This window comes from Balaenoptera physalus, assembly GCF_965194825.1.
Source record: "Balaenoptera physalus genome assembly, chromosome: 15".
NCBI classification, from domain to species: Eukaryota; Metazoa; Chordata; class Mammalia; order Artiodactyla; family Balaenopteridae; genus Balaenoptera; species Balaenoptera physalus.
The window spans coordinates 38,249,646-38,318,386 of record NC_138894.1 but is presented as its reverse complement, the minus strand read 5'-3'; the positions used below and the strand labels follow the sequence as shown (position 1 = coordinate 38,318,386).

The 68,741-nt window shown below is 45.2% G+C and overlaps 1 pseudogene across 1 annotated transcript; it reads left to right on the top strand.

Annotated features, from left to right (window-relative positions):
* The first annotated feature begins 19,018 nt into the window (after positions 1 to 19,018).
* Positions 19,019 to 23,624, top strand: LOC309643362 (histone deacetylase complex subunit SAP25-like; annotated as a pseudogene). The gene has a single exon. The product of its transcript is annotated as a histone deacetylase complex subunit SAP25-like (transcript).
* Positions 23,625 to 68,741: the final 45,117 nt, after the last annotated feature.

Genomic DNA, 68,741 nt, shown 5'->3' with positions numbered 1-68,741 from the left:
GAGAGCGGGAATTCTAGAATTGTTTTAGAGCAGAGGTGGAACAGTTCTAGGTAATGACAATGTTGGGTGTCTGAGGAGGGCACAGAGCCATGAGGCCAGGCTGTTCCCAGGATACGGGGTCATGGGCTGATGGCATGGACAGAACTGCAAAGTCCTGTCACATCTCCTGTCAGCCAGTGGCCCTGCAACCCTGCGCCTGACAGCCCCCAGAGCTCCTGGGGCAGGGCTAACCCTCGGGCACAGAGCAGGCCCTGGTCACACGCATGGCAGCACCGGCCATGCCCCTCCGGGACACTTCCAGGCTAAGGCTTGACCCTCAGGCGGGAGGAAGAGGGTCCACCCCAGCCAGAGGCCACAGAAGGCTGAACAGCCTCAGTCCGTGAACAGCAGAGCTCCCTTTGAGGAGACACTAGGGTCCAGAGGGTAAGCATAAGAGGGCATTTAACAGAGGACCTGACTGCCTCCAGGTACTCCAGGAAGGCTTTCCAGATTTGAGATCTGAGGAAAAAAAGAGGTGTCCTAGGTGAAGTGGGGGGGATCAAAAGGGGGTTCACAGAGAGGCTCCACTTGCCCAGCAGGAGCCCAACCTTTCCTTCCTTGTCACACTGCCTTCCCTCAGGTTTTGGAAGGTCCCTGTGGCCTTTCACCACAGGGCCTTTGCACATGCTGCTCATCTCCCTGGAAAGCTCCCCTGCCTCCTCCCCCATTTTTTAGGGAATTGCTAAGTTTGGAAAGTACCCGGAATTACTTGAGGAAGACTCTGTAGCAGATACATTTGAATTTGCCACACACTTCACTCAGAGACAGAGGCCAAGTCTGTGGTTTTCTCTCTGTGGTGCCATGTTGTCATTGGTAAAATGAGTGATAAAGGGGAAAGGAGTGGAGCATGAAGGAGACGTGAGCCTGGAGGCCCCTCACTGTGCGAGGCACAAAGTAGGTGCCCAAATTTATTTGCTGAATAACCGACCAGTCGGGCCCAGCCAAGGGGGCCTATTTAACGTCCACAATTTCCCTACAGTCAATGAATTTGCCTTTGACTGGGCTGAGCCAGACAACCTTGAGGTCAGAGCGTATGTTGGAGACTACGCATCTGAGGGCACGAGGCGTTATACCTGTCCTTGCTCAAAAATTACAGGAAGTTGCTAAATGGGCCAAAAGAAGAACCAGCACACTTGTTGCTCTGTCTCTCTGCCCCACCTCCAGCTGTTGCCTCATGGAAGGTCAAAACAAGTAAGATAAAATGTGTCTGACTCACAGCTCCAAAGAGACAGGAGTTAGAAATGTGACCCACCCTCGGCTCTGCCCCACCCAGCCCCATCTCTCCCCACGATGTGGCCCCGGGGAGGCCCGACCCAGGACAGCGACCCCTGAGGCCAGCGCCCAGCCTGTGCCAGGGTCCCCCTGGTTTCCATTTTTATACTCTTTTCTGATCTCCCGTGAGATCCAAACCTGGTTTCATTTCTCGATAGTGGGCCTGGTTGTTTTCATCTTCTCTGACAAAAAGTTGGGTGTTAAGTCAGGGAGGGCTGGAAACCCACAATCCTCCAAGCCCTGCTCTCAGCCCACTGGCTTCTCAGAGGAGCTGCGGTGGCATTTTTCCTTGGAAGCCAGGCCCAGCTCCCCAGCGCCTCGCTCCCTCCCGTCTGATCTCGGTGAGGCAGCGGTGTGGATGGCAGCCTTCTCCCATACCCCAGCCCCAGGAGGCCCGGCCCGGCCAGAAGTCTCTCCAGGGCCCTTGAGGCTGAGTGGAAGCCCTCAGGCAGGCCTTTGGGCCAGAGGAGGCTGATTCTCTCCTAGAGAGGGCAGAACAGAACCAAGACACATCCTTAGACATAAAACACATCTTTTCTGGAACCTGACACAGGGCCTTTGCCCAGAGGTGATTTTATTTATTCCTTTTTTTTTGGCTGTGTTGGGTCTTTGTTGCTGTGCGCGGGCTTTCTCTAGCTGTGGTGAGCGGGGGCTACTCTTCGTTGTGGTGCACAGACTTCTCACCGCAGTGGCTTCTCTTGTTGAGAAGCACGGGCTCTAGGTGCGTGGACTTCAGTAGTTGTGGCGCGCGGGCTTAGTTGCTCCGCAGCATGTGGGATCTTCCCGGACCAGGGCTCGAACCCATGTCCCCTGCATTGGCAGGCGGATTCTTAACCACTGCACCACCAGGGAAGCCCCCAGAGGTGATTTTAGATCATTATTTGTTGCATTCTTTCCAGGGTTATTTGAGTGAATGAATGAATGACATTGACACTGTCAGGAACCTTCAAAACCTATACATTTCTGGGTTAAGAAAACCCTCTACCAGCCTCTTTCCTTTTTCCCAGAGACACCATCTCACCCCACCAGTGCACGACCGTGGCAGACCCCCTTCTCCTCCAGGTTCAGAGCCTCCCAGAGAGTAAGAGGGCATGATGCCTCCTTTCCTCATGGGCGCCCGTTGCCCCTTCCCCACACCTCACTCCCACTCTGTATGCTCTGTCTCTGTCATTGTGCCCCAGGTAAAGCACACATAGATAGAGAGCCCTCCCCCAGACCAACCTATGTGAAATTGTCTGAGGATAGAAAGTGCTAGAATACAAAACACACATACACACACACACACTGAAGAAGCACAAACTGGGCAAAGATATAGGAATCCAATTTCACTGATTTTTTTTTTTTAATTACGGGATTTCCCAGTGTCTCAAAAGAAAATGACAATCCCCCAGACAAGCATATATAAGTAAACAACATAAGACACTGGCAACAAGCCCATTGTGGGTGGGAAATCACCAACAAGGGGAACTCTGCTCCCCTCTAAGAGTTCTGTAATTGTTCCAGAGGTGCCATTCCTGCTCCTTCAACCATAGCGTAAGTTGCATAAGATGCTGTCAAAAGAGCACAGGGCCAAAAAGCAGGAAACTTGAGTTCCAAACCCACGACGGCCCCTAAGTAGCTGTATAACCTTGGCCGAGCTCCTTAGTATCTCTGAGCTGTCCTCTTTCCATCTGTAAAATGAAGGCTGGCCTTTAGAACTTTTCTTGTACTCACAGTGCCTGGCCCAGTACTGCCTAGGAAGAGCTTAGTAAGTACAAATGGAAAGAAATGGCCCAACATGATTTTTGAATCAATATAATCCCAAACCCGATTTAAGATTTGGATAAATAAGGTACCATTTCCTAACAAGTTCATCAGGAAAGTTGGATAGAATGCATCTTTGGAGGATCATAAGGTCTTAGAGAGTTTCTCTTTTTCAACAACCAATTTTTCAGCCCATGGAGTAAAGGGGTGTTCAGGAGTCTGGGGGACATGAGAACCCGGGAGTCTCCTCGGGGAGGGTTTTCCCAGACTGGTTCTCAGAATGGTCACACACACATCCCAGGACGTTTGCCTTCAGGTTCCCTCTGCCCCAGAGGGGACACAACGCAGTGGGCTAGAAAGCTCAGCATCAGGGTCAGGCCAGTTCTGCCCCTCACCCACCATTTGGCTATGGGAAAGCTACCTGGTCTCTGTTTCCTCTCTTATAAAATGAAAAATAGGACCAACCCAACAAGCATTAATGCAAATTAAATGAGATAATGTACTGAGAGCACTGGCAACCAGTGAGACAATGTACTGAGAGCTAGCAACCCAGAGCTAGCTCATATTTACCGTGAAGATTACACAGAGCTACAGACCCCTAACAGATCAGACCAGCAGCACGCCTCGGTAACATTCTGTCGGCCACGCTGCTAAAGGGCTCCTGGCCAGGTCACGTGATTGTGACTGGGAAAGGCCAGGCACATCAAAATGAAAGAAAACCTCGTCGCCTCCCAGGACCGGCAGACTCTAGGCTGGAGGGCACCCAGGGCTGCTCTAGAGGTTATGAAACCCACCCCTCATTGCACAGCTAAGGAAACCATCTCAGAGACGATGGGTAACGTGCCAGAGGCCACACGGCAAGTTTGCGACAGTATTTGGACAAGAGGACATATCTTCCAATGTCTTCTAGGCGTGGCCAGGTTACTTTCTCAGATATTAACTTGTGTTTAGATGGTTGTATTCTGCTTCTCCCTTCCCATTCCAAGAAGGTCTTGGATCTGTCCTCTTTGAGCTTCAGGACCAGACGGAATCTGACCCTGGGCACAGAAGCCTGACTGTGGCCTGGAGGCAGAGTCGGAGCCTCACAGGGCACCAGGGCCCATGCGAGTGGACAGCCCATAGAAGGCCCCTTTCCCGGGCAGCACCATGAGCCTCCTGGATTCCGGGGTGACCCTTACTGGGAAGGGGCCTATAGTGACCAAGATGGAATCTCCTCCCCGTCAGACCAGATGGGAGCTCAGGGTTGGAACTGAGTTGATCTCAGGAGGGTGGTAGACTGAGATTCATACTGTCTACACGAGGCACTTCTCAGTCCCCTTCGCAACATGGTTCCCTCTGACCATATCACCCATTTGTACAGCGCTTGACAAAGCCTTCACAACCGTTCATTTGGTCCCTGAGATTTCGCCCATTAACCAGGTGAAAAAACTAGAGCTCAGTAAATGGACGGGATTTGCTCAAATTCACATTAGTAAGAGAAGTAGGATGAAACCACAATTCTTCTGACTCCAAGACGGTGCTCTTGACAACACGTCACCGGCCACCCTGCACTGCTCTTTGTACACAGCTGGCTTCCTGGCCGCCAGCTAAGCCCACTCTCAGAGAACACACCTCACTGTCACCTGGCTTCCACGACCTGGGGCAGGCCTCTGTAGGAGAAACAAACCCTGCAGGGAGCATCTGGGCAGGCCAACCCTTCCCGGGGGCCCCTACCTTGGTGACTTTGCAGGATGCAGGGATGGCTTTCTAGAAACTCACCTGACACTGGTAGTATGTCAGATTGGATGGAAGCTAAAGGCCTAGACATGGACAAAAACCCCTATAGATGATTGGGAAACCAAAAACAAAAGTACAGCTGGCCACCAAATATGAAAAAATCTGTAAACCCAGTAGCAATTAAGAAATGCCTATTAGGGGCTTCCCTGGTGGCGCAGTGGTTGGGAATCTTTCTGCCAATGCAGGGGACACGGGTTCGAGCATTGGGTCCGCTTCTCAGCCTCCTCGGGCCTGAGGCCCCTTACTGTGAACTCTCAGGCTTGGAGGCCTTTTAGATGTCCTGAGTGGACGATGTTGCTGCCTAGAATAGCGGGAGCAGAAAAGGGGAGACAAGAGGAACAGAGGGCTGGCCAAGCTCGCGGTGGGTCCCTCCCCCAAACCCTTCCCCCCACAGCCCTGTGGGGGACGTGGCACTTAAGGATGCTGGGCAATCTCAGTACTTGTGTTCTCGGTCTGTTTCAGTAGAGCCTCTTGTTCTGCTGGAAACCCAAGGTCTCCGGTAGCCTCTCTAAGAACACAGGACGGGGCCAAGTATAAAGTAAAAAGAAGATTCAGTTTCGAAAAAGTATACTTGAAAATTTAAAAACTGGCCTGAGGTTCTTTTCTGTAGGGTGTACAGAACTTTGTAAAGAGCGGGTGAGTAGGTGGGCCTGGAGCTCTTGTGCAGGGATGGGGAGGAGGCAGGAGGCCCTGAGCAGGGCAGCCCTTTGAGTAGAGATGCTACCCTCCTGCTCAGGGCCAGGCCAGGCCAGGCTGGGCACACAGTGTGTTGAGACTAAAAACTGGTGGAGGAATTTAGAGAGTCGGGGAGGAGCGGGGTAACAGTAGTTACAGAGTTCTGCACGTGAGGGCTCAGCCAGTGGGCTACCTGAGCACCAGGTTTCGGGTAGAAGGTGGGAGTGGAGGGGAAACTCATGTGTCCTGGTCAACAGTTCTGCCCGTCTAGCCATCTCGCCCTCCCTTCTTCTGGATACAGCACCTCACTTTTCTGAGGGAGACCTCCATCTCCCTCAATTCCCAGTGGGACTGTCAGCACAGGATCCAAACCTGCCAATGAGACTCTGTCTGGAGATCACACAAGGAGGCTGCCACTACCTCTGTCCAAAGGCAGCCTTCCTGTTCCTGAAAGTCTAGGTCCAATTTTCCTGGCCTTCCTGAGGCCTCAAGGTCAACCCTTTCTTCAAGGTGGTGAGCTAGGATTCTTCTAATAAATGACCTCTTTTGGCTTGTATCAGCTGGACCTACACTGATAAGGCATGCCAAACATGATGCAATGGTACTAAAACTTCCCATTATTTACTGATTATCTACCATGTGCCAAGAACAGTGAGGGGGCCTGTCACATGTATTATCTAATTCTCATTCCATAGAAGCAGAAACCAGGACTCAGAGGATTAATACCATGTCTACAGTTCCATAATTAAAGGAGATGGAAAGGGGATTCAGGTCCAGTTTGATCTAGCTTCCAAGTCTAGGCACACTCTCTTGTTCTCTCGTTCTCCTTTCTTCCTTCCTTCCCTCTCTGTCTCTTTCTTTTAGACTTGGACCTTGGGGCAGAGAGCTGAGTTAACCAAACTCCTCAGTTCCTGGCACTTGATCATCATTGGTCCACATAAAGCCCCTCTCTTGTTTTATTATCCAAGTTCTTCCCACCTCACCATACCACCTTCTCACTGCCCAGGATCATGGGCACAAGTGATAGGATCTGGCCTCTCACTGACAGGCACTCCAGGTATTTGGGAGAATCTAGCCTCTGGGTTTTATTTCCTTGAGAATCAAAATCCAATTGGACCTGGGAAACTTTTCCTGTTGACTCTCCAGCACTCCCATCAATTGGCCAAACTATCAGCCTTATTATGGGCTCAGACCTGGGCTGGACTGAGATGTGGAATTAGTAAGAAAGGGAATGACAGTCTCTACTCTCAAGAAGTTTAAAATTCATACATCCATCCAGTCAACAAATACATATGGAGCACAAACTTCATGTGCGAGGTCCAAGGACAGAAAGATGAATGCAACAGTTACTGCCCTCTGAGAGATAAGAGCCTCCTCCACGAGGAGGAGAAGAAAATTAAGCAACAAGACTTGTGTCACAAGGCTGTGGTAGGAGAGATGCAGGAAAGCTAGGTGAACACGGAACCCAGGCCTGGGCATGGCGTGGCTCGTAACATAACCCCAGAAGTGATGAAGAAAGAAGAAATATAAATCTATAAGTACATTTGTTTCTCCTCATCTGCCTCAGCATCACACAATAATGGTGGGTGGAATTTTCATCAGACTTGGAGGGGAAGTGTGGGATGGCCAGACTTAAAATGTGGACTATGGGGCATGCAGTAAATTAGATGTGGGGAGCCCAGAGGACACCTCAGACAAGGAAGCAGTCATCCTAGACTAGATCTGTCTAGGAACCAAGGGAGGCCTGCCTGCCTGTCAAATGTGACACAGATGTCCCCGTATGCAGATGCCTTCACTGGAGAAAAACAGTGTGTCTAATATGAACCCCAATCAAAAGACACAGTGCTAGAAGGCTCTGCCCTGCAGGCAGGACCTCACAGCTGGGCTGCTTCCCACACAGGATAGGTAGTAGTGGGGGCAGTTTAGCTAACAGTGCCCATTACAGGTCCCGGCACAGAGTAGGGCCCCAAAGCAAAGGTTTCTGCTCATTGAGGAATATTCCAATATTACAGCAGACCCCCAAATGGTGTGGGCTTCCTTGTGAGGTAGTAAGCTGCCTGCTGTGAGAATTCTTCAGGCAGAGGCTACAGACCCTAAACAAAAGTGTTTTTCAAACTCTTGGTGATCTATTACACATGTACACAAACATTACGCAAAAAAACAAGTTTCACAAATGATACAGGTACATGATACTTACTCTTTCTTCCATGTAGTATGCCCTAATATTTTTATTTGATTTCATTTTTAGTAAATGCTTTTAACCACTAAAAACTGGTTTCACGAGCCACAAATGGGTCGAGACCCGCAGTTTAAAAAACACTCCCATGCTAGCCAGCATGTTCGATTCCCTGACCTCCACAGCGCTACCATTTCTCTTGACACCAGTGGGCACCTGTAGATAACTTACCCCATCAAAAGGGTGATTCTCAGAGCTGAGCAAGGACTAGAAGGGGAAGGTTCTGCTGACAGGTACACGGGCTCCCTGGTACAGCTGCCTAGAGACCAAAGCCAATTCATCTGACCCAACAAATATTTATTGAGTACCTACTATGTGCTGGGCACTGTCCTAGTCTCTGGATACAGCCATGAACAAGAGATTAAAAAGCGCTGGAACTTCCCTGGCCGTCCAGTGGTTAAAACTCTGCACTCCCAATGCAGGGGGCACGGGTTCAATCCTTGGTTGGGGAACTAAGATCCCACATGCCGGGCGGTGCAGCCAGAAAAAACAAAACAAACAAACAAAACAAACAGGGGCTTCCCTGGTGGCGCAGTGGTTGAGAATCTGCCTGCCAATGCAGGGGACACGGGTTCGAGCCCTGGTCTGGGAAGGTCCCACATGCCACGGAGCAGCTGGGCCCGTGAGCCACAACTACTGAGCCTGCGCGTCTGGAACCTGTGCCCCGCAACGGGAGGGGCCGCGATAGTGAAAGGCCCGCGCACCGTGATGAAGAGCGGTCCCCGCTTGCCACAACTAGAGAAAGCCCTCGCACGAACCGAAGACCCAACACAGCCAAAAATAAATAAATAAATAAATAAAGTAGCTATAAAAAAAAAACATGTCTTATACGCATTTCACATCTAACTTTAAAAACAAAACAAAACAAACAAAAACCCCCTGCCACGATGGCAAGAACATAGAGAAACTGGAACCCTTGTACTTTGCTGATGGGAATATAAGATCGTGCATCCTTTGTGGAAAACGGTATGACGGTTCCTCAAAAAATTAAACATAGAACTACGTGGCATATACCTACAATGGAATATCACTCAACCTTAAAAAGGAAGGAAATTCTGACACATGCTACCACATGGATGAACCTTGAAGACATTATGCTAAGTGAAATAAGCCAGACACAAAAAGACAAATATTGTATGATTCCACTTATGAGAACAGACCCAGAATAGGTCTACCTAGAATAGACAAATTCATAGAGACAGAGTAGGATGGTGGTTGCCAGAATCTGAGGGGAGAGAAGATGGGGAGTTATTGTTTAATGGGTAGAGAGATTCAGTTTGGGATAATAAAAAAGTTCTGGAAAAAAATGGTTCTGAAGAACCTAGGGGCAGGACAGACATAAAGATGCAGATGTAGAGAATGGACTTGAGGACACGGGGAGGGGGAAGGGTAAGCTGGCACGAAGTGAGAGAGTGGCATGGACATATATACACTACCAAATGTAAAATCGATAGCTAGTGGGAAGCAGCCGCATAGCACAGGGAGATCAGCTCGGTGCTTTGTGCCCATCTAGAGGGGTGGGATAGGGAGGGTGGGAGGGAGACGCAAGAGGGAGGATATATGGGGATATATGTATATGTATAACTGATTCACTTTGTTATACAGCAGAAACTAACACAACATTGTAAAGCAATCATACTCCAATAAAGATGTTAAAAACAAACAAACAAAAGAAAAAGTTCTGGAAACGGATGGTGGTGATGGTTGCAGAACAATGTGAATATACTTAATGCCACTGAATTGTACACTCAAAAATGGTTAAAATGGTAAATTATGTGTTATGTATCTTTTAGCATAATTTTTTTAAAAACCTGCCACACGGAACTTAGGTTCTAGAGGCACAATCTGGGGAAGAGATCATTAACAAAGAGTAGCGCTAACTCTCCCCACCTCAGAGCAGGGGTCATAAACTACATCCGGGTTCTGCAGAATCTGGGTGGGGTGGTAGAAGGGGGTCAAGAGACAGGAGGGCACGCACAGGTTCCCACACATTCTCTTCACACAGAATATCTGTTTTCAATTTCAAGCAAGTTCAGATAAAACTCTGGGAGAAAGGTCACCACATAGATTCATCAGCTGTAACAAACACACGGATCCAGCAGGGAATGCTGACGCTGGGGGAGGCTGTGTATGTGTGGAGGCGGGGGGTACATGGGAACCCTTCCTCTTAATTTTGTTGTGAACCTGAAACTGTTCTTCAAAAAAAAAAAAGTCTTTAGGGAACAAAAAAGGCCACCACTACTTAAAAAAACATGTTTTTTCCCTAAACCACTGCCTTCCTTTTTTAAAATGACCACTGGTTGAGAGATGTTTCCATGAAGAGTGAGCAGGCAGGGACCACTTTGCAAGACGGGGTCCCCTGAGCACTTCCCAGGCGGGCGTTGGCTTCGTGAGGGGGATGTCATGAGTAGGCAGGGATTCGGGGAGCAGGAGACAGGCCTGGAAGGGTAGGGCTCTCAGAGCCCTTCTGGCCCTTCCCCTGGGCTGGAGTAGTCAGTTATCAGACCTCTGGCTCCAACTCCTCCCAAGGGCTGGGCTCTTGGCTGAGTCACCTCTGGTCGGGTATGGAAATGGCACCCAATTTTGGCCTTGGAAACCTTCGGTCCAAGTCCTGGCCCTGCCCTTTATAAGACACTTAATGTCGCAGCCTGTTTACTTAGCTGTAAAATGGGGATGACTGATACCACCTGTGTCCCGGCATATGATGTGCCACGACTCTGCAGGAGGACACCCAGCACAGTGCCGGGCACAGAGGAGGCACACAGGGAGCTTTAGCGTTTGGGGCCCTAAAGCTCAGGAATAGGGTCTGCGGGCCCCAGCTGTGCCGGGGGGCCCTGTGGCGTCCCTATACCCTTGGACCTGCCAAGCCAGCCTGGCCAGTCCTAGCACTTGACGGGGTGCAGAAGGGGCACCTCGTGCATAGCCACCCCCAGAGCAAACAGCCAGGAGAGCGCTGGACTGACGAGACAGCAGCCCTGGGATGCCTGAAATGCTGTGGAGCCAAGCCATGGTTTCAGGAGCTGGTCTCAGAGGAAGGAGGCCCTGGACTGCCACCCCGCCCCACAAGCCTTCCGCAAGTGGCCGTGCCCCACGCTCCCCCAAATCCCATCCCACATGTGACAGTCCTCCACCTTCCACACTGGGCTTTGACTTGTTGAAGGCAGGGAGCCCACCCGCTCACCTCTACTCCCCCAGCACCGTGTGATGAATCAGCGGAGGCGGCGGTGGTGGTGACAGTGGGCGGATGACCATCACTGAAGCTATCTGGTACACAGCCCTTACCAAGGCTGTGGAATAGCTCTAAATGCCTCGCTTTAACTCAATTAAACTTCACAAAAGTCCTGGCAGGAGTGTACTATTGCCATGATCCACATTTTTAATGAAGGGACCAAGGTGCAGAGAGTAACTAGTCAAAGGTCACATGCAAAGTGACCAAAGCAGGACTTGAACCCGGAGCCTCAGTTTGCCCTTGTACAGCTACTTACTCCAAAGTGCCTGGGCAAAGGCGCTCTCTGTGGACTCCTCGTCCACGGCAGAGGGAACATCTTGGGAAGGAACTTTAGAATCCTCATGCCACCTCGCTAGGCATCCCCTCTGAGATGTCGCTGGCAAGGAGGCCATCCCAAGGCCGTAGAAACCCTCCATTGACAGGGAAGACACAGTGCATCTTCCTCAGACAGAACCTAGGCCTACTTCCCTCTAACTTGGGCCGCCCTCTGGACATACAGAATTGTCCCCTCTTTCACTCTCAGGAGACTCTTCAGATATTTGGACTCACCTCTCTTCCCAAAGCTGACGGTCCTTGCCTCATCACCCACTCCCCTGTCCCCAGACCCTCTCCATCCTGATGACCCGCCCTGGATGTTTCCTTCTTTGTTAGTCTCCAGAAGCCTGCACCCCACACTGGACATCCACGTGTCCTAAGGAGCAGGGAGTGGAAATGGGCTGCACCCCCTCCTTTGCTCCGGGTTGGCACCTCCGGCGTGTGGCTGGGCTCCCCTGAGCCCCCCACTCCTGGTCCACAAGGAGCCTGTGGAAAACCAGCCCCTTCAGGCCCCTCCACAAGCCCATCTCAGGCACCCCCATTACGCACTTGGATGATTACATTTGTTGAACCCAAATATATTAAATTTTCCCTTATAAAATTCCCTCCTCTTTTTTCCACCCTGATAAGACTGTTTGAAATCCTGACTTTGTCACCCCAAAGCCATTTACTTGTCCCTCCCAGAGCTATGTCATCTTTAGCTTAGAGAAGCCTACCTAGTGGGTCTTTATTGATTTAAATTTTAAAAATTGCTGAAAAGGACAGGTTTCAGTTTCCTTATCTATGTTGAAATCAAGGACTAATAAATGGATCTGTCTCTAGTTAGACTGCCTCTCCCTGGAAGTACTGATTCAGGGACATGAGTCAACCTAGATGGGAAATGTGACAGTGGTCTTTGCCCCCGGGAAGAGGGTTCCATTAACATCTCCTCTACCGTCGGGAGCCTCATTTCATTCCATACGATGTTACTTTTTCTCCTCAGTTTGGGGACTATTCTCAAGGGAGGCAGAGTTGGAAGCAAATGGGAATTGGGCACCTTTTTTTTTTCTCTCTGACATGAATACTCTATGCTTCCCCCTAGCAGAAGGCCTGTCTTTGCCTTGTTCCTCCTCTTGACTTCAATAAGGAAGCAGACAAGCAACCTTTGTGCTGGTTGGGATTCCTTTACAATCTCGTCGAATTCTGGACTTTGCTCCTTCTGGACGTTCTGACATGGGTGTATCACACACCAGGTATCCCGTACATGTGAGAAAACAGTAGGTTCATTGAAAATTTAAGCTCGTTGGTCTTCTTTTGCTGATGCCCCTTCTTCTCGCTGTTAAAATCATTCGTGATTTCATCATCAGAATCTAATTTCCACTAGTTAGAGTGCTTAAGCTCGAGTGGTTTTTCTCTACCCTTCACATTATATTCCTACCAAAAAAAAAAAAAAAAGAATTCCATTAGGCAGCTTCTCAGAACCACCACTTGACCAAGCCCCAATTCATTTCTGGCCAAAGCCCCTGAAATCTTTTTTTTTTTTTTAATTAATTGATTTTTATTTTTGGCTGCATCGGGTCTTCGTTGCTGCTCGCGGGCTTCCTCTAGCTGTGGCGAGTGGGGGATACTCTTCGTTGCGGTGCACTGGCTTTCTCATTGAGGTGGCTTCTCTTGTTGAGGAGCACGGGCTCTAGAGCACAGGCTCAGTAGTTGTGGCGCACGAGCTTACTTGCTCCGCGGCATGTGGGATCTTCCCGGACCAGGGCCCAAACCCGTGTCTCCTGCACTGGCAGGCAGATTCTTAACCACTGCGCCACCACGGAGATCCCTGAGATCTTTTCAAAGACTTCTGGTATTGTTATTTTAGTTTATTGTTATTCTCCCCACTGGGAGAAATTTCATCATTTTGTAGTCACAGGGCATTTGTAAATATTAATACTAGAATTGTAATGTATTACGCATGCATACTACGTAGCAATCTATTGTTAAGACAGAAACCTCCTGGTGGTGTGACACACCACCAACCCCACTGCCTTCTACTTAGAGCTTGCCTTCTCGGTTGATATGGAATAAATGATCTTTGTCTCAGAAACACCTGGCTTTTCTTTGAGGCCCCCTTACTTAACTGGAGCACCCCGTGCGGTCACTCAGGGCGACTCCCAGAAGCAGAGCTGGGGATCAGGCGGCCAGTGAGCCGCGAGGGGACAGGCGATGGGAGAACAGAGACCTGGCTCTGTCTCAGTGAGTGGGCTGTCCTCAAGTAGTGAAAGCAGTGAAAAGGGTGGAACTCGGCTTCCAAGCCTGCCCCCCACTGCTCCCTAAAAACTCACCACAGCCCAAATCCCAGTGGTTTTGTCCTGCCCTCTGGTCATTTAGGCCACCCCATCCTCAGGTAGGGTCCAGATCAGAGTTCTCTCTCTACATCTACCTTCAGAATATCCGGGAGCCACTATCAAGAAGCTTTCAGATTGGAAAGTATTCATTCACAAATTCACACAGGTGAACAAAGGAACCCAACAGTAACAGTAATGGAGGGGTTTCAGGCTATGAGGCAGACTAGGGCTGGGTGGGGAGGACTTGCCCGTGAACCTGAGATTACAGCATGCCTCAAACCCATGACTAGCCCTAATCAGGGGCAGTTCAACAGCACCTAATTTATCCAGAATCACTGAGGTTCTCATGAATACTTTTCCTGAAAAGTGAAACTTCAATGGCCAACCACTTTAAAGTGAAATCTTGCTAAAATGTGGTCCACCGCTCTCTAATGCTTTAAAAAAATGTCCTTTTCCCACATAAGTGGTCATTAGGAACATTCCCTAAGGAACTAGATAATAACATGATTGTGTCCCCTTCTTACTGTTTCTCTATCCTTCCCCATGGCTTTTACTTTCCTGTTATCTACATGTCTCTCTCTGGAAAAGACCTACCACCACCCTTCCAGGCAATTTTCTTCTGCAGTGGGTTGAGAAATCAGAAAGCCACTTTCCTTAGAAAAGTGTGCTAAGTAAATGTCAACAGACTTTGAGGCTCTCAGAGGGATAAAACACCTGGCTGAAATGCAGGGTTTTGAAGTAGCTATTTCTGTGGGTTCGGTTTTCAGTAACTTCCAGTTCCAAAGGGAGATGAGGCTCCAAGACTCACTGTCCCCTGGAATGTTCCTTATGTATATTTATCATCCATTCTCTAACCAGGAAGATGTTTCTGTCATTGTTACGCTGCATGCAAGAGCTCCCTGTTTTGCTTTTATTCTGTCTGTTATTCACAGCCCTCCCAGGTGAGCAGCACCAGTGAGTCCCGTGGGGCCTGGAAGCTTTGTCTCCATGAGAGGCCTCAACAAATGGGATGAGGTATACAGCCTTGTGACACTTCACACTGAGCCAGCATCTTTCTGTCAGGTGTATGGAGTGCTTTATAGACTTCAACCTCCTTCCACAGCACTGAGAAAGCATCTGTGGCCACGTTATGGCACAACCAACTGGGGCCCTGAAAGGAGACTCCACGGAGAAAGCAGAGCAGCACCAGGTGGACCACAGCGCTGCCAGGACCATCAGCTGCCGGCTCTCCGAGGCACCCAAGGGGCAGCATCTGCACAGGGCCCCCTGGCTGTGTTCAGAGTTGTGCTGAGCAGCAACGATCTCACTCTGCATTTTTCACCCTGTGGGTTGTGACCCATTACTGGGTCGTGAAATCAGTTCAATGGGTTATAACCAGCATTTTCCTTTAAAAAATAAATAGAACAGAAAATATCCAAATGCATCACACATAGTGAGTGTTATTTTTACAAAATTTTTGTTTCAGTTTTATATATCTGTATGTAGGTGTGTGCGGTAGTTGGGACATAAATTTTTCACTGGAAGTTTGAAATGCAGTGACCTAATGCACATCCATCCTGCAGCTACATCTTCTTAAGATCCATCCCTGCCACCTCCACCCTCAACCGGGAAGCCAAATGGAATCTGTTCAGAGCCCTAAAACTGGCCTCATCTGGAAGGGATAGGAGTTGGGGAAGTCTTCTTGGAGGAAGTAGGGCTTACCGTGGCACGAGCAGGAATAGAGAGAGGGGGCGGCAGGGCAGAAGGAAAGGCATGGGCAGTGTCCTATGGCAAAGAGTGAGAAAAACTAGGGCTGGGAGAGGCCTGTGGGGGACAGCCACAGACATCTGCTTTCTTGGGGAGACACACTGAGGGGTCAAGGCTAGAGGGGTGGGAAAAGAAAGCCCATCTGATTTCAAAGACCCATTTTCTTTCCTTTTTTTAAGATAACGCACATACTTTTTTTTTAAGATTTTTTTTGATGTGGACCATTTTTTTTTAAGTCTTTATTGAATTTATTACAATATTACTTCTGTTTTATGTTTTGGTTTTTTGTCTGCGAAGCATGTGGGATCTTAGCTCCCTGACCAGGGATCGAACCTGCACCCCCTGCACTGGACTGCCGGGAAGTCCCAAGATCACACACATATTTAATCAAGAAGCTAATACTGGAATATTACCCAAATACAAATGCAAGCACATGCTCGATTATCACGTTCCATATTTCAGAGAAGCACTAAGGATTTATGTCATGAGTTTATTTACAAACATAGTTAGTATGTTAAGGTCGTGAGTTTGATCCACTTTTCAAAGAAATTGCACCTCTTAAAATGCTGCTCTTGGGACTTCCCTGGTGGTCCAGTGGTTAAGATTCCGTGCTCCCAATGCAGGGGGCATGTGTTCGATCCCTGGTTGGGGAACTAAGATCCCGCATGCTGCCTGACACAGCCAAAAAAAAAAAAAAAAAAAAAAAAAAAGCTGCTCTTCATACCTGTTTCGTGGATTAACTAAAACATCCTAATTTCTTAAGTAACTGCTTATTATAAAGAAAGGTGTAGCAAATCAAGATCCAAAGTACAAGGTCATCATAATTAGTAATTGCCACTTGTTTTCCATTGAAAATGGCAAATTCTTCCCTGGGCCTGCCTCACAGTGGTTCCTCCGAACCACAGAGGTCGTGAGCCTCCAGACACTCTGTCCCAACGCATCGCTGCTGGAAGCTCTGCGGAAGGCACAGAGACCAAAGGCAGAAGTGGTGGCGGCACACCAAGTCCTTTCCCACGACCTTGGAAAGACCCGTTTTTAAAGTTACCTTTGGGGGGGCGCTCGGATAGTAGGGCAGGCAAGTGGGTTGTCAGGGGTCTCTCACCAATCCAGTGGATGCAACCTAATAATGCCTGCTTTCCTCTTGTCAATTTAAATTTAACTTTAATTAAAATGAAAAACACAGCTCCTCAGTTACACTAGCCACACATGGCTAGCAGCTATCGTATTGTAGAGCACAGAAGAACATTTCCTTCGGTGCAGAGAGATCTACTGGACAGGGATGTTCTAGAATGAGCAAATGAATAATTCATTCCAGGATCGCCTTCCCTCAGGAATGCAACGTCTTCCATTATTTCTATTATACCTGTAGTTCTAAATGCAAATGCCTCTGGGAGAGTAGTGGAATGGCTTAATCTCTTACCAAAGGGTAACTGGTGGATATCAAGGGCCTGACGAAAGCCAGAGTCTAAGAAACCATCAGTGGTAGAGTATGTGTGAAGCATGAGGGCGAACGGACGTCGGAAGATAAGACACTGCCCTCAACTGAATGCGCTGTCGGAGGATACTGATGGAGGATTAAGCTCTTCCGTCTGCGGATGTGGAAACCCTTGAGACCTGTGAGGAAAGGAAGTGACCCACAGTTATTATTCATCCTCAAGTGAGAAGACTGATTTTATTCCCCAACAGTCCTCAGCAAGGGGGCTATTAATACACAAGAAATAAGTGCTTCTCTGTCTCTAAGGAGGGAGGAAGTAGTGGACGCAGGCCTTCCCAGAGGTGGATGCTTGTGAACTTGGCCCTCTCCTGCCTTCTACACTCACTCTACGACTAGACCCATGGCTTTACCTACCTCCTTCCCAGTGATGACTCCCTGAAAAACACCAAAGGCTCAGGCCTAGAGATCCAAATACTAACTTGGTGTTTCCACCAGAAGCCTCCACTCAATAATCCCGAGGAGAATTACAACAATCTCTGGCCCACTCCCCACCCCCCCTTCCTGTATTCTCAATCCTCGCTCATCCTCCACCTACTCAAGCCGCCATTCAGGTTGGCACCCTGTGAGTCACCCTACACTCCTCCCCTCCCTCCTTGCTCCCCACCCAAGGTCATCATCTTGGCCACCTCTCCACTCTGCCCTGAATCTGCACAGCTCAATCCTCTCCAGCCCTCACTATCGCAGGGGCCACCCACTGACCTTCCTGCAGCCTGTCATGGCCACCTCCAGCCCAGGGGTTCTTAACCAACGTAAGCAACAGAATGACTTGGGAAGGTGTTTAAAATCTAGATTCTGACTCAGTACATCTGGCCAGGTTGAGAATGTATATTTTGCAAAAGTGCCCCAGGTGATTCTGATGTGTGCCCTTCATTAAGAACTACTGCCTCCTCCTCCTCATTGATAAAAACAAAAACAACAATTAACATTTTTTGTGCACTTACATGTACTTCCTTGTGTAATCTTCATGACAACCTTGTGAGGTAAGAGCTATCATCTACTCCCATTTTACAGTTGTTGAACTGAGGCACAAAAGTCCCATGGCTAGGAAGGCGGAGGACCAAACCATGACCCATCACTCCTAACCATTCTGCTCTCCACATACCGTATAGACTTGGCATGTGGCTCCCTCCTTAACACTCTTTAAAGGCAGTTCCAGAAAAAGATGGCAACTTGGGGACACACTCATGACTTCCCTCTCTACCCAACCTCCCACCAACAGCTTCTTAACTCTAAAGTACCTATCTTGATCAGGGTGGTAGTTCCATAGTGTACACATATATAAAAACTCACTGAGATGTACGCTTAGGATTTGTGACTTTACGGTATGTTCATGACTCCTCAGTAAAAAATACCCTGAAAAAGTCACTTAAATAAGAAAAAGCCTAGCAAATGTGAAATAGGGAAAAACTTACATGCACAGAAGAAACTAGGAAGAAGCCATCACAATGCTGCCAATTATGAAGAATTCTCTAGAAGAAACACATTTAAGAACAGATTAAGAAAAGATCCCCAGGGACTTCCCTGGTGGTCGAGCCGTTAAGACTCCATGCTCCCGATACAGGGGGCCCGTGTTCGATCCCTGGTCAGGAAACTAGATTCCGCATGCATGCTGCAACTAAGAGCCTGCAGGCTGCAACTAAAGATCCTGCATGCCACAATGAAGATCCTGCATGCCACAACTAAGACCCTGGGCAGCCAAATAAATAAATATTGAAAAAAAAAAAAGAAAAGAAAAGATCCTCAGAGCTAACCTACAGAAAATCATTAGAGGAGAGCAGGCTTGGGGAGGGCACTGAGGGCACTGGCTAGAGACAAGATTCCCCGCAAGATGGAGAATAAAACCCCAGTATAGGCTGGCTTGGCTACAGTGGGGAGCATATGGCTGGGTGCTGTAGCAGCCACAGCAGCAAGGACACAGGGGCTCTGAGGGTCCACAGGACTGTCTTCGGGCCAGAGATTGGGCGATGCCCCAAGTCAATGGCAGTGAGGGGCTTCTTCCTAAAGAGGCCCCATGTGATTTCTGTATCAAGAAGAAAGTCCAGGCTCACCAAACCCAGCTCCTGGTATATTTGGTGCTTATGAATACAAAGGGTCCCAATGGGGTCACCCATGTTTCCAGCTCCCACTGTGCAGTCCAAAGGAGCAGGGCTTACAATGATTTTGCAGTCCATCCTAAAAGAACAAAGAAAATTCTGAGGAAAAGAAGTGTGAAGTACACCTACCCTAGCACCTATTAGATATATTTAAAGAAAATGTGATCAGAACAGTGCTGGTGCAGGAGCAGACAATTCAGTGGAACACACCAGAGAATTCTAGAGCAGACTCAGGTATATACATGGAAATATACTGTAAGACACAGATGGTATTTCAGATCACAGGAGCAAGGCTAGATGTTTTAATTATTAGTGACTTAGGGGAAAAAAAGTTAAATCTTTAACTCACAATTCACCAAAATATGACAAATTCCATCCAGATTTAAATGTAAAGCCTGCGAGGTGGGCCGCAACCTGGGCTCGCAGGGGCGCGCAGGGCAGCACGGGCCGCTGACGGAAGCTGGGCCCGAGTGGGAGCCGGGAGGGGCCAGGCAGGCAGGGTGGGCGGCGCAGGGCCCTGCCCTGCCCTCCCCCTGGATGTGGCATGCTGCCCTGGACCCCCCGGCAGCAGGGCGCAGGTGAAGAGCAGGTGCCCGAGGCACAAGGCCCCTTGGCGGGCAGCGACCCTGGCCAGGCCTGGGACTCTGGAGAGGAAGCCCTAGGGGAGCCAAGAACACCCCACAGGACAGTCTTCAGCCCTGGTCCTGAAGGCCTTCCTGGATCGGAAAGAGCAGCTGCTGCCTTGGCCGCCCCCAGGCCTGGCTGCCAAGTGGTCCCCAGGAACCCCAGTTCCCCTCTCCCCACAGACGACCTGGGAGGTGGCCCCATCAAAGATGACCCTGCTGGCATCCTGGAACCCAAACTATGAGGCTCAAGCGGACCTCGGCTGGTGTGGGGACCCAGCTGTGGGTCAGGCACCTCCTTCTCAGGCCGGACCTCATGCCATCCCTCATTCTGGCCTCTGTACAAGGCAGCCTCAGGCAGAGGCCTCAGGTCCAGTCTAACAGGACATCAGAGTGGAGAGCAGGCACCCAGGGATGCAGGGTTCCCAGTGATATGCTGTGAAGGCGTCTTTCTTTCTGACCCTCTGCTGCCCTGTGGGTAGCATGTTCCCCTGTACCTGTCTCAGGGCCCTCAGCAGGTGATGGACTCTCTGAAACTGCTGCTCCCACCCCCAATAATGTCCCCCTGGGTCCTCCCCATCCCATCTCTGGCTGCTCCACTGCCTGGCTCAGTGGGCCTGAGCCGATCGCCCTCACTGGCCTCCTGCAGATGAGCCAGGGGGAGCCAAGACCCAGCTCCCCGGGGGCTCCCATGCCCCCTGCTGGCCCCCCAGACCCTGCCTCTGACCACCCAGGTGCCAGTGGTGGCCAGAGCTGTTCTCACTGCGCAGACCCATCTCTCCCACGGGCCCCAGACAACCAAGGTCCCTAGCCCCTCCGGGGGCACAGTGGGCCTCCTACTTCCCCAGGCAGGTTCTGTTGACAATAAAACAGTGGTTTCCAAAAAAAAGTTAAAAAAAAAAAAAATCTAAAAAAACAGATGAAACAAAGTATTAAGAGAGAATTTATTTAAATCTATAATCCTGTAGCAGAGAAAGCCTCGCCGAGCTTGACACAAAGACAGAAGCCAGGCCAGGCCTAGAGATTCAAATACCAAAGAGTTCTCTCTACCAGGAGACTCCAACAACAATCCCTAGAGGAATTATGACAATCTCTGCCCCTGACCCCCAACCCCTTTCTTCCTGTATTCCCGATTCCGGTTCACCCTCCACCTGCTCACTCTGCTGTACAGGTCAGCACCCTGTGAGTCACCCCAGACTCCTCTCCCTCCTTCTTCACTCCCCCACTCAAGATCACCACATCTTGGTCACCTCTACTCTGTCTTGAACTGCACAGCTCCATCCTCTCCAGCCTGGTCCTAACTGTGGGCCTCATCTTGCCACCTTGGTACCAGTGCAGGGGCCACCAATGGGCCTCCCTGCTCCCAGTCATGGCCATTCCAGCCCAGTGGTTCGGAAAGCCTAGACAGACCACCTCGATTGCATGGACATTTCAGTTTTACAAATGCTTAAATACTGAACAAAACTAAATGGCAAATGACAATCTAGGATAAAATATTTGTAATATAAAAAAGACAAAGAGTTAATAGACTGAATATTCATCAAATACCCTTATCAATCAGTAAGACAAAAAGAATAAACCACACTAAATAATAATAATAGAATACTGCACAAATAAAATGAAAAAAAAAGACTATTCCAATTGAAAACTAAGTACATAATCAAACAATTTGTCAAGGGAATTACCAATGACTAATTGGCCTATAAAAAAATAAAAGTCCAAGTGATAAAATAATAATAATAAAGAAAAATAAAGCAGTAACAACGAAACACTATTTTGCTTATCAAATTTGCAATTAAAAATAATAATAATAATACCTAGTGTCGGGAACGATGTAGTGAAAGAGACACTTTCATAGGACTGGAGAGCCTAAGTTGATATATCCTTTCTGAAAGGCAATTGGGCAATATGTACCAAAACCGCTGCAAGTGCGCATATTCTTTGATCTAACAATTCTACTTAAAGACTATAACCTAAGGATAAAAATAGGATGTGCACAGAGTCGGTATTATATATCGGCCACCACTGTCAGTAACCTAAAGGGGCAATAACAAGGGATTAGTTAAATCATGGTAGGTACACAGTGAAATACAAGAGATCTGTAGTTTACTGACAAGGAAAACTGTCCACAACTTATCGCTAAGTATAAAAAGCAAGACAAAGAACAGTATGTACCACATGAGCATATGAACCCATTTATGTAATGAAATGTGTGTGTTTATACCCATATATGTGCACAGAAAAAAGATCTTAAAGGATGTAATCAAAATAGTAACAATGTATATCTCTGACAAGTGTTAATTAATATGATTCATTTTCTTCTTTATTCTTCTTTGTGTTTCCTACTTCTTTTACAAGAAACATGCCAGTGTGATACAGACCTCTCTCCCTTCCATCACCTGGTCCAGAATTCCCATTTGGCTCTGAGGGTCCACATCCCTTATATGTAATATACAGTTGGGCCCTCCTTACCTGTGAATTCAACAAGCTAAGGACTGAAAATATTCGAGAAAAAAAAATTCCATAAAGTTCCAAAAAGCAAAACTTGAAATTGCCCCCTCGCCAGCAACTACTTACATAGCATTTACACTGTATTTACAACTATTTAAATAGCATTTACATTGTATTAGTTATTATAAGTACTCTAGAGATGATTTAAAGTATACTGGAATTCCCTGGCGGTCCAGTGGTTAGGACTCTGTGCTTTCACTGCCATGGCCCAGGTTCAGTCCCTGGTTGGAGAACTAAGATCCTGCAAGCCTCGTAGCATGGCCAAAAAAAAAACCCGGTATATGGGAGGATGTGCATAACTTATATGCAAATACTACACCATTCTATCTGGGAGACTTGAACATCCATGAATTCTGGTATCTCCAGGGGTGAGGGGGGCGAAGATCCTGGAACCAATCCCCAGATATGGGGGGACAGTTATATTTCTGTGCTACTATAACTTTTCAAGCTTAATCTTGTCTCCTCAATTCTCTTGACTGTGGGTATGGTCTGTGTCTTACATTTCTTTTGTGTTCCTCTCAGCGCCTAGTACATAGCAAGTTTCCAGCAAATGGCCCAAGAACGAGTATGTCACTTCTGTGCCGGTGCCTCTTGGGCTGCCCCAGCATGGGCCGACTGGCTCCACAGGTGTCGCATCCAAGCCTGGTTCCAGGCCAGGCTCGAGGCTGTGTGTTGTGAGCCACCTGTCAGTCTGGTCCTGTGAAGATGCCTATTGTTGCTGCTAATTACTGCTGAGTGATGGGGCTGTTTGTTTAAAGCACAGCTTACTACTCCCACACTCAGAGGCGAAGCCAATCCTACGGCATCCTATAATTAATAAATTTTTCCTCTGGCGAAGAGTTGGCTTTGATCCAACAGATCCCTTCCCACTTCCTCCGCCATCCTCACCCCAGTTACAACTTCCCATCTGCTGGAGGCCTCCTATGGAGAAGTATCCACTTATTCCAAACTATGGGCCTAGTCAGAACAGCCCTGTGTCCCTGGTGTCCCAAAACTGGCTCACCAGCTCCTTCTTGTCCTCCTGGATGAGAAAGTTTGCTCTCATGTCTAAGCAAATCTACTACCCAAGCAGCCCAGACTGTAGGCCCAGAGGCTGAGAGAGTCCTAAGAGACCACTGCAGGAGTGACAGGAGGATTTTTTCGTGTAAACTCAACAAGTAAATTTTCATGGTTGTCCATAATCTCTGCCCTCAGTACTCATTTCAGTTAAACCCTCTGAAGAAAAAAATACAAAAGCCACTGGAAATGTCAGAATCAAAGAGAAGGACCAGTTGACTGCTTTTTTTTTTTTTTTTTTCTCTTTGTACAGATATAAACAACCCCTGGTGCTTCCCAGGTTCTGGAAGAAGCAGAGAGGGGAGAGAAGTCCTGGAGCACTTGCCATGAGCACTTGTGAGAGGCCAAGCTTAGACTGCTACCATGGGAACCTTGAACTAGTACTTTACAGCCCTGTGCCTCAGCTCCTCATTTGTAAATGGGATGATCATAGTGGAACTTGCCTCACAGACTTGTCGTGAGGATTAAATGAGTTAATGGGTATAAATCACTTAAAACAGTGGCAAGCTGGGCTTCCCTGGTGGCGCAGTGGTTAAGAATCCGCCTGCCAATGCAGGGGACACGGGTTCGAGCCGTGGTCTGGGAAGATCCCACATGCCGCAGAGCAACTAGGCCCTGGAGCCACGATTACTGAGCCTGCGCGTCTGGAGCCTGTGCTTCGCAACAAGAGAGGCCGCGATAATGAGAGGCCCGCGCACCGCGATGAAGAATGGCCCCCGCTTGCCACAACCAGAGAAAGCCCTCGCACAGAAACGAAGACCCAACACAGCCATAGATAAATAAATAAATAAATTTAAAAAAAAAAAAAAAAAAAAAAAAAAAAAAAAACAGTGGCAAGCTACAGGTGAATAAATCGTAAGTGTTTGCCCCTGTTCACAAAAACAGAGAGTGTCATGGCGACAGCCACATGCTGGGCACTGCCTGCCCTCCTGTAGCCCAGGATTTCTCAGCTCAACACTACTGACATTTTGGGCTGGATAACTCTTTGCTGTGAGCAGCTGTCCTGGGCATTCATTGTAGGACGTTTAGCAGCATCCTTGGCCTCTCTCTATCCACTAGGTGCCAGCAGCACACCCCACCGAACCCCCTCACCAAGCTGTGATGACCAAAAACATCTCCAAACATTGCTAAATATCCCATGCTGGTGCGGATGGGGGCAAAATCACCCCTGTTTGAGAACCACTGACACAGCGATAAGTTGCGGACGGTTTTGTCTGTAAACTAATGGATCTCTTGTATTGCACTGTGTACCTACCATGATTTAACTAATCCCTTGTTATTGCCTCTTTAGGTTACTGACAGTGCTGGCCAATATATAATTCCGACTCTGCACATCCTTATTTTTATCCTTAGGTTATAGTCTTTAAGTAGAATTGTTAGATCAAGTTGATTCCATTTTCTCCACTGCCATGGAGAAGCCATGCCACATACTCTGACCTCCCACTTCTGTGCAGGTCCGGGGTAGATCCAGGCCTAGAAGCCCCACATTGATGTCCCTTGCAGTTAGATGTAGGAGCTTCAGGTGGGGAAGTAAAGAGTAGCCAACTGTTTCTCTAGGTGGCTGCCATTTTCTCTTCTTGCAGATAGAATAGGAAACTGGAATCTGGGCAGTCTCCTAGCTGTTAAGTACCCTTGCCCTTGAGAGACCAACACGGTACAGAGAGAAAAGGAGTCCAGGGGCTGAATTCTCTGGCAGCTTGTGGCTGTGGCCTTAGTAATAGGGCATAAGCATGGTTACCAAGACTCCTGGGAGCGCAGTCCAGCCCAGAGAGGAGAAGGCTAGATAGGATTCAGAGCTGAAGCCCCGGCCACCGCAAAGAAAACATCCTTACCTAGTGAGGTCTCTGGGCACAAGAGGTGTGGCCCTTCTCTTCTCAGGAAACAAGTGGGCTCTGTACTTGATTATGAAAAGAAGCACACTGCTCTCTTCATAAAATAAACTCCTAATCATTTAGCACTATTGAAGTCTAACATGCATTTATTCTGACCCAGCAGCTGCACTGCTACAAATGTATTCTATGGATATCTCAGCGCAGGTACACAGCATATACACAGGGACTGTGGTGTCCTAATTTAAAGTTTAGGCTTGGGACCTGATGCCTGATTCAAATTCCAGACCTAGTACTACCACATGTGTGACCATGGGAAAGTTATTGACCTCTTTGTGGCTTAATCCCTTTATTTGTGAGGCAGGGGCAATAACAGGGCCTATATCTCATTGGGCTGTTACAAGGGTTATGTGACTTACCATATACTAAGAACTATGTCTGTGATCAATAAATGCTAGCTATTATTATGTTCATTGTGCCCTTAATAAAAATCTGGAAATTCAGGCCAATCAACTGGTTAAACACATGTGGTACATCCATTCTATGGAATACTGGGCATCACTGAAAGAAATAAAGTTAAACTATATCTACTTAAATAATAGAATTTATTTAACAATAAAGGTCAAATTGTTAAATAAAGAATCAAAAGAGTTGCAGATAAGTACCTGTAGTTTGAGATTATCTGTATATAAAAAGAGCTACACAGAAATAGATACATGTCTTTATCTGCATAGGAAATTTCTAGAACACTCAAGAAGCTGTCAGCAGTAATTATGCCTAGGGAATGGGAATGGATGACTGGAGAACTTTTGCTTTCTCCTTCAGTACTGTTAGAATTTCCTACTATGAGCTTGTATTTTTAAAAAAATAATATTGTTTTTTAAAAAGAATAAATCTATATCTACTTCTATGGAAACATTTTCAAGATATATTGTGAAATCTTTTTCACAAGTGGCAAAATATGAATGGTACAAGCAACAGGAAGAAATCTCAGTTCACAAATTCAGGTGAGCAAGAAACCAAACTTTAGTTTCTATAACTCAACTCAGTGTTTATGGTGAGTTTCCATCCTGCCAACAGGCAACTTAATTCTAGGTGTGTCTGAACCCTGAGAAGTGCCAGACATGGGACACAGGAAGGGGCTGTGAAGGTGGCTGAGGCCAGGTCCAGCAGCCTCTGCTGCTCTGTGCCACTGTGGGCAGCGAGGAATCTAGGACCAGGCTGCCTGCATCCCTACAGCTTGGTCCCACCATGCGGCCACCGTTCTCTGGGATCTTACTCCTGCCTGCCCAGGTGAGCTGCTTGAAGGCAGGGTGGGACTCCAGAGACCACAGATCTTTCTCCCCTGTGTCTCCTGCCCCCAACCAGTCTGGGGGAGGGGAAGGCTGCAAAGAGTTGGGGGTCTTGCCACTTCAGATGAAATCCTTCTTCCATCTTGTTTCTAGTCAAAGTATTCAGACTGTGCAAGAGGATCCTTCTCCTTCGATGAGCAGTATTCTGCAAATCCTGAAGTTTCCCTAAGTGTGTAAGCTTTTGATACACAAAAGCCAGAGACACCTGAAGGTTGATTCCATTTTCTAATCTGGAGAGCTGGTTCAAGACGAAATAAGCTCCATGAATGTGAGAGTGGAAAAGGGGGAAATCCAGGGAGGAAAAAAGAGATAATTTTTCAAACATTATGCAAGCCATACACATGTGTAAAAGCAGAGCAAAAAGTCTGAACATTTCCACCAAATAGTTAACCAACCAGTACCTACCAGTAGTGTAAGCTTTAAGACAGGGGAAGGGGTGGAAGAGGAGCTTTACCTTTTTATTCTAAGTATTTCTGAACTGCTTGGATTTTTTAATGATGAAGCTATATTCAGTACTGCTTATATAATCTATTATTTTAAATAGATAAATACCCACACATTGTTTGCCTCCAGGCTGGAGACGGAAGGTGATGAGGGTCACACCAGTCTGGCCCGCTGGTGGGCAGAACCTTGGGAAGCTATCTGCATAAGTGGTTGGGAGACCTGTTGGGAAATAACTCTTTCTAAAGGAAGAAGGAAATAGGTACAGTGAGCTGACCCAGAGACAAAAGCTTTGCTCTGTGGAAAGGAGGAGGTAATTCTGAGCCAGGGTGGTAACTGTGATTTAGACATACCTGTGGAGCCAAAGCCAATGGCTCTATAAGGCAATGGGGGCACCAGAAGCCCCATAGCCCTGCTCTGATAGTGGAGCTGGCTGACCTCATGCCAAAATGTCAGTGACTCCTAGCAGGGGCGGGGTGCCTGATGGGTGTGGTAATGTCCAGCAGAACTGATAGCTCCATGGGGTGTGGCAGGGGCAAAGTGAGGTTGCAGAGCTGGAGGAGGGGAAAAGATACCTAGGGGTGGGGGTAGGAGGTAGGGGGTTAAACTGCCTAACCTTATCCACCAGCACATGGGAGACACACACCCTGGGGATGCCCAAAATGCTCATGGGGTGAGCGAGTGGGAACTAGGCAGGACCTGGGATCCTGCACTGGCAGGTAGGAGCAAGAGTCAGAGACACACTGGGATGGGCTCTAATGATGTGATAAATGCACACGAGTCCAGCTGTGTGCACAGGTGGGCAGCACAGGAGACGGAGCCACAAAGTCTATGTGGGAGAGGTCAGGGAAGGTCTCCTGAGTCAGTTGACACTGGTAACTCAGAGAGGGTGGGAAGGGTGGAAGACATGAGGAACTGTGTATGCAAAGGCCAGGAACTGCGAGGGAGTGAGCCGGGATTTGGGGGAACTGAAAGCAACTCGGGCTGAATACAGGGGAATAGCAGATGAAGCCACAAAGGTTGTGTTCCATGGTAAGGAATTTGGACTTTATACTACAGGCAATGGTGAAGCTCAAAAGGGCGTTTTAAACAGGGAAATGAGATGATCCAATTACCAGGAAAGCTTTCTCACCACCACACTCCCGCCACTTCTAGCTAACTCCCACCCAGTTGTGCAGTCTGAGTGTTGCTTCCTTTAGGAAGTGTTCCCTGGCCACCCCTTGGACTTACCTAACCCTCAGTTAAGGCTTCTAGGGGTTCCCAAGCACCCCCCCGTTTCTCTCTATCACACTGTGTCATGATTCCCTGTGTCCTGTATTTTTTTCTCTCTCATACACTGTGAGTGCTGGAGGCCAGGGACTGCTGTCTGTTGTGTTCTGTGTTGTATCCCCAGCACCCTGCACAGTGCCTGGCATAGTGAGCACACAATATGTATTTACTTAATGCAAAAAAATCCAAAAACCTGTGAGAAGGTATCTTGAGATTTCCAGCCTGAGCTGTAAAGTATAGGTTGGAAAGGGAGGACAGGGGACCAGGGAGAGGGTTCTTGCAATAGTTTGAGTGAGAAATGATGAGGGCCTGGTCCTAGGCAGTGGTGGCGGAACTGGAGAGCAGGGAGTGACTGGGAAAATATTTAGGGGGCAGAACTGATAGGCCTGGGTGATTAGATGATGGAAGTGAGGGGGCCAGATAAGGGGAGTTCCTGGGCTTCTGGCTTAACTAGTTAGGTGGATGAAGGATGAACCAAGACTGGCTATGTGTGGGGGAAGATGACACAATCAGGCATACAGGTGGAGAGGTACCAGGGGCAGCTTAAATCATAGAACTTGAGCCCAGGACAGTTATCTGGACTAAAGAGAGAGATTTGGAAGCTGTCAGCCTGCGGGTGATGGTTAAAGACCAGGGAGGGGATAAGATCACCCAAGGAGTGAAGGAGCAGGTGAAACAAGGAGGACATCCACCTATAAGAAGTGGGCTGAGGAGGAGCTTTGGAGAGAAAAGGAGACATGAGAGAGGAAGAGAGAAAAGAGAGCAGTAGCACAGTTGCTGGGGGAAAAGGGGCTTCAAGAACTAGCGAACAGGGTCCAACAGTGTGGAGAAACTGAGAACGCACCCAGGCCCCTCCTTACAGTTGAGAAAACTGAGGCACAGGTAGGCTGACTGAGGTGTTCGATCCCACAAGCTATCATTGCCCATGATCACATAGATCAGTTATGATCTCTGGACTCCTGGGGGGGTCCCGAAGACCCTTCCAGGGTGGTCAGAGAAGTAAAGACTATTTTTATAATAATACCAAGACTTTCTGTAGTATTCACTTTGTTAACATTTGCACTAATACAAAAGCAACAGTAGATAAAACTGCTGGGGCCTTAACGCAAATCAACGAAGTCATATTCTTCACCCCCAAGCACTTATGTTTTAACAAAAAGGCCAACTTCACATAAGAATGTCTATAATGGAGCAATAATCATTAATTTTATTAAAACATGACCCTTGAGGGCATATCTTGTTACTAGCCTTGCACAAAGCACTTCTGCTGCATACTGAAGTACTGGATGCATTTACGTTATTGTTTGCATTGGGAGCTAAACTACCTGCTTTTTTTTGTGGAACACCATTTTTATTAGAAAGAACAATTGACAAACTATGATAATTCAGACTTGGGTATTTAGCAGACATGTTCCTGCAAATGAATGAAGTGAACTTGTCAAATCAAGAAAAACTGATAGTAATTTTTGCTAACGATAAAATTTGAGCTGTCAAGTGAAAATCAGGATGAGCTTGACAGCTTCCCAATACCTAGACTTGGTGATGAAATCAGTGATAATATTAACAAATGTGGTATTATGAACTGAACTGTGTCTACATTTGGAAGATCTGCATAAATCACTGAGCCATTATTTTCCAGTGACCAATGCATGATGTTACAAAATCAGTCATGAATAAAAGACCCATTCAAAGTGCAAGACAAACCAATGGAATTTAACATAGCTGAGTATGAGAAATTCATTGATATGGTTTCAGATCTCACATTGCAACTAACCTTTCAGAAACTGCCATCTTGGGGCTTCCCTGGTGGCGCAGTGGTTGAGAATCTGCCTGCGAATGCAGGGGACACGGGTTCAAGCCCTGGTCTGGGAAGATCCCACATGCCGCGGAGCAACTGGGCCCGTGAGCCACAACTACTGAGCCTGCGCGTCTGGAGCCCGTGCTCCGCAACAAGAGAGGCCGCGATAGTGAGAGGCCCGTGCACAGCGATGAAGAGTGGCCCCCACTTGCCACAACTAGAGAAAGCCCTCACACAGAAATGAAGACCCAACACAGCCAAAAATAAATAAATTAATTAATTAAAATAAATAAAAATAAAGGAATTCCTTTAAAAAAAAAAAACAAAAAAACTACGGAGCCTATATTTAAAAAAAAAAAAAAAAAAGAAACTGCCATCTGTCCAGTTTTGGTGACATATTAAAGAAGATATCCACAATTATCTGAAAAGGCTATTAAAGTACTCCTACTGAGCTGGCGAGCCACAACTAAAGGAGCCCTGGAGCAGGAATTAAGGAGCCCTGGAGCCGCAACTAAGGGGCCTACATGCTGCAACTAAGGAGCTGGTGAGCCGCAACTAAGGAGCCCACAAGCCACAACTAAGGGGCCTGCCTGTCGCAACTAACACCTGGTGCAACCAAATAAATAATAAAATAAAATAAATTTTTAAAAATAAATAAATAAAATACTCCTACTTTTTCCAACTACAAATCTGTATGAAGCCGGATTTTATTTATCTACTCCAGCCAAAGCAAGATATCACAACAGACTGAATACAGAAGCAGGTATGAGGAACTTCCCTGGTGGTGCAGTGGTTAAGACTCCACCTGCCAATGCAGGGGACACGGGATTGAGCCCTGATCCGGGAAGATTCCACTTGCCGCGGAGCAACTAAGCCCATGCGCCACAACTACTGAGCCTGCACTCTAGAGCCCACGAGCTACAACTACTGAGTCGTTGTGTCACAACTACTGAAGCTTGCACGCCTAGAGCCCATGCTCTGCAACAAGAGAAGACACCGCAATGAGAAGCCCATGCACCGCGACGAAGAGCAGCCCCCGTTTGCCACAATTAGAGAATGCCCGAGTGCAGCAACGAAGACTCAACGTAGCCAAAAATAAATAAATAAATAAATTTATTAAAAAAAAAAAAAAAAGAATCTGCCCGCCAATGCAGGGGACATGGGTTCAAGCCCTGGTCTGGGACAATCCCACATGTCGCGGAGCAACTAAGCCCATGTGCCATGACTACTAAGCCTGCACTCTAGAGCCCACGAGCCACAACTACTGAGCCTGCACGCCACAACTACTGAAGCCCACATGCCTAGAGCCTGTGCTCCGCAACAAGAGAAGCCACCGCAATGAGAAGCCCACGCACTGCAACAAAGAGTAGCCCCCGCTCGCTGCAACGAGAGAAAGCCCACGCGCAGCAACGAAGAGCCAACACGCCAAAAAATTTTTTAAATTAAAAAAAAAAAAAGAAGCAGGTACGAGGATCCAACTGTCTTCTATTAAGCCAGTCATAAAAGAGAGTTGCAAAACTATGAAACAATACAGCTACGCTAATTTTTTTCTTTTAGAAAATATATTTTTTATAAAAAGTATATAAAAGATTTATTACTATTATTTTAAAATAGTTAACAACTAATTTTAAAGCCTCAGTTTCTAATACTTTTTTCCATATTTGTACTATGGTAAATATCTATAGCTACAATCCACATAAATAAAAGTTTCTGAAGTCCTTAATAATTTTTAAGAGCATAAAAAGGGTCCCAAAACCAAAACGCTTGAGAACTGCTGATATAGACCACCCATTCCTGACTCCCAGTTCTTGGGGCTTGTTTCCAGCACACCTACCCCTCCCATTCACTTCTCCACAGAATAAGAATTATAAAACCTAAAAATAAAATCAAAAACAAAACTTAGCTGAAGAAGAGATAAGAGAGCAGAAGAGATAAAGAGAGCAGGCACAGTGAGCTAAAGAGAGAATAAGATCCTTTCCTTCCCTTCAACATAATATTCCTTTAAGGGCCACAGCCTGGTACACAGCCCTGCCAGGCTAGGCTGAGTTCATCCACAACCCCTCCCTACTGCCACCTGCGGGAGAAGAAAGACTGGGGGCAGAGGGCTGAGTGGGAATTCAGGTGTCTTATCTCCTTCACATTCAGTACCTGATTTGATACAACCAATGAAGTAAGACAGGTGGGGCCATTTTTTTCTTAGTCACGATTTACAGGGGAGGAAACAGGTTTGTACCTTGACTAATACCAGTAAATAAAACACAGGCTGGGAGCTGCAGCCTCAGTGTTGCAACCCAAGTTTCCTTCCACGGGGCATTCACTCTAAGATGCCTCTCTTCCCCGCTCAAGCCCAGAGGTCCACCATTAAAGATGCATTATTTTACTTGTAAGTAAGATCTTATGTTTGTAAGCCACATAAAATTATTTTTTTAATCCTTTGTCCATTCTTTTGGGTAACTGGTCTTTTTATAAGAGAAAATGACCCTTTGTATTACTTTTCAATTACAAAACTAGTTTAAAACTGATTAAAAAGTAAAACAATGAAATAGAAGACAAAAAAACAATAGAGATGATAACATAAAAGCTGGTTATTAGAAAAAGAAAATAGACCTCTAACAAAACTAAAAGGCATGAGGGACCTCCCTGGCAGTCCAGTGGTTAGGACTCCACGCTTCCACTTCAGGGGGCACGGGTTTGATCCCTGGTTGGGGAATGAAGATCCCACCTGCCGCACGGTGCAGCCAAAAACAAAAAGGCATAAAGCATTAAATACATGATACTGGGAATGAAGAAGGGAAGATTAAATACAGTGGAGATATGAAAACAAGAGAAGACTGAAAATTTTATGCTAATAGTTTTAAACTTTGACTTCTTAAAAATTTTTTTGAGAAAAAATTTTAAATTACCAAAACTGACTGGAGGAGAAGTAAGTTCTAGTAATACGTATAGTAAGAGTAATAGAAGTAATATTCTGAAGGTATCCTTTTAAAATGCAAACCCCTCAGGGCAGGAAGTACTAGTGAGTTGTTCCTCATCTGCCTTTTGTGACAAAATAGATGAGTTTTTGGAGCTTAGGCCTGTCTGTCTGGTTGGAAGAAAAGAAGGTACTAGAGTATAGAGGACGGGCTGGCACTGCTCCTTGTTTAGCAACCCTGGAGTCAGATTACCCCACGGCTGAACCAGGCTGCCAAGACATCCCCTGCTAACTTCCCCAAGACTCAGCACCTCAAACATGAGAGGCTGCTTGGCCTGTCAGTCCCAGGTGGAAACAGAGATGTCCCTGTCAATCTGGCTCTGCCCAGCCCCAAGGCTCAGCCTACAGTCCCCTCATCCCTTTCTCCTTCCCTCCTCTCCTTACTTCTTCTCCCTCTCTCCTTCCTCCTCCTCTTCTTCCCTCTCTCTGCCTCCCCTCCCCCATCTTCTGTAAGGTGACAAAGAGTAGCTGCATGTGTGGCTGGAGTCATATCAGGTACTACTTCTTGGTACTTCCAGCCAGAGGAGTTGTAGCAAATAGGTGGAGTCCTGAGGCCTAACCCTCAGCCTGTCTTGGCTCATTTCCCAAACTCATTTCTTTTCGTTTTTCGGTTTTTGTTTTGTTTCGTTTTTTTAATATTTTTTTGGCCATGCCACACAGCATGTGGGATCTTAGTTCCCTGACCAGGGATTGAACCTGCTCCCCCTGCATTGGAAGCTTGGAGTCTTAATCACTGGACTGCCAGGGAAGTCCCCCAAACTCATTTCTGAATCTGATGTCAGAACGGGACAGAGAAGGGGTCTGAGGGATGTGGTAATGTGTGCGGTAAAGGGAGATAGTTGTCTAGCTTTCTCCCCTGGTAGTGGAGTTAATGCAAGAGTTCTACCCGTTTACACTTTACACTGTCTGTGGCCCAAATGAATATCCCATATACATAAGCACTACTGTGCCTCAAATTTGTCAATGCAGTTGGATGAGTAAAAATTAAATCTATTTAAATGTTACCCTGTCCATACCAGCTTGTGACTACTAGTATTATCTCAAGCAACAGACACTAGAAGCACCACCTCTACGTGTGCACACGTGTGTGTGTGTGTGTGTGTGTGTGTCTGTGTGTGTTGGGTGAAAATCCCTTAAATATCTTAATGACAGAAAGGGTGATCTCTTTCAGGAAAAGGATGGGGATGACCAGTGTACCCACCATTGCTGTGGTCAAGTTATGATGTCTCCTTATGGTCTTATCCATGGGGATGGGAATGGGAAGGAGGCCACAGCAGAGAGAGAGCTGAGTTTAGGTAGAAAGGGTTCCTTTATAGACCTTGCTAATGATCTAGTCCTGGATTGACTCTAGCCCCTGGCAGCCCCTAAGGCAGGTACTGCGGTGGACTCCTTGCCTTGCTAAAGCCTCAGGAGTGGGATGGGATGTGGGAAGGCAGATACTCACTGTGACCTCCAACTTCTGCTGACTACCTGGAGTGGCCAGCCTGTCCAGATAACAGACAACTGATGCTGCAATGACACTGACCACACCTGAGGCCAGGAACTTGATCAGGCATGTTCAAGTGCATTAATGAACATAGTGGGTTGGAAGAGTTAAAATCTGGACCATATCAGATGTTAGACAGTCCTTACCAAAGTCAGCCTCTGGTGAGAATGTAGATAGGAATCCAGTATCAGAGAACTAAAAACCTACAAGAGCGGTGCCACCCCATGGGCATTTCCCAGTCCAGGTTGATATTATGATTTGAAAAGCCCTAAGGAAGGTCCCCAGATTCTCCCTCCTATCTAGTGAAATAATGCCTAAAATTCCTAAATTAGACCTCTCTTCCTTTCACTGCACTTCCACTAGCTTGGGCAGTGCTGGGTGGTGTTGGATAGAGCCGGGACCAGTATTATTCTGAGCTGTTGGCACTCTTTTCCACCCCCAGTACAGATGAAGGCTCTGAGAATGAAGTGTGATTGGGATAGGTACAAGAGTGGACGGAAGTAATGATGAGGAAGTAGCTTTCTAATACTGCCTGCAACTAATTCTATTGATGATCTAGACTTTCAGATCTCTCTCCCTAACCCCACCAAAACTATCTGGGTTCAATCTTTGGAAACAGTGAGCTGCTTCTTCAAAGTGGCCATCACTCCCTGCCACCTGAGACCTACGATGTAGGGTACTTTCAGCACGGGCTCTATGTAGGCTCAAAGGCTGTAAGTGATTAACTCAAAACCTCTCTCTGGGGGTTCCTATGTATAGGTGGTAACACAGTAGAAAGCCTGGTGTATTTTGAAGTGATCTGTCAGGCCCTTAGAAATCCTCCTTCCAAAAATATCCTCCCTGGGCTTCCCTGATGGAGCAGTTGTTAAGAATCCACCTGCCGGGCTTCCTTGGTGGCGCAGTGGTTGAGGATCTGCCTGCCAATGCAGGGGACATGGGCTCAAGCCCTGGTCTGGGAGGATCCCACATGCCGCGGAGCAGCTGGGCCCATGAGCCACAACTACTGAGCCTGTGCGTCTGGAGCCTGTGCTCCGCAACAAGAGAGGCCATGATAGTGAGAGGCCCGTGCACCGCGATGAAGAGTGGCCCCTGCTTGCCGCAACTAGGGAAAGCCCTCGCACAGGAATGAAGAAGACCCAACACAGCCATAAATAAATAAAAATAAATAAATAAAATTAAAAAAAAAAAAAAAAAAGAATCCACCTGCCAATGCAGGGGACACGGATTCGAGCGCTGGTCTGGGATGATCCCGCATGCCGCGGAGCAACTAAGCCCGTGCGCCACAACTACTGAGCTCATGTGCCGCAACCACGCGCCTAGAGCCCGTGCTCTGCAACAAGAGAAGCCACCGCAATGAGAAGCCTGCGCACCGCAACAAAGAGTAGCCCCCGCTCGCCGCAACTAGAGAAAGCTCGCGCGCAGCAACGAAGACCCAATGCAGCCAAATAAATAAATAAATAAATAAAATTGTAAAAAAACAAAAAAACAATATCCTCCCTACTCCAGACACACCTGGCACCTAAAATTTCACCATTAGAGGTCCTTAAAGTAACTCAATAGGTCTCTAGGAAAACAAAAAGATCTCTTGATTCAGGGTAGGAGTGGGGGATTAGTGAGAAGTCACAAAAGAACAAACCAGTGGTAGGCCTTGAATTCCTAGATGAAAGGCTTAGAGGTAGCAATCCAGTGGGAAGAGGAGTGGGGGTGGGGAAGTGGGAGGGTTGAGAGTATCCAAAGCCATTTTTCATAGTGAATACAGGGTTTTTAATTGCACTGAATATTTATTTGGGGTGGCTTTGGCAAGGGATTGGTAGAGATCTGGGATGCTAAACACTCCCCCGTAAACCACCCCTTGATGGTAACACTGCAACAAGAGAAACAATCAGAGCGCTAAGACCTTAGAAACCAAGACACAAGAGTCCTGGACTTGGGGGGTTGGGGGAGAAGACCAAATTCAATTCCTTCCCCTCTTAGTCACTCTGCTTGTCAGAGGCAGGCAAACACCCCAAGGCTGAGCTGAGGAACATCCAAGAGGGTCCTGAGTCCTCAGAATTCTCGGCAGGGTCCCCTCCCTTGTGGAGGCCTTGGATGGAGCTGCAGGAGCTGGGGCCAAGAAAGGCAGGAAAAGGGCAGAATAAATTGTGGGCTGATTGTCCAGTCACATGATGAGATCTCATTGCTTCTTGTCACGTAATTTCTTTTTCCCTCCTCCTCTGGTCTCTCCTTCTCCTCCTTTCCCCTCCCTTTGCTCTTGATCTGGTTAAAATAGATGCAAACTCTGGTCTTTTCTATTTTTAATACCTAGCCATTACATAATCTACGCTGTAATTGCTGACTTGAAAAACTATTGGCAACAGTAGAAAATCCCCAGAGTTTTAAACAGGAAAAGGATTATTACAGCACAAAAGCCTCTGGCAGTTTTACCGACTGGTAAACCGTCTGTAGTCGTCACTTGCCAGTGGAAGTCACGTGGGCCTTGGGAAACACTCTCCCCATCTCAGGGGAAGCAGGCTGGGGGAAGGGATGAACCACAGCTTCATCTGGGAGGAGGCGAGTCAGGGGGTGGGATGGTGTACTGGAGCTCCTGCTGGGCCCAGCCCAGAGCGGGAGGGAGGAAGGAGCGAGCTGCAGGATATCCACCCCCTCTCCTCCCAGGGGCCACTTTTTACTGCATCTGTTTCTTGCTAGAGAGTCAAGTCTCCAGCATCCCCAACCTCTCCCTCATCGACTTCCTGGGCCTTCCTACAGCCTCTGACACATTTCTGGGCAAGCCTGAGTGAGGGTGGATTATCTCAGTTAAATAGATCATTTTATAAAGACAAAGGAGCAAGGAAGACTGCTTGTTAATCACACAGATCTGACCCACTCCTCTGCAAGGCTTTCCACATATTAAGTCAACCACCACACTATTTAATTCCTCAATAAAATGACCTTATAACAATATAGCACTAGAGGTTTGATTTAACTATCTCATTAAGACAAAAATTCTCTGTTATATGTGTTGGGGGTGTGGGTAGTACAGGAGATACAAAGGGGACAGGGACAGCTTTCCCTGATTTTGCCAATTCTGCCACAATCTTAACCCCAATAATCAAGGAGGGTCAGTCCAATCTCGGTAACTATATGTGACAATTCATTCAATAAATGTTTGCTGAATGCCACACGCTGAACTAGTTGCTGGGGATATAGCATTGAGTAACATCACTGCCCTAGTGGAATTGCCAGGTCAGTGAGGAAGACAGACATTAATCAAAATATTACATAAACATATCATTACTAACTATGATGAAGGGTTAGGGAAAAGTATAGGGCGCTAGGGGCATTTAGAACAGAAGACCTGATAGGGTCTGAAGGTTCCTAGATACCTACGGACTTCAGGGTTCTTTTAATTCAGCACCCTATCTTCCTTCCCGTTCCCCTTCCTCCCTCCCTCCTTACTTCCTGTAGTTAATATCTACTTCAAAAAAAAAATTACTTTTTTTCTATGTAGAGAGGATGATACTAGGTTCTTTATGGTCTCATTTGCTTCATAGAGCAAACTTACAATTTAGCGCTTTAGGACAAAACTGTCTGTTAAGAAAAGCCAAACCACACTTTACAGTGAGAACTATATATAATTCATGATGACCTGAATTAGCACTCAACTGGCTGCAGGTGACAAAAAGTCCAAATCACACTTTCAAAAGGAAAAAAAAAAAGGGAAAGCCTAGACCCATGTAAAAGAGATATCCAGAGTTAGACTAGCTTAAGGTATGGTTAGATCCTGGTGCTCAAAAGATGTCATTTAGTCTCCATCTCTCTCGATCTTGCAGCTCAGCTTTCATCTGTGTTGGCTTCAGAACTCCCCCTGGGGCAGCAAGATGGTCACCAGCAGCCTCAGGATTATGTACATTCTACAGGTTTGGCAATCCAGTTGGAAAAGAAATGAGAATTCACTTCTTAACAGTTCCAGTGAAAGTCCAGAGTCCTGATTGGCCTGAATTTCAGACCATGCCCAGGCTAACTGCCATTCTCTGACCGGCACAGTCATGTGTCCTCCACCTAGAACCAAAGGATGGACTTTACTACAGCAGAACGTGATCTCAGAGTGGGAAGGAGGTGGTCCCTCAGAGTAAATCAAGGCGCTCTTATCTAAGACGGGAGAATGATGCTGGGCAGTCAAAGCCCACTCACCTCTACTGTCCTCAAAGTTTGGAATTACAGTGGATGTTAAGACTAAACGATAGGTTCTTCCATCAACTGAGTTTTCCTCCCTAAGGAATGAGCAAGAGTGCTTATTTAGTGTGGCACTGGCTGGATTTGCCCTGTTCCCAATCCAGCTACATGGAGACCTTGGCGTCTTTAGGGCCCTCACTGGAGCCTTAATATTTGTTTAGGTACTTGCTCAGAGCAGTCTTCAAGTCCCAATACCTCGTGGAAAACTTTCCCTACCTCCCTTCACTCCCTACACAGTGCTGGCGTGGCTGGGGAGGCCACAGCTCTCTGGCTGTGACAAGCGTCCTCAAGGTCTGTGTAAATTACAGGAAAGGAAGAGAATGACAAGCCCTTTGTTGGCAAGTTTTGTTTCCCTTTTGGAGTCTAAACTGAAAATGGCTTCCGTCGGGCAGAAAGGGGAGTATCGGGACAGTTCCTGGAGCATCCAACAAACAGACCTCCATCAGAAAGCTCTTGGGGCGGGGGTGGGGGTGGATCACTGTTAAACGGTCTGTGAGTTACACAGCACTACAGCAATCATATGTTAGCTGCAACCACCCTCACCTTGGGCACGTTACAGAAGTGCCTGGATCCCCCTATCCAATAGCCTCTCGCAATTTCTGCAAATTCCCAGCAGCTAATACTCTTAGCAGTCCCTTCTGGCTCTGGCTCCAGCTCCTGCTGGACTTTTGATCTCACTCACATCTCACCTCCCGAAACTGGTCTCTTCCCTCTGCTCTGAGTTGTCCCAGATGTGGGACTTGGTTCCCTTTCTCCATGCTTTACCAAAAAGAAAAATATACACATATACAAACTCCATCAAAACACTATGTGTTCATCAGCCTTTCCTCAAGTTATGAAAAGACAGATGGGTTTTATATTACCATGTTGCTTGGCTCCTTCACCCTCTCCAGACACTTCTCTCATTTGGGAGGGGTCTCCCCTTCCCTCAGGAAACTAAATTCCCCTCATATTATTCAGGGCAACTTAGCTCTCCATCCCCCTACCTCTGATATCCAACAACCCACAGCCAGAGTCAGCCCCACTATGAACCACCTACTCCAGGTTCCACTCCGAGCAGCACTATGGAACATAAAGAAGTTTAAGTTTTGAACTTTCACTCTCTCACCACTACCATTCTGTGGTGGAATGCTTTTTTCCCTAAGAATATGAATTGTACTACCCTTTTTAGAACAGAACTGGCTGCAGTCAGTTTTGGTTTTAAATAAGTTTCTATTACATCACTCTATGTGAACTCTCCAGCTCAGAGAAAAGCCTACATTACACGTCTAAACCAATTCCCATACACCCATATTGGGGTCTACTGACACTGAGAATGTGATTAAGGAACACAGTGCTTCTGTCTCAAAGAAGGACAAAGGGGTTATATGTAGCTTCAAACGCCAGGGAACTAGGCAAAACTAAGGTGTCAGTTTCAAGGATTCCTTTCACCTCGGTTGGTGGGTGCCTAAAACCAGCTGAGAGGCTTCTCCAAAGGAGAGGTAAGGACAAATGCAAGGAGCAGGTTTCCTCCCAAGACCTAGGGCAGCTCTAATAAGCCTTGCCTTCCTAGGCCACTCAGGTAATTACCTTCCCTTTCTTAGGGGAAGAAGCAAGAAAGGCCTCCCTAAGGAGGCCCCTGTCCCTTCCACTGCATCTGAGGCAGGAGACTGAGAGGCTCTGCAAGGCTGTGAATACCAAAAAGGAGCAAATCCTAGGCAAGAAGAATTCTGAGCTTTGAATTCCTTTGTTCATCACACCAGAAACTGCAACTGTAGGCACCATGGCCCAGTAGCCTTCCTCAGGAATCCTTTTCGTTCCAGGAAGGGAGGGGTAGTGAGAGGTCCCTAAATTCTTCACAGAAGCTAAAATTTATAATACCAGATTAAACAAAGAGAGGAAGACGTGAGGATGGGAAATAAATCTTCTATCTTACATGAAGACAAAACTTGATGTTTCCTTTGTTAATGTCATAATTATAATAATACAGCCTTAAATATTGTTTAACCTAAAGGAACCCTCTAATAAAATTTAAAACAGGATGAATACATTCCAAATCAAATAAATGAGAATATTTAAAAAAAAATTAATAGGGGCCTTTCTCACCTTCTGAGATGGCCCATACTCTGTCTGTGGAGTGTGTTTCTCTTTAAATAAATCCACTTCTCACCTATCACTTTGTCTCTCACTGAATTCTTTCTGCGAGGCGACATCAAGAACCTGAGCTTCACTAAGTCCTGAGACCAGCTAGACCAACTCCCGCTCATCGTCAGCACCACTGGGGACGTCTCCTATACTGTTTCTTTGTGACTTTTTGGGCACTAACACCTGGTTGGGAGACTACCTTGGAAGGGACAGCATCTAAAATCGTATCAGTACTCTGATGCTGTTACAAAAAGTGCTTCATCATCAAGGAGATTCATAGAAAAGCTATGGAAACAATTACAACCATTCCACACCAAGATGATGGCTATGTGAGGATTCCAGCCCATACTGACTTAAAACAAGGAGCTGTCCTGCCCCTGGGGCCCCTAGATCAGGCATCCAGAGATTTTTACTTCCTGACAGGCAGGGTTGATGCCCCTACTCAGCCTGGAAGCAGTTACATAAGACAGACCATCGCCCTTCTGCTTCCCATAAGAATATGGGAATAAAATCTCTGAGGGGGAGAATGAAACAGGAGGGAAGGAGGCAGGACACAACCTTTGAAAGAATGACATAGCCCGAGGACATGACTTAAACTGATTAAAACCAAATGGGTCCAAGAAGGCAGACAAGTCAACTTCCACTAGACCTTGAGCCTCAGTATATGCTCACATCAGCAAGCTAAATGACACACCCACAGGCGCCATGACAGTTCCAAGACCAACCATAAGGATCAAAAAGTGGGCGGTGGCCCAATTCCTGGAAATCCCCGCCCCTTCCTAACATAGCTGGAATACTCCTCCCACTCATTAGCCTATGAAATTACCTACTCTATACCTACTTTATACTGACAACCCCATACCCTGGTGCCTTTCTCACCTTCTGAGATGGCCCACACTCTGGTCTGCGGAGTGTGTTTCTCTCTAAATAAATCCACTTCTTAACTAAAAAAAAAAAAAAAAAAAAAAAAAATTAATAGGAACATTCTATTCATATTGCTCTGTACTTGCTTCTTCTTTTTTTGGCGGGGGGGGGGAATGGATGTGAATTTATTTACATTAAGGCCTTATGAAGGCATAAAAAGGTTACATTTTGTGGCATATCTAACAAAATGTACTGACTGAAAATAAAGCTGGAATTGTCCCCAGAAAACTCAGGACCCCTAGTCTCACTAGGCTCTTTATAGCAGTCCTGTAGGGTATACTTGCTCTTTTCACTGATACAGAACCTACTTCAATGTTTTCATGGCCACATAGCATTTCACAGTCCCTACTCGTGGATATTTACCAATGCAATAAACATTCTTGTCCAGAGAACTCTGTGCTCAAGGATAAGCACTTCTTTAGACAAAATTCTAGTTTGCCCTGCTGTGACTTGCCTATTTGTATTTTTTGCCCATTTTCTATAGGATTTGTTGTCTTTTCCTTATTGATTTTTAGAAACCTTTTTTAGATTACAGATACTAATCCATTGGTTTTGTTTTTTTTTTTTTTAGGCTACATTGGGTCTTTGTTGCTGCGCGTGGGCTTTCTCTAGTTATGGCGAGTGGGGGCTACTCTTCATTGTGGTGCGCGGGCTTCTCATTGCAGTGGCTTCTCTTGTTGCGGAGCACGGGCTCTAGGTGCGTGGGCTTCAGTAGTTGCAGCACACAGGCTCAGTAGTCGTGGCGTGCGGGCTTCAGTAGTTGTGGCACGTGGGCCCTAGATTGCACGGGCTTCAGTAGTTGTGGCATGCGGGCTTCAGTAGTTGTGGCGCACGGGCTTAGTTGCTCCACAGCATGCGGGATCCTCCCGGACCAGGGCTCGAACCCGCATCCCCTGCATTGGCGGATTCTTAACCACTGTACCACCAGCAAAGTCCCTTAATCCATTGTTTATCACATACATTGCAAAAATTTTCTCCCAGCCTGTTGGTTGTCTTCTAACTTTGTTTATGATGACTTTGCCATACAGAAGTTTCTCATTTTTATGTGACAAAACCAATTACAAACAATTTAGAAAGTACTGCCATGGGAGCAATGCATGCCAAGCTCTGAGCCACACAGCCTCTTCTGCTAGGGGCCACATAGCTGTGCTTAGTAGGTTCCTGTGGTGAAATGGCTGGTTAGGCAATCATTTTCTGAGCTGTTCACGTCTGGTTTTACAGCCAAGGTGGTGGTGTAAATTAATCAAGTTAAGAAGGAGCAAAAGAATTGTGAGGATTTTACTTGCTTGCTCGTTTTCATCTATTTGGAGGCTTCTTTCTTAAATGTTTGGAGTCACGTACTAACAATGTCAAAGAAATCCTGAGCCACTGAAAATCCAAAAACATCTTTATAAACAATAATCTGAGTATTTCCAGACCCTTTCAAATGTGGGCTTTAGGGCATTATTTGCTGTCACTGTGGAGGGAAAAATACATTCCAGACCCCACAGGAACAGAAAGGCTCAAGAGTCAAATGACTCCTAAAGTTTCAAGCAAGAAACCTTTAAAGTTTCCCTTCAGCCTCTCACAGATGATTAGCACTGGCCCCAATCTGATCCTGAACAGTTCAAAAAACCTTAGTGGCCAAATGGGATTTTGCCTGCAAGAGTACTTAGTCCCTGTTGCTGCAAACTGTGCCTACAGGCCCAATACTTTGTGGAGGCCATCCCACTTGGCCAGAACTACCTGCCGCCCCACTACTGAAACTCCATAGTATTTAGGCCAGCTGTGCAGAAGGCAGGCCTAAAAGATGGTTCTGGCCTCCTTTCCCCTAGCTGAAACCTGACAGTCCTTAAGGAACTTGGTTTCTGAACAATGAAGGTTCTGCCATAAAATCATCCTTCAGTATCCAGTGGTACCAAAAGAAGAAACAGATGGTCTGTCTCAATGCTGCTTTAACGTCATTATTCCTATAACCTTAAAAAAAAATCCTTCCTTTGCTGAGGCCTATACCAAACAACAACGCTCCTCCTCATCTCTGTAAGCTATTGACCTCCTGGTTATCAAGGACTTGGCCCCTTGATCAGAGTCTGCCTTTCCACTCCAAGTCACACCTTTTGCCTGCTCATGTTCTCCTATATCCTCCTATATTTCTACCTCTCCTTGTCTTGTCTTCTACAGTTTTTCTTCAACTTCATTGAGATTTCCAGCCTCTCAATACCCACCCCCCTCATCGTTTTGCTGCCTATCAGTCCTCTCCTAGATTCACTTCTTTCTCTAGTCAAGTAGACAACCACTCTACTACCAATATCCGAGACGCCCCTTACTCCAAGTCTTCCATTTGCCCCACAAAACACAGCTTCCTGTTTGAATACGAATGTCCTCTGCTTTAACCCCCAAGTTGCTGAGCACTGCTAAAGCAATCATTCATCATGAGGGCTACTTCCTCTAGAAAGTCACTGTCTCCAATATTAGCTGGGTCTTTAGCACAGCTCAGCTATCCTCCTCCCTGTCTCCAGATTACAGCCATTGGCACAACAGATTTTAAAAACCATGCTACTGTCCCCATATCCCACCTGCTCCCGGCAGATGACTTCGATTTCTTCTGCCCAGAGAAAACAAAGCCCAACAGAAAGAAACTGTCTCCTCAAAATCTTACCAAATCCCTCTGCCCCATCACATCCCTCACCCCTATCAAATGAGAGTTAAAAGTGCTCAAGAGAGTACTAGCAAAAGGTAGGAAAGCAATAAACGGTGTTGTGGTGGTGATGCAGTTAAAATCAGCGATGGCTTTGTCCTTTGTTCAGTTCAAGTTTAATCTCTCTACCGATTCTTAGGATACAGTAGACCCTTCTCCCCTGGAGCCTTGCTCAACAATTTTTATTTCTCTTTTCTGTCTTCAACTTCTCCCTCTCTCCTAGCTCTTTCCCCACAGCACAAGGTCATGCTTGGGTCTCAAAAAACAAATAACCCTCCCTAGATCCTGTGTCCCCCCTTCACCAACTCTCCTCTCTTCACAGACAAGCTTCTTGAAAGAGTGGCCTCCCTGATGGGGTCCACACCCTTGCCTCCATCTGCTAGCTGCAGAGACACTATCTAATAAAAGAGAGTGGACTGCTCTTATTTACCAAAGGTCTGCTCTTCGGAAAACTGCTCTAGAGATTAGCAAAGAAACACAGTGAAAATAAATACACTGTGTTGCGATTAATTCAGAACTTTAATAATATAAATGAGGAGAATAGATTTTCCTTTGTATCAACACTACCTCTGACTAGGGTATAAGCAAGATCGTTTAAAGTGTTAAGACAAAGAAATTTGTTTTCACAAAACCCGGATTCTCTAGATCCAAAGGTAAAAATCATCTCTCCTCTCTGAGCTCCACAGCATTAGTCTTATACCTATCAGTTTATATCAAATTATCATAAAACTCTCTGCAGTTAATAAATAATTGATAAATGAATGATTATTATTATAGATTGGATAATTCTAATAATAGATCTACTCAACCAATTAAATCAGGCCCCCTGAAGATCCTCCACTGACATTTTGCTAACTTAGTATTAGGCTTTTTTTTACACATTGAATTTCACAAAGTTGCATTCAGTCATTCACATCCTGTAATTTAGGTTTTCACTTATTTAAATGTGCCTTAAAAATATCAAATACTAAGGCATTACCATGTCATTTGGTGTTCAGTCTGAAAAGACTAAGGTAGAAGTCAATGAAGCAGGAATTACCCAATCTGAGGGATGTGAGCAGGGCATTCCGGGGGAAGGAGTGCATCTTCCCTGCCTCACCTGAAAAACAGCCCAAGAGACGCTCCTCCAGGAGGGAATGAGACGCCCTCTCACACCGTCTGCCCCTTCTGCCTCAGCCCCTTCACACGATCTGAGTGTTCAGCTCCCTGGCACAGGCACGGCTTTGCCATTCCTGGACCTCCCGAAGTGTGTTCATTTCTGAAACAAGGAAGTCTGCCTAGAAAATCTCAAACGCTTTTTTCTGATACAAATAACTGCACATTATTTAAAGCATGAAAATCAAATTTGATTTTGAAAAGCAGGTTCAGTGCTTAAAGAAACTCAGTGGTAAATCCTTTTGTGGATATGAAGAATCTCCATGTCCTCGTCCCCCAACCAGCCTCAATATAACTGTTAGATCATCTGTATGAAATCAATAATTTTCCTAAAGCAGAACATGGAGATTGGTGTCAGAAGCTTCTTCCAAAGCACTGATTCCTGCCCCCACAGTCCTGCTGAAGAAGCCAGTCTTTAATCCTCACCCAGGCAGAAATACGGGCTTGGAGGACTGTGTAAGGGTAAAAAGGTGGCCAGGAAAGCATGCCAGGAAACACAGGACAGGGCCAGGTGACAGGCCCCAGTCCCTCTAGAGCCAGAACCAGAACCTCCCAATTTGCTTTACCCTTGTAGAGGGTGTAATTTCCAGCAGGCCTAAAATAAAATCACCAATGGCACACAGCCAAAGCGCAGGGCCAGGCTGGGTAAGCAAAAGCCAGGGATGAGCCCGAGAGGCTCCCAATTTAGAATCCAAGCAGTGAGGAGGAAAGGTAGTGGAGAGCCTCTACAGAGGACTTATAAAGTAGTTGCTTTCTTTGAGTAAGACCCAGGTTGCCAACAGGAAATCTCCTACCTCCATGGGCCTCCTTACTTGCTCCAGAGACTTTCTCATCAGCCTGATCTTTTTAGGAGGAAAGATCATGAGACTGGGACTCAAGTGACACCAGCATACTGGTTTTGGAAATGTCCCCTCTCTACGGAGTCACCAGCTCACAGAGCAGAAACTTCCCATGGTGCCCCCATTTCCTCCCCCCGCCAATACAGAATCTAAGACTTGTCCCCAAACCACCTAGCCAAGCTATAGTGTGAGGTTGTGGAAAGAATGCTTCACACAGTTCAACATGCCTGGGGAGAAAGATTCCTTCAGTCCTTCACTCGTTCACTCACTCATTCATTCATCCACAGTTTCCAACCACCCGGCTGCAAGGATGCCTTGCAAGATTCTTAGCAGACACCAGTCTGGCAGTTACCTAAGAACCTCTTTAAAGTGGACCCTGTTGATTCAAACTTCTGACAGGAAATAACTGCTTTTTGTGTCTATGCTATCAGGATGGGTTAGGTAAATAATTTAATCCCATAAATATGACTGTCAGTTGGAAAACTGCAGTGAGCCTACATGCCACAACTACTGATTCTGGTTTTCTGGTTTTCTACCCATTAAAGCAGGTCTTCTTAGGATCTCTACAAGCTAATGCATACACAAGTGAGTTAACCATGTGATTCCAAAAGTAGACAAACCTAATGACTTCACAAAAAAAATATTTTTTTCATGTAATTAATTCAGACAAGCCCTTCTTTCATGGGTCGAAGTCAATATGCTTTTATTGTACTGCTCTCAAAAGAATGAAGCCAGAATTCAATAAAACACTAAGTTACCACCCTAACTCTGCTGTAACCAAACTAGACAACCTTACTTAAAACACCTCAAGCTATTTATGAATAGATTAGGACTTTTTTTTTCTTTTTGAATTCAATGGAACATCCAACATTCTCTGGTTAGAGGAATGTCAGGGCCTACAAGGGACAGGGGACAGGGCAGTGACTGTGAGTGACTTGATGTCTTCCCTGGCTCTCTTCTTTTTTCCACCTCTTAACTGTGGGTACTGCTAGCTCCAGGCTACAGCTTTTGCTCTAGTCTTTCCCTCCTTGGAAAATTCAACTCTAAGAGATGGAGAGTAGAGAAATGAGAAATGGAATTTGAGCCCTGAATACCTTAGTTTGAGTCCTAATTCTCTAACTGAACTTCAGTTCTAGTAAGGAGTAAAGTAATAAAGCGTCGTATACAGGATTGTGTTAAATAAGCTGCTGTATATAATGGCCTTTGTAAATGGCAGATTGATTTTAAAATAATGCTGTGGCTGTTGTTTTATTATGATTACTGCCCAATCCTACCTCTCCTCAAGCTCTACTCTCAGGTTCCAACTGAGACCAATGCCACACTCCTCTCCAGAGTCTGCCAAGACTGCCAACAGGAAAGGGAGAACCAAGATATGACCCACCCCTCCTTCAAGAATCTCAAGGGTGTCAAATCTAGAGAGTTCCCACTCCTACCTATTACCTCTATTTTTACAGGTAACTTTTTCTCCAAATGGGAATCCCCACCCTAAAGAACACTTCTTTTCAGATATATCTCTAGCCCTTCAAATTCAACTCCAAGAAACAAATTTGTCTCCCCTTCTAGAAGAGTGGTTCTCCTTTCCAGTTACCCCATACCTGTCATGACGAGTAATTTTCCAACTTCACAGGGCAGACAAACACTTTGGCATTATCAGTGACTTGTTATTCTTTCTTCTTTATCCTCTTCCTGCCTGACAGACTACCAGATCGGTGGGTTCTTCTATGAAATGTCCTTCAGATTGGTTCTTTTCCTTATAGTCCCATTGCCTACTCCAGCTGACACCTTATTTTCATATTTCAGGCCTGGACTGCCACTATAGATTCCTAACTGGTTTCCCTAACCTCATTTTTCACTTCATTCATTTCATGCATTCACACCATAAAACCTGCTTACTTTTATCACCACTATTCATTACCTAGCCCATCAAGGTTTAAAAAAAAAATTGTCTGGTTTCAGCCCACCTACCACCCTCAAGTCAGAATCTATTTCCTATTTTTTTTAAAATAAATTTATTTATTTATTTTTTTGGCTGTGTTAGGTCTTCGTTGCTGCGCACGGGCTTTCTCTAGTTGTGGTGAGCGGGGACTATTCTTCATTGTGGTACACGGGCTTCTCACTGAGATGGCTTCTCTTGTTGGCGGAGCATGGGCTCTAGGTGCACGGGCTTCAGTAGTTGTGGCACGTAGGCTCAGTAGTTGTGGCTCGCAGGCTCTAGAGCACAGGCTTAGTAGTTGCGGCGCATGGGCTTAGTCGCTCTGTGGCATGTGGGATCTTCCCGAACCAGGGCTCGAACCCTTGTGCTCTACATTGGCAGGCGGATTCTTAACCACTGCACCACCAGGGAAGTCCCCTATTTTTTTAAAGTGGCTTTTCTTTTTCTGAATTAGAAAAGATAATTTCTGTTAACAATGTGTTGCATGATTTTTAAAATATATACACATAGCTATGGCTATATTTATCTCAACTGAAATAAGTTCATATGCTATATATTTTTTCATGTATATATTGTAGCCATCTTTCTGTGACAATAATTATATATTTACTTCGTGTATCGCTGTATGGACATACCACTATTTATTTGACCAATCCCCTATCAATGGCTATTTTGATTGCTTTATAAACTCTGTAATAAATATCGTCACACATACATCTCTGTACACTTGCCCTTGGGATAAATACCTAGAAGTTGAATTGCTGGTTTAAGAGCATGTATACTTTAAATCTGATACGTATAGCCAAATTGAACTTCAGAGAGAATGTATTAATATTTATTCCCAGCAACAGAGTATGAGATCCTGTTTCCTCCAGCCCTCGACAGTAATAAATATTTTCTTCTTTTTAATATTTGTCAGTATAACAGTTGAAAAATGATATCTCATTTCTGTTTGTGTTTTCTGGATTATAAATAACAGCTTTTTTCTATATGCTTTATTGGTCATTTATATTTATTTTTCTATGACTTTTCCCATTTTCTTTTTGTGTTTTTTTCCTATTGATTTGTAAGAGCTTTGTACACATTAGAGATATGTTGAAAACTCTTTTTAACCAGTTGACACCTACTTTTTATTTTGTTTATGGTACTTGTTGTGATTTTTTTAAAGCTAATCCACCACACTTTTTCCTTTATGGTTTCTGCCTTTGGTACCACACTAAAAAAACTATTTTCTAGTACACTTATCACTTTAGTTTTTATGTAAAAATCTTTAACACAACATTGTAAATCAACTATACTCCAATAAAAAATAATTTTAAAAAGTAAAATAAAATGAAAATAATAATAATTTTAAAAATAAAAATATTTATCTAGAATTTATTTTACTAGAAGGTGACAGAGATTTTCTTTTAAATGGTTAGACATTTGTCCTAAACACTATCCTTTGCCACTGAAACCTAAGTCTGTTTCTGGACTTTCGAATTTATTCTGAGCTCTACTCCCCAACAAGAATTCTTCTTCCCAGTTAGACGAGTTTTTTCATTGCCCACAATAGGTTTTATGTAGGTTGCTGCTTATGTTCACATTGCCTCTTACCTTCCCTCCACAGATCCTTCAAAGCAAAACCATTTCTGGGGTAAGAAGAAGTAAATGCTATTTAAAACAAGAAATACTTCCAAAAGAGAGACGATAATATAGAAGAACACATAAGAGGTTCTACGAGTCCTTTGTGTGCCTAAGAAGTAGATGAGCTTTTTATTCAGCAGAGCCCTTCAGTGGACCTTGGATATACAGAGGTGAACCTGGGAGGGGGAGTTAGAGTTCAATTGCTTCGCATAATAGAGTAAGAAGTATTTGGAGCGCTTAGTGGCAATAGAGTAAGGAAGGTTTGCAAAGGAAAGAAAGATAAGATTGTAAGAGACACCAAGGCCACATGTATGGGTTATATTAATGAATCCCTAAAGGAAAGGTGGACAAATTACTTTAAGGGAAAGGGATAGCCAGTATGAGAATTCAAGTTGCTTACTTTGCTGCAATGTAAAATACTCTCCATTAAGCCAAACTTTAATAAAGTCCGCTACACACAAAAAGGCTTTGAGCTGGGAGATATTTGAGTTCTACCATCTGGTTCAACGTGGATGGAAACAGGAACAGCATGCTTGAGACAATAAGACTGTCTATAATCTGAACTAATTTAATGGAAGCAAGAGATCAAAATCAGAGTGACCATAAATACATGAGCTCCCAAGAAACTGGTGAATTCCGGGTGAAGGAATCAGAGTTTCCACAAGTTGCAGAATGACACCTTGAGCCAAAAGTTTAAGGGAAAAGATGGTTCCAGCTAACTAATGGGTTACACTACGATACTCAATTCTCAGAACCTTTTAAACAGAATCAAACTGCATGAGGTACAACAGTGATGAACAGAAGTAGCTGGTGGGGGAGGTGCTGATCACTCTGCCTGCACAAGAAACAAGCTGAGGATTGTCCCTTCACCATTGCACATGCTCCCAAAGGGGTCTTGCGGTCCCTACCCCACCTAAGGTGTCCTCAGTCGCCTCTCACCTCTTCCACGAAGCTTTCTCCCAAGGTTTTAGCCCTCAGATGTTTCCTTTCCAGAATTTCCAGTTTACTTAAAATCTAAACCTCAGATTAACCTTTATTTTTTCTACCTGTTAATTTCTCTGTGGAATTCAACTATACATGCCATGCAGACAAGAATTACATGAAAGAAAAGGAAAAGAAAAAGAAAAAGAAAAGAAAAGAAACAAACCACCTACACACATCCTAAACATCTTATATTACACTCAGAGCCTATTAAATTCTTGGTGGTGGAACAGTGCAAGACAGTGATGCAGAAGCAAGTTTACTCATCAACCTAGATGGTGATGCTCCTAAATCAAGGAACAAAGTAAGAGGAATAAAAATAGGAAGGAATGCGGGACTAGGGAGAAGAGGATGGGTTGATGAAGAATGTAATCTGGCTTAAGACATGTAGAGTTTAAAATGCCTAAGAGCCATCCAGGTTATAATATCAATAGTGTACGGTCATCATGAGTCAGGAACTAAGAAGAGAGATTTCGGTTGGAGATAGAGATCTGAGAGTTTTTGATAAGCACAGATGATATCACCCAGGGACAGTTTATAGAGGGAGGAGAGAACAGGTCTAAGGAAAGAATCTTAGGAAATGTCTTCATGTAGGGAGCCTGTTAGGAAAGACTAGTTGGGGAAAGTAAGCCTTCTGCAGTTATAGACAAACTAATAATTATAAACACCTATAGAATGACCAAGTAACTGACTGGCTCTATTTAAGATCTCTAAATGCCCATTTCAAGCCCTCTTTCCACCTTCCTGCAAGTGAACTCACTCACTGATCTTCACAGTTAAAACCATGGTCTTTCAGAGGAAGTGGCAGAAATGGACAAGTGTCACAGGCCAGGGCCCCTAAGGTGGGGCTTTGTGGGTGGAGGATGTTATCTGTTGATGTTCAGAGAACACCATACCTAAAGGAAAGTTCAACGCTGAGCCTTTCCGTCTAGTTTGTTCTAGGATTAGCTCAAGCCAGCGGAGTTAAGATCAGCCAACCAAAGATCTCACTCGTGACAGTAAAGATCCATATACCAGGGTCTCAAAAGGTCTTAGTCAAGAGTCTTAGTGAGTTCTATCTGCTTCAAGTGATCTTTTCCTGTCCTGGTTGAGAATGACATTCAGAGGAAGTGACTGGCTTCCACTTTGGTTACCAGCTATGCCCTTGACACTTAGTCACCCACCCTGACAGATTTAAATGGCTGCAAGACTGCCCTTCCCAGACATGCGTTTATCTTCACTGAAGGATTGAAAAAAATTATTATAGTCTGGACCGCCCATGAGCTATAAAAGAAGAGGGATTTCATAGGCAAAGAAGAAAATTTATAATGTCACACCCATTCCATAAAAATGACCTCCATACCACTTGGCACTGATGCCCATATGTAAAGTCAAAATCCTGAACCAGCACTGAGAACTGAGACTAATGCAGAGATGAATAGGCCCAGAGTGGGAGAGATGGGGTGCCCAAAAGTGCTAGAGAAATCCTGGAAGAGGTCAAACCTAGGGAAAGAAGCCTCACAGAAGCCCTCCTTCCTTGGATCCAGAAGCTGATGTATCTGTGGCCATGATGGCATCACCCCATTCACCATTTCCTGTTTCCGCTGGAGGAAAGGGGAAGAGGACCTAAACATGAGAGAAAGAATGTAGCATCCCTACCTCCTTCTCCACCTTGGGCTCCACTCCAGATCAGAGCCGGCCTTATGCAGACACACAGTAAGTACTCAAACACATGGTGTGATTCCAGCAGAGAGACATAAATAGCAGGTGCTCAGTAGGCACTTGTTGAATGAGGAGCCCCAGGAGAGATTTCCTATCCCCAAAGAATTTTTTTCACTGACTGTCACATTACCTTTACCTGGAATTCCTCCATTTGATGTCCATTCCTTTAGGATAAAGCCTTGTATTTCCCAAAACTGTGCTCCACCAAACACCATACTCTGTCAGATTTTAACAATTTTCTTCAGCCAGAAAAAAAAAAGGTTCTCTAGTTAAATAAGTCTAGGAAATGTTATATTCTCTATCTCCCTTTTGGAGCTTTATAAATGCATATTAAAAGCTCTTTTTGAGGCAGAGGCAGTTGGAGAGCTAACATGAAATTCAGGACAGGGGCTCAACTAAGCCTAAGAGCCTTGTTCCAGAAGCATAGCTGTACAGACCAGCAAGACATCTAATTAGCCCAAAGAGCAGTAGACAGAGTTCAAGGTGGTCAACACTGGGATATCAGTACATGGGCAGAACTCTACTTACCAAAGCGTAGCTGTAGGAAAAGTCTCTAGTATTGGAGAAGGGACCTGGCGCAGAAGAGATTGGAAAGCAAAGGCCACAGCCCCTGATAAGGGGCTGACAGCGGGGTTACAGTCCTGGACAGGCCTAGGGGGTCCTCTCAGGGAAAAGCCAAAGAAAAGGTGAGATGGAGGAGAGGCGGAGACTGGTGGGCAGAACTGTCACTCAGGGCACATGCCCAGGAGTTCCTCCCTGCTGGGGGCACTGGCTCCAAAATCCTGGTGATCAGCAGATCCAGCTGCATCACTAGATCTTGTGTATGAGGCTAAGGTGGTTGGGAAGAGAGGTAGGGTGTGGTATATCCAGAAATTTCCAAAGAATTGTGCTGATTCCAGTAAGGAAGGAGGTCCATATTATGTCAAACTTTAGGAGGTGAGGGGTAGAGACCATTCTTCAGGTAGTTCTCTAGGGAAATGTGCTGAAAGAAGTGAGAACCTTAGAGGCCTGAATGAAGCCAAAAGTCTGACCCAAAGAAAATGCTCCAGACTTAGGGTAGAAATGTGGACAAAGTAGAAGCTGAAGCCTGAGGGTAAAGGGCATCCATGAACCCAACTGTGAGGAGCTGGGAAAGGCACTGAGATTTGAGCTGTCTCTGTCAAAGACTCCCTGAGGGAGGAAAGATGTGAGAATTCATATCACAAAGGCAGTTTGAGAGCACTGGTAAATGAAAGATGAACAGTCAACCAGTAGTGAATTCAATCCAAAAAAGTTGAAAATTGAATCACAGGTGCTATGCTGGCACCTCTGGCTTAGTTATTTTGGCTCCACAAAGTTAGTGAACAAGAGGGAACTGCACCTTTGTATGGATACCCCAAGTGCTTTGTCACTGCTTTGGACAAGGCTTATTTTACTTTCTGGTAAAGCCCTATCTCAGCACAGCTCATTGGGAAATCAAGACCAAAAGTTGTCTGTGACCAGCGGCCACTGAGGAAGTACCCTGCCCATGTCGTCATCGGTGGCCTCTTTTGCGCCACCATTTTACATCATTTATGGGAAGCTGCCTCCTGCTTCCTAAGATCTGTGATGGTCTTGTCTGAGGACATCAGAGCAAACCACAGACTCAAAGGTCCTACACTCCTTATTACATTCTGCCTGTCAGCTGTTCTCCAGACAACACCATGACTGCGTATCCAGCACACTGGTGGGGAAATCTCTCTACCCAGCACCCCCTCTGGAGTTCAAGAGCCTCCATTCCCCCCCACTCTCAGCTCCTTATCTTTCCTGAGGCAAAACTGTGAAGAAAACAAGGTGTTTCTTTAGGAACCCAACTTCTCTTTTCAGGGCCATTATCTCAACCTCAGTGGTGTCTCCCTCCCGTCACTACGACTGGGGCACAATGCTTTCTCCTCTCTGTTCCTGCCTTAGCCTAGTTCTCAGAAATCAGTCTCATAAACTCATTCATACTTCTACTTACATGACCAAGATGCTTCATAATCAAACCCTTTCCTGGAGTTTCTTCATTTTTAATTGGGTCTCAATAGACTTAAGGGAAAGAAATTTCACTTGTGGAATTCCAAGCAACAGCAAGTAGCTGAGGCAAGTCTTTGAGGGGCAAGACGTAATCTTGGTGCCCCCTGAAATTATACCACTTAACAGACCAGCCCTGTCTCTTCTTATTCCATCACCTGACACCCTTAAGCTGTCTCCTCTGCCAGCCAGAGGCCAGGCTCCCCTGGATCTGGGCCAACACTCACCGCCATCTGGTCTCCCTTGAAAAAGCAAAAGGGAGACATCTCTTGTTTACTCAGTAATAATTCACTGTAATAGTCACATAACAGGTGCCACCAGCTCCCAGTTCATGCAGTAAGGCCACACCACACCCTCACCTCTGCCGCCATCATGGCTTATTCCTTGGAACACAGCAACAGGTTTTATTTGGATGATAGGACAGGGCCTTAAACAGTACACCAGAGTTACCAGTGGTGTTTTGACAGTGTGAGTTACACTACAGTGAAGACCTAGAGGTAAAGAACAAAGACTTTTTTTAATCCTCCCCTACAGTCAATTGGTTATCTTTCCCACATATGTTGTTGCACCATATCTATATATAGAACCTAGTACTAGTCTATAAACAGGATGCTCTGGCTAAACACGTCTAAACAAGCAAAGCTGTGAGATAAAAAAAGATGGTATCTCCCCATCTTCTCTTCTTTCCCCACCCTCCTTTCTTACATCTTGTCAGAGACAGAAGAGCTCTATGAAAACAGCATGGGCTTTGGAATTGGACAGACCTGAGGAGAAATAAATCATAGCTCAGCCTTTTATTAGCTGTCTGACCTTGGGCAAGTTACATAACTTCTTTTTCAGCTTTCCCATGTGCAAAAATGGAGATGATAACTTATTGATTTGTATTATGATATTAAATAAGAAAATATGCGAAGACATCTAATATATGCCTGGCTCTCCAGGGATGTAAGTTTGTTCTTCCCAATCTAGTTTATCATGTACCTGGTCCCCTCATGTTATGCTCTGGTTGTCCAAGGTGTGTGCCCCACACAAACTTTCCCTTCCTTTTCCTAAACCCTATCAAAGTTCCCATCCCTTACAAAAGCTAATCTAATCACACAGCTAAAAGGAAAGCAATTCTGATAAAATGAAGTCAAGTAAAACTTGGATGATATTGCTGGGTTCCTATATTAACTCTGTGGGAGATATTTCTTCATTTAAAAAAAAAGGGTGGGGGGGCGTGGAAATTCAAATGAAAGAAAAGACTTCTAATGATGAGACTCTCCTACAGGACAGGGGATCAGTGTGTTCGCTTCTCTCCCTGCAAGCACAGTCTCTGTGGTAAAGATGAGAAACTATCAGAGATACAGGACACCATCTCAGATTGCTGAATGTCACACCTCAAATCAACAGGTCCAGAATAGAACCTGGGAGCCTTGGCTACCTCTTCTGCTCTGGCCAGCACACACTACTTCCTTAGCCAAGAAGTTACCGTGGTGCTTTTTTCCTAGGAGGTTTCCAACACTATTTTAAACTCTATGGAATCAAGCAGTAATAGGATTTAATTATGGGTCATAGCCTTGGAACAGCCTATTTGAGGCCTGGGCTCACTTCCAGAATCATACCTTACCTCACTGAATGGTCTCAACAAGGCCCATGTTAATACAGGAAGCAAAGTGGGCCTGCATCTTGACTTCTCTCTCAGTGATCTAGGAAGGAGGAACACAGGAAAATTTCTGGACTTTCCACATCCAAGATCACTGAAGCGGATTACTACAACTAAAAATGGCTTAAGTGTAATCACGTGGCACAAAATGCTATGCTGACTATAAATCACAGTTCAGCATGGGAGTTCTCATTGTGAGGGACTCTTTAGCAGTGTGAATGTTCTACTTGACCTTCTTGGCAAGGCCCCAGGGAGCCCGGAGCATAGCCCAGGCTGGGCTCTCAGTGGTCTGGACACCACTGGGGGGTGAAAGGGGCTGGCTGGCAGCTTCAGCAGATGGAGTTAAGAGGAAATGAAGGTGAAGTCCAAGGTAAGGAAGGGGCTGGTCCAGGCAGGATTATCTGACAGCACATGCTCAGGGAACTGGCAAAGCAGAAACAATAATAACAAATGTTTTAAATTATTTTATATTTATCCAGGTAGCCACCATGGTAAATATCAAAATTTTGCTGGGTTTTCCTTATACTTTGCTAGATTTCCTTATACTTACTTTGTGTTTAATATTCTTTTTGAAATATATACTGAGGGCTAAAATTACGAGGAACATCATAATCTTCCTATTGCTTAGGCCTCTAAAGTTCTTTTCTGTTTTTTTTTATAAATTTATTTATTTATTATTTATTTTTGGCTGCGTTGGGTCTTCGTTGCTGTGCGCAGGCTTTCTCTAGTTGTGGCGAGCAGGGGCTACTCTTGGTTGTGGTGCGTGGGCTTCTCATTCCAGTGGCTTCTCTTCTTGTGGAGCACGGGCTCTAGGCGCGCGGGCTTCAGTAGTTGTGGCACACGGGCTCAGTAGCCGTGACTCACAGGGTCTAGAGCGCAGGCTCAGTAGTTGTGGCGCACGGGCTTAGGTGCTCCGCGGCATGTGGGATCTTCCCGGATCGAGGTGCGAACCTGTGTCCCCCACATTGGCAGGCGGACTCTTAACCACTGTGCCACCAGGGAAGTCCCGAGGCCTCTAAGTTCTTAATCTGGTCCTTGACTTCAGCATGAAGCAAGAAAAACCAGGATTCCAAAGCTTCATGATCAATATTCATTTTTTCATTCAATAAACATTTCTTTAGGGGCCAATAAGTGCCAAGTCTTTACTCAGTCCTGGGATACAGCAGCAAACAAAACAGATATGGGGGCTTCCCTGGTGGCGCAGTGGTTGAGAATCTGCCTGCCAATGCAGGGGACACGGGTTCGAGCCCCGGTCTGGGAAAATCCCACATGCTGCGGAGCAACTAGGCCCGTGAGCCAAAACTACTGAGCCTGCGCGTCTGGAGTCTGTGCTCCGCAACAAGAGAGGTCGCGATAGTGAGAGGCCCGCGCACCGCGATGAAGAGTGGCCCCCGCTCGCCGCAACTAGAGAAAGCCCTCGCACAGAAACGAAGACCCAACACAGCCATAAATAAATAAATAAATAATAAAAATAAAGGAATTCCTTTAAAAAAAAAAAAGTAAAATAAATATCCTTCTTTTAAAAAAACAACAAAAAACAGATATGGTTCCTGAGTTCCTGGAGCTACAGTTTAGTGAGAGGAGTTGAGAATAAGATCAGGATCCAAAGCAAAAGGTCTATATTAGAAAACAGGCAAGATTCTGTAGCCAGCAATGGGATGCAGAGGGAGGAAACCTCTTCTGGGATGCCAGCAGAAGAGACCATAGCAGACAAGGTGCTGTTCAGGGAGATGAGCTGGGTCAAATAATACCCTTATCCTCCCATTCTTTTTGGCAGGGGAGAGAGCCACTGCTGTGGGTTGAGTTAATCAAGAACAAGTGACCAGGGCCCTCACAGCCAGTGTTACCATGAAGCTGCTCCTTCTCTGCTCACAGCCATGAACTGTGATATGTGCCATGTGGGCTATGTGTGAGATCCTGAAATCTCCAAAGGAAAACAAGACTTGAGCTGTCTACTGACAGGAATTCCAGGAAATATAGTGGGCCAAAAATGGGAAGCATAAAAACAGTCGCCAGAAGAAACTTGATGACCCTCCCCTGAATTGTCACTGACACTTCTGACATTACAAGGGAATGAAAAAAAAGGCCTGATTTCACCTGGAGGGGTGGGGTCAGGAAGAGACCTGCTGAAATGATCGGGCTACAGCCAGAAGCCTCCTGAGAGGCATTTCTGCTTTAGGGTGTAAAGTGGGCAAGGATGGGGAAATGCTGCAGCCTGCTGTGTTAGAGAAAGGAGCTATTTGAGCAGCTCAGCCTCAGCACTACCAGAAGTGGGAAGGCTGTGGTAAAGGTGAAGAGCTGATAAGAATAATAGCAAGAGCTTCAGAGTGAGTGCCCAGCCAGCAGAGCAGTGGCCTAAAGAGATTTCCAAGTATTTGACCTCTCTGGGCCTCAGTTTCCTGATCTGAAAACAGAGATGATAATAATAGCATGCACTGGTTTCCTAGGGTTGCTGTAGCAAACACTACAAACTAGGTGGCTTTAAACAACAGAAATTTACTCTCTCACAGTTCTGGAAGCTAGAATTCCAAAATAAAGGTGTCAGCAGGGCTATGCTCCCTCTGAAAGCTCTAGGAAAGAACCCTTCCTTGCCTCTTCCAGCTTCTGGTGGTTGCCAGGAATCCCTGCCATTCTTTGTATATGGCAGCATATCTCCTATCTCTGCCTCCATCTCTACATGGTCATCTTTCCTCTGTGAGTGTCTCCCTCTTCTTATGAGAACACCAGGCATTGGATTAGGGCCCAATCAAGTTATGACTTCATCATAATTTGATTACATCTTACAAAGGCCCTATTTCCAAATAAGATCACATTCATAGACTCTAGGTGGATATGAATTTTTAGGGGACACTATGCAACCCAGTACAGAGCACCTACCACATAAAGAGTTTATATATGTAAGATCCTTAGAACAGTTCCTGGTAGATACTATATGCCATGTGTGAGTTAGCTACCTTTCTTCATTATCTCTGGCAGATAGTAGCTGCCATGAAATATGTGGATGCTCTGTTGTGTAAGAATCAGCCTCCCTCCATCTTGAGTCAGAGGCAAAAAACTGGGTGGGACTAGAGTTCCAAAAAGAAAAGATTAGGACTGAGCTAGAACACAATGGGTTTATTACCATTCAACACCCCCTCTACCAATACCCTATCAATACACCTAGGCTGGAGTGAGGAAATATCTGCTACAGTCACATCATTTGTTTTCTGAACAACAGAGAACTTATCATTCCAAACTAACAATGGCCCCATCAAAGAAGTCCTCAAATTAGGACCCACTTAGGAGGAGCTTCCAGAGCCAGGAGAGAAGCTGCACCAGTGAGCCCAGCAGCCTCATCACTTAGAATCAACTGTGAGTTCTGATCCCAAGCTGCTTTACACAGCATATTCATCCCACAGTTTAACAAATGAATGACTACTGACTGAGTCCAAATATTAAATTCATTCTCTAAAATGGAGATTTGCTACTTGCTATAGCGAGGATAGCTTACTTTCAAATTAGGGGAGGGGAGAAGAGATTAAAGGCTCCTGCGCTTGCTCCTTCAATAAAGGGGTTTGGGACACTACTAAAAAGAAATAGAACCAGATCTCAACTGCTATCTTCGTATCAAAATAAATTCCAGATGAATCAAAGATTTAAAGATTTAAAAATACACACCCACGCAAAGTACTCAACAAGAATGAGTAACTATTTTTATAATTTTGAGGTAGGGAAGCATGCCTTTTCTAAACATTGAACTAGTAGCAAAAACTATAACGTAAAAGATTATCTTGACTACTTAAAAATGTCAAACTTGCAGACAGATAAAAAATTGCATAAACAAAGGTGAAAAACAAATGACAAACTGGGAACAATTCTGCACTATAGACAACAGTCAACACTTTAGCTCTTACAAATTATTAAGAAAATATTACTGGGAGAATGTGCAAAGGACATGACATGAATAAGTGATTCAAAAAATATATACGTCTGTCCAAAATACATTTGAAAAGATGTTTAATCTTTAATATTCAAAGAAATGTAAATTAAATCATATTTAATGATTAAATATGATGTAAATTAAATCATAATTAAGTGCCATGTCTGAGTTACTATTCGAAGCATTTTACTTGGATTAACTGATTTATTTCTCATGAAATAGGTGCTATCATTATCCTTACTTTACCAAAGATGAAACTGAGGTACAGAGAAGTTAAATGACGTACCCAAGGTCACATAGTAAGTGGCTGAGTCAGAATTCAGGTCCCATCAGGCTAGCTCCAGAGTCACATTCTCAACTACCATGTTATACAGTGACAAGACAATGTTTCACCTGTCAGATGAGGAACACAAAAAACACACAAGCCAGTGTTACTGATGATATGGAGAAACAGGCAATCTCATGCACTGTTGGTATAAGTTAACATTCTTTTTTTTTTTTTTTAAGTTAACATTCTTAAGGGTAGTTTGGCTCCATGAATCAACATTCTAACTGTGCATATATCCTTTATCTCAGCCGTTCCATTTCTTGAAACTTATCCTAAGGAGATACATAGACAAGTGTATAAAGATTATTTACCAAGGTATTTACTATAGAATGTACATAATAACAAATATATTACAAATAAAAACCTCAACAGGCACACCAAAAATCCAACAAATTCATTCATTCAACAAATATTTATTGAGCACCACCTATGTACCAGGAACTGGTACTAAGCTCTAGTTACAGAGAAGCAGAGTAAATAAATAAATAAATAAATAAATAAATAAATAAATTTTAAAATCCCTATTTTCATGGAGCCTACATTCTAATGAAGCGTGTTAGGCAATAAACAAATAAAAAAATATGTAGTATGGCATGTGGGGCTAAATGCTATAAAGAAAAGTAAAGGAGAGAAGGAAGATAGGAAAGGAAGGTTGTCACAACTTCAAGTAAGAGGGTCGGGGAAGGCACCATTGATTAGAGATGAGATAAACAGATTATATACTAAGATAATAAAATGCATTATATTATATACTAAGAGAATAAAATTATGGTATATCCACACATGGAAATATAATTCAGCCATTAATTCTGTATTTACTGAAAAGATGTCTATAACACATAATCCAATGAAAAAGGATTCTCACTACACGCAAAAAATAGGTAATTATGTGAGGTAATGGATGTGTTAACCACATTGTGGTAATCAGTTAACTATATGTATATATATATATATATATATATATATATATATATATATATATATATATATATCAAATCATCACACTGTACACCTTAAACTCACACAATGTTACACGTCAATTATATCTCAATGAAGTTGGGAAAAAAGGTGAAAAAAGATTACAAAACAGTATTAAAGAAAAAAACCAGGGCTTCCCTGCTGGCGCAGCAGTTAAGAATCCGCCTGCCAATGCAGGGGACACAGGTTTGAGCCCTGGTCCAGGAAGATCCCACATGCCACGGAACAACTAAGCCCGTGCACCACAACTACTGAGCCTGCGCGCCATAACTACTGAAGCCTGCACTCCTAGAGCCCGTGCTCTGCAACAAGAGGAGCCACCGCAATGAGAAGCCTGCGCACCACAACGAAGAGTAGACCCCGCTTGCCGCAACTAGAGAAAGTCTGCGCGCAGCAACAAAGACCCAACGCAGCCAAAAATAAATAAAATGAATAAATTTATTTTTAAAAAAACAGCATTAAGTTATGGGTCCATTGATATGAAATTACATGTGTATACATGCTTATGCTTTACATGGGAGAGAGAAACAACACAGAAAGAGACTGATAATACCAAGCAAGGGTCCAGGCTGAGTGCCAGATAAGTAGTACAGGCAGCATGTGTTTGTTCTCCTACCTGCTCACTCATCCTCCTCTCCACATCTACACTTTGTTCCAGAAAGGATTTAACGGCAGCAAATCCACATACGCCACAAGTTCTTTAACTCTGCCCATCCTCCCTCACCCTTTTCCCTGCTCTTCCCAGAAGCCAGGACAGTGACAGGGTGAAAGGGATAAAAGCTTAAGATCAAGATAAGCTGAGTGGACATAAGACGGATGGAGGGACACCCCCACAGATCTGGATGGGATTCCTCTTATTGCAGCACATGGGAAACATCCTGGGAGGCATATTTCCCCCCTGCAGATCTATAAGATATGAAGCAAAGCTATCTGATTTAGATTCCCTATTATATCTCCTACTAAACCCCAAATGCCTTACAGGGCAGCCAGGAGCAAAACTGACTCATTCACAGGGAGGTGACAAGCCACAGCAGGCCAGAACACTACCCCTGGTACACGAGTGCCTACATCTTCCTTTGAGCAGAAAATGACACAGAGCTGAGCCCTTTTTGCCCCTTACCTTATCCCTTCCTCCATGCCTGCACCCAACAAGCTGTCCTGGCTATACATGACTACCCTAGAGATTCAGATTTCCCCACTAAGATTCTCAGGCTAGGTCCCTACCAAGAAAGTTGCCCAAAGTGACCAGCCATGCTAGTGTACACTGGAACATTTTCAGCTGCGACGCAGTTTCAAGTATATCCCTAGATCCAGATATATTTGCTCTCAAATATGTGGGAGCAGAATACACTTCTTGCTTGAGCATAAAAGCCACACACAAGAAATTGGCAACTTCATAAAGGTGGAATCCATGTTGCTATTCCCTATTTCTGTAGCCTGAGGGTAGCAGTGGAGGCACACAAATAGAGGTAGGGGACCTAGGGAAAGATTTGACTATTTCAAAATATTTCTCAAACACTCTCTGTCACCTCTTGGATACCTACTATATGCCAGGCCTTGTGTTAAGTGCTTTCATATACTTACACCAAAATTGACAAATTACTTTTACCAAACATTCCTATTATGTGCTACTGAATTTAAGACACCTAAGGCACACACAGGTCCAGCTGCCCTGCTGACAGCTGAACACCCAAGCTTGAAATTAGGTAGAGGGTAGAAATCTAAGACTTCCCTTGAGGCTACAACACAGAAGTCTCACTGCATACTCTCAGGCCACAGCCTCAAGGCCCCATTCCAGCTTCTGCTCTCTCTCCTGGGCTTGCAGCAGGGAACATCACACACAGACACACACACACAGACACACAGACACAGACACACAGACACAAATCCTCCAATGTCCTTAGTCTGCAAGTGGAAGAAATTCTTCACTAGGGAAGAGTACAAGGTGAATCAGAGAAAAACCAAAGCAATCATCTCTTCGGCAGAGGAGTCTCTTTCTCTCTTTATCCACTTCTCTCTTGTCTTTCTTGAATATGTAGTTACTGAGCAACTTCTATTATGCTTATCACTATAGGATATAATCATAAGACATGCCTCCTGCCCTCAAGAATTTACTCTGTTTAGGAAGACAAAATTAACACACAGGAAACATGTTATTGAAAAGGGGGACTCCAATGTATACGTAAAACTGAAACAGACTCACAGATACAGAAGACAAACTAGTGATTACCAAAGAGGAGAGGGACAAATTAGGTATTACAGATACAGATACAAACTACCATGTATAAAATAGATAAGCAACAAGGATATATTGCATAGCACAGGGAATTATAGCCATTATCTTACAATGGTTATCTTACAATGGAGTATAATCTGCAAAAATACTGAATCACTTTGCTATAAACCTGAAACTAATATAATATTGTAAATCAACTATACTTCAATAAAGGGGGAGGGGCTCTAAGATTTCTAGTGCAAGAGTGGTGCTAGTAACACAAATGGAGGGATAAATGATGTTAGACACACGGTACACCTAGGTATCTTCAATTTCAACACAATCTCCCCTTTTTTTGTTCTATTCTTAGTAGAAATGTGTTTCACTTCAAGAAAAATCTCAAATACAAAAATCCAATACATAAAGTTGGGAATCATTCACTAGAAAAAAACCAATCTCTTTGCTGTAAAGTTTAGGGAGATACCATTTAACCTGCCCCCAACCCATGTTCCTGTTGCCCCATACACACACAACGTTTACATTCAACTCTTCAGGTTCACAGGATGAAGCAAAGTACTTTTTAAAAAAAATTATAAAGGGCAATATATTGAGAGATGAACATATATAAACAAAATGTGGTACAAACAAAAAATGAAATATTATTTAGCCTAAAAGAGGAGGAAGTGCTGTCACATGGTACTACATACAAGAACCTCAAGGACTTTCTGCTAAGTGAAATAAGCTAGACACAAGAAGACAAATAGTATATGATTCTACTTATATGAGGTATCTAAAACAGTCAAATTCCTAGAAACAGAAAGTAGAAGGGTGGTTACCAGGGGCAAAGGGGAAGGAAAAATGAGGAATTGTTGTTTAATGGGTATAAGAGTTTCAGCTGTCCAAGATGAAAAAGTTCTGGTGATCTGTTGGACAACAATATGAATATACTTAATACGACTGAACTGTGAACTTAAAAATGGTTAAGACAGTAAATTTTATGTTTTTTATCAGAATTTTTTAAAAAGGTAATGCACACATGGGTTAAAAAAAAATTTCAGCAACACAAAAAGATATCAAAAAAACCCACAAAAACAAACCCCCAGGGGTAGTCTGGGTATAACAAGTATATAGAGTCCTCCCCTTTTTTCATTCAAATACGAATACTAGCATGCCACAAACTCTATTTTGCTTGCTTTAGTTCTCTCTTTAACAATAGATCTTAGAGATTGTTCTATATCGCTGTGTGAATGTGTGTGTGTGAGGGTGGGTGCACCTGTCTCATTCTTTTTAACTGCTGTATTAATATGGTGCTATCCACCATAATTTACTCAACTAGTCCCTTATCAATATAGTAAGATGTATTTTTAAGCAAAATGTGTTAAAGGCTTTTGCACACTGATTTTGCACATTTTTCCCCCTCAACAAAGATGTTCAGATTTTACTCTTCATAATACCTCCAAGCAACTATAAATGATGACTGACATTCGCTTTAGTTTGAATTTAATAGTGTTTCACCTTGGCTCATTTCTACTAGGTTGTATGTTGACTTGTCATTGTCACAAGGAGTCACCAACAGTATGATCAAGGGAATACATGAAATACACACCATCCTCTGAATATTATGGTCACCCTTTACTCCATCATCCTTATAAATGGTTTGGCAATAGTACAGCCGTCCTCCCTTATCCATGTGGGATACGTTCCAAATCCTGGAACCATGGATAGTACTGAACCCTATATATACTGTGTCTTCCTATAGCATACACAGCATGGGTATGCTGAACAAAGGATGATTCACGTCCTGGATGGCAAGGAGCAGGATGGCACAAGATTTCATCACACTGCTCAGAACAGTGTGCAATTTAAAACTTATGAATTGTTTATTCCTGGAATTTTCCATTTAATATTTTCAGACCTCAAGTAATTGAAACTGTGGAAAGCAAAACCTCAGATAAGGAGGAACTACTGTCTACCCTTTACTGTGTTTAACTCTGAGAAAATTAAAAATACACACACACACACATACACACACACACTTCCATTATTTAAGAAATTTTTTAAAAAAACACCTCTTTCGGGCTTCCCTGGTGGCGCAGTGGTTGAGAATCTGCCTGCCAATGCAGGGGACACGGGTTCGAGCCCTGGTCTGGGAAGATCCCCCATGCCGCGGAGCAACTAGGCCCATGAGCCACAGTTACTGAGCCTGCGTGTCTGGAGCCTGTGCTCCGCAACAAGAGAGGCCGCGACAGTGAGAGGCCCGCGCACCACGATGAAGAGTGGCCCCCACTTGCCGCAACTAGAAAAAGCCCTGGCACAGAAACGAAGACCCAACACAGCCATAAATAAATAAATAAAACTTTAAAAAAAAACAAAAAAAACCCCCACCTCTTTCACCCAGTGTCTCTGGGTCTCCTATTTGGTTTCTTTTAGAGAAAGCACAGTGAAATAGAATGAGTGAGGGCTCTACAGACCCTCTGAATCAGGGTTTGAATCCCGTTTCTGCCATTTCCAAGTTAATCCATCTCCCAGAGCCTCTGGCTTGTCATCTGTAAACCAAGGGCAATACCATCTATCTCTTGCATAGGGAAGATCGCCACACAGGGTGAAAAGTCCATTCAAGAGGACCAAAGTGCTATCTCTATTGAACTAGCACTGCCTGGGGAAGTCAAAGAATTGCTTAGAGAAGTGGTAAAGGACAAGAAGGAATCTGACCAGTCAATGAGAGAAAGGGTGCTCTGGCAGAGGTAACACATGCACAAAGGGTGAGAGTTCTGCAGAGCCACAAAGCACCAACACACTTACTGACAAGAAGGTGAAAGGCAATTTAGTCAACAAATCCTTATTGAGTACCTCTATGCACTAGGCACTGAAGACAAAACCATGAGCAAGAAGGTCCCTGCCCTCATGGAGCTTACACTCTAGTAAGAGGGAAAGATAAACCAGTAAAAAGCATTAAGTCGTCTAACGGAAACAAACAGGTGCTAAGGTAATAACATCGTGTTGCTTTGTATGGAGAGGCCAGAAAAGACCTCCAAAACAAGATAACGCTCAACTGAAACTTAAAGGCAAGTGATAATTAATGAAGTGAAGAGCACGATAGAGAGTATTCTAGGCCAAGTCCCTGAAGCCAGAGAACTGAAAGAACTGCAAGCAGGTGAGGGTGCATGCCGGAGATAAGGAGGAGAGGGGCTTGAAACGAGACTTAAAATACAGGCAGGGGCCAGATCTTGCTAGGCCTTGTAGACCACAATTTGGGTCAAATTGTGCAAGACTGTTTATTCCAACCTGAGACATTTGGACTTGATTGTATAGGTAACAGGAATACAAGAGAGGATGTGAAAAGGAGAGAGACAAGGCTGGGTTGTTTTATAGAAGAACAGTGGAAGTTGTTTAGAGGACAGCTGCAATAGGGAGTGACGACAGCTTGGAGACCAAAAGACAGCCTACTTTAGGGCAGGGTCACCGTGTACAGAAAAAGAGGCATCCCAGAGGCAAATCTGAAGTGCAATTGGCAGCCTTCAAAGTCTATGTTCTAGTCTGCTTTCTGAGTCCAAAGTCAAAGTCCACAGTATACTCCAGAACTACTGACCTGCCAGGGAGAATCATTAAGGCCCTCTACCTCATCTGGGATCTTTGCCTACTATGGCAACGAGAAGATGAGGTGTCAGTACATAGGGACAGTTATCCACTGTCCCCACTGGAAGACAGGTGACAGATTAAGGTTCCTGGGACCTTAGGATCCAAGTAAAGGGTTCAAAACCCTTTCCTTGCGGCTTCCCTGGTGGCGCAGTGGTTAAGAATCCGCCTGCCGGGACACAGGTTCGTGCCCTGGTCCGGGAAGATCCCACATGCCAGGGAGTGGCTAGCCCCGTGAGCCACAACTACTGAGCCTGCGCGTCTGCAGCCTGTGCTCCGCAACGAGAGAGGCCGCGACAGTGAGAGGCCCGCACACCGCGATGAAGAGTGGGCCCCGCTCGCCGCAACTGGAGAAAGCCCTTGCACGGAAACGAAGACCCAACACAGCCAAAAATAATAAATAATAAAAATAAATAAATAAATAAGAATAAATAACAGTGTGTGTAAAAAAAAAAAAAAAGAATCTGCCTGCCAATGCAGGAGACACGGGTTCGAGCCCTGGTCTGGGAAGATCCCACATGCTGCGGAGCAACTAAGCCCCTGTGCCTCGACTACTGAGCCCGCGTGCCACAACTACTGAAGCCCGTGAGCCTAGAGCCCATGCTCCGCAACAGGAGAAGCCACCACAATAAGCATGTGCACTGCAACGAAGAGTAGTCCCCACTCGCCGCAACTAGAGAAAGCCCGTGCACACCAACGAAGACCCAACGCAGCCAAAAATAAATAAATTATTAAAAAACAAAAAAAAACCCTTTCCTTCCCCTCTAGGGGAGCAGGGGTCAACACAGTCCTCTAAGTCAGAGTTTCTTCAAATATGGTCTGCAGATGATGACTGGTGTGAGAGTCACCTGGAGGCCAATCAAAATGCAGATTCCTGGTTACCACCCATACCTACTCAGTCAGGAGAGCAGGAGTAAAGACCAGGAATCTGCATTTTAAATAAGTAGCCAGCCCCTCAATACTTGCCCCCATGGATAATTCTGATGTATTAAAGCTTCAAAACCATAGCTCCAGGAATAGGGCTAATGGAGGAAGGCCCTCACTTGAGGGTGAATGGCAACGTCAAAATTCGGGGACTACATAGAACCAAGAGTCAAGCTGGGCATGAAATAAACTAGAAAAATAAGTCAGAAGGGATTATGAAATTTGAAGGTCCCCCAAAGCAGAAAACAGAAAGCAGGACATCAGAGCATGGGGATTAGAGAGCAGAGGAATCAAAGACAGAGAGCACTCCTGGGGAAATCACTAACAATGGCCATGATCTCTGGCTGCCTTAGGTTGGTTTCCCCAGTGGAGCACTAGGAAGGGAGTGCAGATGCTTCACCTCACACAGGCCAGGTGACCGGGCCTTAGACTGCCCAGTATGTGCACACAATCACTCCATCCAACAGTCAAAAAGAGAATGACACTCCTCCTCAGTAAGTACTGTTTCTATCCCAGTGATTCCCCTTCAGCATCCACCACGATGCCAGCTACTGGTCAGTCTGTAGAAGAGCGCCAGGCTAAGTAGAAAAACATACAGAACACCTCTAAGGGGTAATGACCAG